The following is a 72,089-nucleotide window of genomic DNA, read 5'->3' on the forward strand; positions in this document are numbered from 1 at the left end:
AAAAACGGGACAAGTGCATAAAAAAACGGAACAACGAAAACTGCACGTTTGTCCCGTAATACGGGACACCAGTGGCCTGTCAAATTGTTTGAAATTTGAATTGATTTTCAGAAAGGTTGAGGAAACATTGGCATAGGGCACCAAAAGGGCTTGAACCAGCTGACCAAGCATCTATTTACGAGCACGATTGTACGGCTGCATGTACATTATATGGCCACGACAATTATGTCGCTTAAGAGCACGCATACTGCACTGTCATGACACTGTGCAAAGGAATGCTCTTTGGCCAAGTAATGTCACTACTTGTCAACTATTTTTTCGCCACCGTGAATTATTGTCAATTAATAAAGATCTTGAAGAGGAATGGGACAATCTCTACTAGCGATTGGGACACCACTAATGTGACAAAAATTACGCCAGATGTGATAGAAGTTCTGTTTATCAATTCCCCAGATTGAAGAGACACGCTTCGATAGGGTGACCAGACGTCCCGTATTTCCCGGATTAGTCCCGGTTTTTTCTATTTTTTTGGCCGTCCCGACTTTTTAGCGAAAGTGCCTCGGTTTTTCCCGTTTTTTACACGAACCTTACTTGAATTTTTATTCTTTATTGAAGTCAAAGGATGAAGTTATTTTCCCACTCAGAAATTATATTATGATAATTATAATTATAAAAAAGAATATTAATCTCTCACATCTGTCTTTGGTGGACGTTTTATTTCGTGGAATTCATTTAAATCCACTGCAATTTGCAGTAATGCTTTATTTCCCGCCATTTTGATTTTTACGTAATTTCTCCAATATTTGGCAACTTTGTTTATTATTGGCGTTCTTTTTGGCGGTAATTGGCGATGTCCCGTATTTGGAATCCCGATTTCCCGTACTTCTTTCGAAGAAACATGGTCAGCCTACGATTCGATATCTGAGATGAGAAGCGGGGCGTGTGCCCGTTTACTTATTCACCGAATCTCCGAAAAGCACAAATACAACAAAGTTATCCAGGTGTGATTAATGCATGACAAAACGCGTTTGTGAAATTAAGATCGCCGTCTTTCCTAACGTTGAACTGTGTTATATGCTACACCCTTTGAACCGCAACCGCGACCAAGAAGAATCACCATGGATTTACATGGACTACAGCAACAGGATTCAGTGCCGAAAGGTCTACTCATTCCAATGAATGACGAACAGAATACAACTAAGTGGAAAGTAACAATAGCAATAGTTTCAATATTACTATATCCAGTGCAATTGTTACAACAATAGCACTGAATATAGTCACTAATTAGCAATTAGTGACTATATCCAGTGCTATTGTTGTAACAATTACAACAATGTAGTAACGATATATCACCCATGGGTGATATATAGATGACGCGATTTGTTCGATGGCTCTCAAAAATATCGGAATCTGTTGGCAACAGCACTTGATACCGGTTTCGGTTCAGCGCAAGGACGCGCGTTTGGTGGAGAACTGGTGGAGAACATTCCAGAGGGATCCGCGCCTCCAGACAATCGCACCACAAACTTGGTACTATGAAATAGAAATTCATGGAATATTCTTTTTCTCGAAGTTTCTACCAGAGCTATAAATAGTGAGGCGATCACAAGAGGGAGGGTGAATATACGAGAGTTATACGTGTGAATTGCTGTTCTGTAAATAAATCTGTGTTTGTCCGTCGAACCGCTTCTTGTTTTGCAATCTCGAAGTATGGTGGAAATTGTCCGGAACAGTATTTTCAACCGATCGCCTCCAAATTTCGTACAACGAAACTTTTTTAAACTAGACAGGGCTTGACCTGGACGATAGGCCACTTTTTCAATTTCTTAGGCCTAAGCAATGCATGAAATGATTAATAAACTGTATCGCAGCAATGGTTCTTGGAGGTCTCAAAAACGACTTTTAGAATGTTTACTTCGGTTACCGTGGTTTCCAAACAATGCGTTTCAGACATGTTTATCTCCTTAGAATGGTTCATCACTGTAGCATGAAAATCACCGGCGGTAGATAGGCTGAAATTGAGGACAACCAATAAGGACAGAGAAGCAGCATAAAATAAAGCATTTTATTGTGTTTTCCACATGACCTTGTGGAGGACTAATCAGGCTGGGATCGAAGAAACGGTGTGACGAATGAAACGAACATTAATGCTCTGGTGCACGGCAAAGTCCTTTTTCCTTGCCTAGCTCCGGGGATTTTCGTGCTACAGGTGCCATTCCAACGCTATTTAGTGTTTTTCAGTATGGAGATCGCATTCCAATACAAAAAACTTGGTGTTGCCATTTGATATTTTCGAAATTTTCTCACTGTAACCGTAACTGTTAGAGTGACACTGTTGTTTTCCATATCATTCTTGAGCGCATACATCAAAATACCTTATACCAAAATTTCATTCAGTTTCTGTGAATGGTATGATAGTTAGGGGCCCATATGTCGGGATAGTTTTTTTATAATCACCCCGTAAATTTATTATTTATATATAAAATCGGCTGATATTTTTGAATTCAAATATCTCAACGAATACTGCACTTGGAGGCATGAAACTTTTCTTTTTTTTTCCTTCAGAAGAGACAGGGCAAGAATTTTGTGTGTGTAATTGGGAGTTTCCAAGACACAAACACACACACACAGTGTGTGCATATAAAAGTTTATATTATTTATTTCATGACGTGTATTTTCACTCTCAAAACTGGTACAAGGTGATTTCCGAACACATTCTGAGGATTTTTTTTTTTTTTGAAGTTCTAACCATTCCTTTACGGTGATGAGATAAAATTCGAGTCAGGACTTCTAGGACACCCCTTACATATGTTTGTTTGGCACTTCATTAAAACTTCCTGGCGTTTTTCCTGAGTCGTGCTCACGACAGTATACTAATGGTGTTTTTTTTCCCCTCAATCGAAATAGAAAACAAAAATATGAACTCTAATCGAGAAAGAAACTTTCGTAACGCGAATTTCATGTGATACAGTCGAACCTCTCTTCCTCGAAAAACTCTGTATCTCGAAAAATGAAAAAAAAAAACGTTATTGCATTTTCTGTACTCATAGTCATCATAGTCTCCCAAACTTTTTGTTCCATCGCCCCCTTCATCAGAAATTTTTTCCTCTCATCGCCCCCCAACTCAAGCAAACCCATAGTACCCAATGTTAAATCAGTAGATTCTATAGCCCCCTTGGACCATTCCATTGCCCACCAGAGGGCGATATTGCCCACTTTGGGAAACGCTGCTCTAAATCAATGAATTTTCACCTCTATATCTCGAAGTCCAAGAACAATGATAGTAAAAGGAAATCACGAAAATTCATTTTCTTGCTTTTCTCCGGAGGTGAAAGAAACTGTTAAGTGAGGATTATTTGTATTACAGCCCATTGTGTTGATGGATCTCGTCGATCAATGGACGGATACAGTGATTAACGGTAGGGTGGATGCCATGTGTGGATCGTTTGTTCGGCATGGCAAAAAAAAAGGTCAGCCAACAGATGATTCAAAATTGCTTCAAGAAAGCTAAGGGGGGTTTCAAATCAATCACCTCAGTGATGAAGGAATCGGATCTGACGAGCCAAACTACGACCTCCTATCATGGCCCCCACAAGGGGTGGGCTGACAAGGCTCCAGCCCTGGGGCCCGGGAGGATTTTAATCATTTTTTTTGTTTTTTCACGCTATAAATTCATCATAAAGGGGGGCCCCCCCCCGTAAAAGATCTCAGCCTAGGGGCCCTGCTTCAGGATGTGGGGCCATGCCTCCTATATAACTATATCTAGGTGGTCGTGGCCAAACTCGAATCTCAGAAGAATGTTGCAAATGGAAGTTCAGAACATTAGGGCATTAATATCCACTTTACATAAGGCATTAGGGGCATCTTCATCTCCACAAGTAACCGGTCTTTCAATGAATTTTGTATTAACAAGTGGAGAGGACATTTCTATATGCATATGGCCATCTGGTTGGCCTTTGTCATTCACGAGCTATTAGTTGACGCCGTCCATGTACGGTGCCTTTCAACATATATATATACGCTCCAAGGTTGAAATATTCTATCTGCTTCCTTAGCTTCGATGGTAGAGCACTCGTCCGGTAAGCGAGAGACCGGAGTTCGAGTCCCCGTGGAGGCAGAGATGGATTTTCTTCTTTGTAATCTTCATGTCCACAAGTAGCCAGTCTTACAACGAATCTTGTATTAGGGCATTACTGAAAAAGAAAATATAATTCGAACGTATTTTAGAGAGTGTATTTGCATGTAGTATGATTGATCATTGATTGCGTAACTCGACTAATAAATTTCATCAGAACGTGGTCAAATATAATGTTATTTCTTAACATCTCCTTTCTTACTTAAAAAAAACTCGTTTTTCCCGAAAACTTTCTATCTCGAAATTTTTTTCCCGTCCCGTCAGTTTCGAGATAGAGAGAGGTTTGACTGTATTTCATTTCTAGAAGCGGTAGTTAAGAGATAATGTGCCGAAATGTCGGTGCGCATAATTCACGTTTTTAGGAACTCAAAAACTCCAGTCGACATTGAAGGAACGGACACATCCCGCTTCCCATCTCAGAGGGATATCGAAACTTTCCCGGGATGGGTGTATCCGGAAATTAAAGTGCTACGAGAGTTAAATATGGTCTAAAGGGAGCACCGGGTGATGAAGCTATAAAGAACCACTGAACTATGTAAATATTTTGTCAAATAATTGCCCTTTGTAATCATGACAATACTTTGCTTATCCCATATATTTTCATTCAACAGGTGGAACAAATCCCTTATGACACTACATCCTCTTTTTTTGGCAGTATCTTGTAATTTTGGAATGTCTAAGACGGTCTTCCCACGTCTAAGCCATTCCATCAAGTCAACACGAAGCTGATACCACTAATGAATTGATTCTAATACATCATAATTCAACATCATGTCTATAGTGGCAATACTGTCACCATTTCACCCTCATATAGATTGATTAATCGATATATATCGGTGAAGGAAGAGGAATTAAGGAACAAAATAATGCGGCACCAACTTTTTTTTTTGGTGTTCAGCAGGATTAGTTTGATCCTCACCGTGGCTGCGGCTCTTTTGTTCTAATTAGCGGAAGATTATTGGAATCCGTGGGATTTTCGTTGGCAGGAAAAAAAATACAAACCCTTCTCGAGATCCCGTCTCCCTGCCCATCAAGCTCCTAGACCCCGAGACACGTCAACGTTTTGTTGAGGAAAATCCCTTAGAACGAGGCTGGTATTACGTTATGGTTGCGTGGTGTGCGGGGAGAAAACATCTCTCTGGCTCTGAACTTGTTTTCGTCATCAAAAGCCCATCGGATTTCGGTTCCTGCTCATAAGGTAACACTTCTTCAACGCGAACGAACCTCCGACGTCAGCATTTGAAAGAAGTGTTAACACATCGCTTTTTTTTTTATTTTGCTTTTATTTTTTTTCTTCCCGCCATTGGGAATTGGACAAGTGACGTAATCACCCGGAAAAACAATCTTGAGATGATTCGGAGTTGTGGCGATGGAGAAGGAAAAAAACAACTTTCGATAGGTTACAGTTCGTTAATTGACGGCTCATTGGGCAGTTGCTGCTGTATAAGGAACTGTCGAGGACAAAAAATAATGCTTTAGGTATTTGTGGTAAGACCTTTTTTTTTTCTTCAAGGAGTATTTCTAATCCTTTCTAATGAATCGACAGGAGAATCGACGGATTATTTTTTCTTGTGTTCAGTTCTGCTCATTCACAGCCTGTCTAGTTTTTAGTATTAGTCAAAAGCCTTCTGAATATCCACATGCACAACTGTTGTTTCTTTTTTACAAAGGAAAGGAAATACCTTTTGACCACAGTATGAAAATAAATGGAAGTCCAATTGAAGCTAAAAAAAAATTGAACACCAAACAGCAGTTTCAAAAGGCTAATTTTGCCCCTTCTTCAGTGGGTAGCCAAGTTTATTATAGTGCATCTACTGGAAGCGTCTCGCTGCAGTGTTGTGCAGGTTAAGCATTGTCAGAACATTGCGCGTGCTTTTCTGGCGACTATTGGTTGTCGCCAACATATTTATTGGCGACGTGCAATATTGTGGGAATTCTGACTGGGCGGAGGAAATCCCGTAATATAAGCTTAATTGTATGGAGAGATGACAGATGCAACCGTACAGCATGGACGCGTAAACAAGACTGAGAGTTGCCACTCATATAAAAAATAAATTGTATAAGTTAAATATAAAACAGAGGCGTTGCCAATTCTGTAAACCGGAATATAAAACTTCGACAAATATAATGGATATACTTAATTTTACGTTGGTTCGGCGTCCACAATTGATGTAGCGGTTAGAGCGTAAGACGCACATAGAGAAGGTTGTGGGTTCGAGCCCCGCAAAATCAAATGAGGTTTTTTTTCGTCATTACGATCTTCGTTTTTTAATGTGTGTGTGAGATCTTAAATTTATTTTTTATTTCAATAAAATTTAATTTTTTTTAAACCGTTGGACAGGTTAAATGTGACTAATTTACAGTACCAATCGCACATGCATTCCGGTTGTGGTGAAACAGAGTTGATATTTTCAATCCGAGGGGCAAGGGGCCCTTTAACGGCCGGAGGAGCGAAGCGACGTCCTAGCGTAGCGAGGTGAGTGCGAGGCTGGAGTTCGGCCTATAGGTGTATTTACTAATAAAGTAGTCTAAAATAGCGAGCGTTTGGCAATAACTTGCCAAGCGTTATAGCCAGAGACACACTTGCGCTTGTGCGTTCTGACAATGCTCAACCTGCACAACACTGCAGCGAGACATTCGTCATTAAAGCGTATTAAAGCAGCACCTCCTAGAGATAGAAGGTCTCCACAGTCTGCTTGTGATGTCAGTAACTAGTCCATTTTCCCTCAGAATATTCAGGGAAAAAAATTTCTTGCTCGTGCCAGTATCATTGTTGTGAGGAAAAGAAATGATCGGACTCAGAATTGGCGATTTCTATGGCCCACATCCAATCACTATGCGGTATTTGTGTGCCAACCAGGAAGATTCTACGCCAAAATGAGAAGAAACGAAATAGGATGCTGTGTTTCAAAATGTGTCTAGGTAGTCTGAATGACGTTTATGGCAAACACTGCAGAGTGCTTCTATCTCTAGGAGGTGCTGATTGAAACGCTTTGCTCGTCATCTACTCGCTTGAACAAGGACACGTGGTTGAATGAGAGGCGCGTAATGGTGATGGTAGAGAAAGAGGCTTGACTTGATAGTGATGATACGATTACGATAGTTAAACGGAGTGTATCGATGATGGAGTGGAAGGAAGAAAGAAATTTTCATTTTGATGAATGTGAAGCGCTTCAAATAAATCTAAGTCAAGTGAACATTTTTGGATGACTTTAGCTGAATTAAAGTCGAAGTGGTGATTGTGTTGGCCCAGCAGAGTTGGGCTATGGAGGAACGTTTCAGCTATGGATTCATTACGTAGCGCTTGTGTTCAGAAAAGTCATATTAAATTTTTGTTCAAGTGAGCATATATAGTCTGCGCTACAACAGACTTTCTCCACTGAAGGGCAAAATTAGCCTTGAAACAGTCGTTTTAGTGTTAACATTTTCCTAATCATTTTGAGCTTCAGCTTTGAACTTTCATTTATACTATTGCACCGTATTAGTTTGTTTTAACTAAAATCATAAACACAATCCTTTTTTCTGTCCCTTTCCACATTTTCCATATTAACACATTGCCTAATTCGGTTTTTTTTTTTTTTTTCCTTTGGAATCAGAATGGTGATGTAGTCACCTGATAGGGTGACCAGACGTCCCAAAAAAGTTCTTCCAAGAAGCTTGACTGTCATAGAGTTTTGTTTTTTTCGAAATCAAATATTTGATGAAATTTAAAATATGTATTTTCAAATATTTAACTGCTTTACCTTGATATCCCAAACCACCCATTTTTTTCGCAGTTTCGCTTATAGAGAGCTACGCCGTCAACGCAGCCGCAAGTTCGGATGGAATGTGTACACGTCTTGCACATCATGACGGTAAAGAACAGCCAGCTTGGTACTCAAACTCTACCGAACGCGGAAACTGCTGCGAAAACAATTGCAAGGTCCTATCTGGATCCGCAACTAGCTCGAATAGGAGCTTGTTAATAGCTCGCAAATGGCCGGATTTGTCATAGCAAAACATGGCGTCATAAAAATCCGAGCCCTGTTCATTAGGGGCCGTTCAAGTATTGCGTCATCATCGATGGTGGGGGTTTCCGATTTGCTGACTTTTGATGACAAGGGGGAGGGAGAGGGTTTGGATGATGCTTACGTCATCAACCACCCTTTATGAAAATATGAAACGTTCCTAATGGCACATTATTCGGTGCGCCAAAAACGGAAAAAACCTTTCTTTGATTATTGGGCACCAGAACTAACATTCTTGCTATTGATAAGTCCCCTACAGAGGCAATTTAGTGATCTCTAAATGTTTCGCCGATCCTTCAAGTGGTCAGGAAATGTGTCCGCGCTGCTTAAGTGCTCTGGAACTGTGCCACGCATCACTCAAGTGATCCGTAATTATGCCACGGACCACTTAAGTAATCAAGGAATGTTCCGCGAGTAACTTGAGTGATGTAGAACCGCACTGGGGGTCGCTCAAGTGCTCTAAAACTGTGCCAACGTGTCACTAAATATGCCACGGATCGTGTTCTGGAACTGTGTCGCGGATTATTTAAGTGAACTTTCAATGTGAAAGCGATCTTCGAGGCCTACTTCAGTGACCTGAAAATGCGCCACGGGCCACTTAAATACTCTGGAATTGTGCCACTGGTCATTTAAGTGATTTGTGAATGTGCCACTTAGTTGATTTTTACAAAATTAGGTTCGAGCGGGCAATCCACGTCAGGTAACCTTCAGTGCCACATTTGTTCCGCGGGCCAAGCGTTTACCATAAATGGCTTGGAGGGTGGGTCGCGCAATGGCATAAGTTAAACATAAATTTTGAGTTCTTAGCCTTCAAATAGCATTGAAATTAACAGAAATTCATTATAAGGTACATCAAGGTACTTTCTTTCGAAATTTTAATTTAAAAAAAAAATACATTTTATACATTTAAAAAAAAAAAAATTCGTGTGGGGGGGGGGTGCACGAGCCTTCTATGCCCCCTTCCCCCCTACGTTTCTGATCCCCCACCAATATGCGTTGAGCGAGGAGTAGAATTTCTGCGCTATGTGCAGCGTGAAAACGCTGATTGGTTAAAAACTTAAAATTCAGGTTTTATCTGACCAATCGGAGTTTTCACGCTGCACGCGCTGTAGAAACCTGCTCCTAGGAAAACCTGACTTAAGAAGGTATGGGGGCAGTGCTGGTAGTTTTGCTGACAAGGAGGGGGAGGGGGGTCAAAAATGGCTGAAAATTTGCTGACGTAATACTTGAACGGTCCCTTATTAATGAAAGAAATGATTTTTGAAAATTAATGTAAGAAATAACTATTCTGAATCCCTTGACGATTTTTCAGGAGTAAAAATAATAATTTGTCAAAATTAATGGAACGAATAAATTTTCAGAATTAATGAAAAATAATTTTCGGAGTTATTGAACGAAGCACACTGAAGAGCCAAAAAAACTGGTCCACCTGCCTAATATCGTGTAGGGTCCCCGCGAGCCCGCAGAAGTGCCGCAACACGACGTGGCATGGACTCGACTAATGTCTGAAGTAGTGCTGGAGGTAATTGACACCATGAATCCTGCAGGGCTGCCCATAAATCCGTAGGAGTAAGAGGGGGTGGAGATTTCTTCTGAACAGCACGTTGCAAGGCATCCCAGATATGTTCAATAATGTTCATGTCTGGGGATTCAGGTGGCCAGTGGAAGTGTCTAAAGTCAGAAGAGTGTTCCTGGAGCCACTTTGTAGCAATTCTGGACGTGTGGGGTGTCGCATTGTCCTGCTGAAATTGTCCAAGTCCGTCGGAATGCACAATGGACATGAATGGGTGCACGTGATCAGACAGGATGCTTACGTACATGTCAGAGTCGTTTCTAGACGTATCATGGGGTCCCATATCACGCCAACTGCACAAGCCCCATCCCATCACAGAGCCTCCACCAGCTTGAACAGTCCCTGTTGACATGTAGGGTCCATGGAGGTTGTCTCCATACCCGTACACGTCCATAAGCTCCAAGCAATTGCAACCGAGAATCGTCAGACCAGGCAACGTGTTTCCAGTCCAATGTCGGTGTTGTCGGGCCCAGGCGAGGCGTAAAGCTTTGTGTCGTGCGGTCATCAAGGGTACACGAGTGGGCCTTCGGCTCCGAAAGCCCATATCGATGATGTTTCGTTGAATGGTTCGCACGCTGACACTTGTTGATGGCCCAGCATTGAAATCTGCAGCAATTTGCGGAAATGTCCGTCACGTTGAATGATTCCCGTCAGTCCGTTCTTGCATGATCTTTTTCCGCCCGCAGCGATGTCGTAGATTTAATTTTTTACCCGATTCCCGATATTCACGGTACACTCGTGAAATGGTCGTACGTGAAAATCCAAATTTCATCGCTACCTTGGAGATGCTATTCGTTCCCATCTCTCGTGCGCCGACTATAACACCACGTTCAAACTCACTTAAATCTCGATAACCTGCCATTGTAGCAGCAGTACCCGATCTAACAACTATGCCAGACACTTGTGTTATAAAGGCGTTGCCGACCGCAGCCCCGTACTCTGATTGGTTCCATATCTCTTTATTTGAATACACATGCCTGTTTCAGTTTTTTTTGGCTCCTCAGTTTATAATTTTCCACAGAAGCAATGAAAGAATTAATTTTTCAAGACTAATGAAATCAATATTTATTTCCGAATTAATGAACGCAATAGATTTTAATCCAGAATAGTAAAAGATATAATATGAAAATCCATGAGCTCCAATTCATGAGTCTTCAATAATTTTGTTCTTCCATGTTTATGGCTCTGTTTCTAACCTAGTCCCGAGGTGCCATCTCAATGCGTAAGACCGGGATCGTGGGACTGATCTCATGATAATGAGACTTGTTTACAATTTTCGAGAGTAGTCGTGTATGATTGGGTGGGTAGGCATTCCTAGCCAAGTATGGGGTCTCAAAAAACAAAAATGACTTGCTAGAGAGCCCCATGATGCATTTAGACGGCCTCGTCGTTGGCCCGCCTATTAAGAACCGTGAAATTTCGTGTCCAGACCAACCGTAGCCCCCATTCTTCCGCCTAGGAGGATATAAGCTCTGTGTCCAGACCAGGATGAAATTTTACGAAGAAAAGCATAAAGGGCCGTTCGAGTATTACGTCAGCAAATTTTTAGCCTTTTTTTGATTTTCCCCCCCCCCCACTTCCTTCCTCCGCCAGATGGTAAACCCTTGGCCAGCGGACCAAATGTGGCCCTGAAGGTTACCTGATGAATAAAAAAATAGGCCTACGGGGCTCCTCCCACGGCATAATATACCAGAAAGTGCTCCGCAAGTCTAAAAACGTTGAGAACCGCTGGCCCTGAGTAACCGTGCCACATTTACAGATCACTTAAGTAACCCGCGATACAGTTCCAGAACACTTAAGGCAGTGGTTCTCAACCGGTGCTCCGTGTGCAACTCCCAAGGGCTCCGCGGCAACTCGAGGAAAATAAAATGAATCAATAAATTTGATAGATAAGTAAATAAGAGAGGCCTACAAGGTTCTGCCATGAAAATTATATACTGAAAAGGGCTCCGCGAGCCAAAAAAGTTTGAGAACCGCTGACTTAAGCGATCCGTGGCACATTTAGAGTTCCCTTGAACAGAGCCACAACTGGGGGGGAGAGCAGGCGGATCTCGTCCCCCGGACCAAAGGGGGCGCAAATTTTATTCTCAAACCTCTCCTTCAACATTACAAGGGGCACCAAAGTGCGCCCTTGTCCCGGGTGACCAAACATCTAGTTGCGGCCCTGCCTTGAGTGACATGTGGCATAGTTTTAGAGCGCTTAAGCGGCCCCCAGTGTAGTTCTACATCACTGAAGTTACCCCCCCCCCCCCACGGCACATTTCCCTAATTACTTTAAGTGATGCGCGGCATAACTACGGATCATTTGAGTGATGCGTGGCACAGTTCCAGATCAGTCAAGCGACCCAGAAACATTTCCAGAGCACTTGAAGGATCCGCCAAACATTTAGAGATCACTAAAGTGGATCTGTGGGGGACTTACTAATAGGGAGACTATTAGTTCAGGTATCCACAAACTAGCGAAAGTTTTTGGCGCACAGAGTAAGGGGTTATTTAAGTATGACGTTAGCATCGGGGAAGGGGGTTTCCGGATTGGCTGACTTTTGATGACGAGGGGGGTTTGAAGGTTGCTTACGTCATCAACCACCCCTTTTAAAGATATGAAATATTCTAAGCTGCTGACAAGGGGGTGGGGGGGGCGTCAAAAATTGATAAAAAATCTCTGCTTACGTAATACTTGAATGGCCCCTAAGATGCCATTAAGAATGTTTATTTTCATAAAGGGTTGTTGATGACGTAAGCATCATCCAAACCTTCCCCCCCCCCCCTCGTAATCAAAAGTCAGCAAATCGGGAACCCCCCCCTAGTTCACAAGTTTGAAATTAATAAAAGCATTTTTGATATTTTGTAGTTTTAACGCCACATACAGATGGCAGCACATACCGATACATTCAAAAATCAGAAACAGTTATAAATTATAACGGTTCAGTGATGGTAACCCGTGGGAAAAATTGGTCCACATGCGAAATTTCTAAGCGTTTGAGGGAAATTTTGAAAGTTCATCAAACGAATTTGTGTTGAAAAAATATATAAATTCAAAACGATACTTTTCTATCGAACTATATTATTGTTGCATATTCTCACCGATAGATGGCAGTACAACTTCCGGAACGTGAGGGGAAAATTCGCTTGACGAGGAAATCGTGACTGTTATACTTGTGTTTAGTTAGGCTAGCACACTTTGAGAACACGCAGGGCCGTAACTAGAGTGGGAGGGCTACTTCCAGGGGCAGCAAAATTTAAGGGCTGGTTGTTTCAGGTGGGAACAATCAACAGCATTACATAATTTTTAAAGTTACGGCAGTGCGTCTTTTAACGCATGGGCACGAGTCGGGGGCCTCAAAAAAATGAGATCCGGTTGAAATTTTTTAGGATTTATCAGGTAGGGACTCCGAAAACCCATTTGGCCCCATTATAACTCCCCAGCGCGACCCAACCCGCATGGGTACAAGGCTTATATCCCTGGGAGGGACAGAGCCTGGGTCGTGTCTGGTCTGTCGGGGGCCCATGATACTCTTAAGACGGCCCAGAGTTATGGTCCTGTGTGTCTGCAGGTGCCAAACATGACATATCCCATGTGGACTAGTGGTTAGGATTCCTGGCTTTTTCCACGACGCCTACTTGAATTTTCATTCTTTATTGAAGTCAAAGATTGAAATTATTTTTAAACTAATATATTATGATAATTACAACTATAAATGAGAATATTTTTTTCGTGAAATTCATTTTAATAGACTGCAATTTGCAGTAACGTTTCATTTCCCGCCATTGTGATTTTACCGTAATTTTAACAATATTGGCAACTTTGCTCGGTTTCGGCGATGTCCCGTATTTCTCTCGAGGAAATATGGTCAGCCTACTTATTACTGAGGAAAACGTGAGGAGGCAGAAATAGGCTGACCATATTTACGAGAGAAAAATACGCGAAATACGGATCATCGCCAATTATCACCAAAAATGATGCTGTAAGTAAAGTCACCAATAGAAGGGAATGAAGCACCACTTCATATTGCAGTAAATTTAAAAAATTATGACAAATATGTGAAATGCATACTCTTACTTGTAGTCGTAATTATCGTAATATGAGTTGGGAGGATAATTTTCGTCGTTGATTAAAAGTCAAGTTGGTTTCGCTAAAAATACGTGAAAAGACGGGACAACCAGAAAAATATAAAAAAATCGGGACTATCTTGGCATATACGGGACGTATGGTCACTCAAGGCAGAAACGAGATAGTTAAAGAGTTATTACTAGGCTGACCATATTTCCTCGATGGAAATACGGAATATTCAGATTCTAAATACGGGACATCACCAAAAATGACGGCAAAACCGAACAAAGCTGCCAAATACTGTTAAAATTACGGAAAAATCACAATGGCGGCAAATTGCACAGTGGATTATAATGAATTTCACGGAAAAAACGTTCACCAAGACAAATGTGGGAGATTAATAATCTCATTTATAGTTGCAATTATCATAATTCATTAGTTGAAAAATGTCAATCTTTGACTTCAATAAGGAATAAAAATTCAAGTAGACTTCGTGTAAAATACGGGACACTTTTGCCAAAAAGTCAGGACGGTGAAAAATACTGGGACTGTTCCGGGAAATAAAGGACGCATGGTCACTCAAGCTATTACGCTAGTTTTGGGGTCCAGGATGTTGGTGCTGCTATCTATCAGCTAACTTTTAAATCTGTCGTGTCTTTTTTCTTTTAAATTAGAATATATTTGAACATTAAAAAAAAATAACTTTTTTATATGATTAAAACATTATCCTTGAAATACAATAAATCTTTTAAATCAGAATAATAGGAGGGTGAATTTTTGTAATTAGCAAGCAAGCAAAAAAAAAAAAAAAACCCACTGCCAACTGCTAGATCTGAATAATGATTTTTTTTTTTTTTCCCCCATTGATGTTAAGTAGGCTGACCATATTTCTTCGAGAGAAATACGGGACATCACCAATTATTGCTAAAAATGACGCTAAAACCGAACAAAGTCGCCAAATATTGTTGAAATAACGGAGAAACCCAATGGCGGGAAATACAGCAATACTCCTAATTGCAGTAAAATTAAAATGAAATTCCACGAAAAAAAATTTTCACCAAGACAAATGTGGGAGATTCATATACTCATTTATAATTGCAGTTATAATATAATTTATGAGTTGAAAATAATGTCACTCTTTGACTTCAATAAAGAATAAAAATTCAAGGCGGCTTCGTGCAAAAGTCGGGACAGCCAAAAAAAAACCCCAGAAAACACGGGACGTACGGTCACACTAATGTTAAGGGTTCATTAAAGTATTACGTCAGCATCGGGGGTTTGAAGGTTGCTTACGTCATCAGCTATCCTTTTTGAACATATGAAATATTCCAAGCTGCTGACGAAATTTTGCTGACAAGGGAGGCTTAAAATCTGCTTACTTAATACTCTAATGGCCCCTAAGATATTGATGTATATAAGGTTCATTGCACAAATTATTTGCGTTCATGTTGCGTTGACAGAGCATTGTTATTTTTGTACTGCATACAGATGTGAAAAATAACTTGTGATAATTAAAAATTACCGAATGCAATGTAATGCTTTACTAATTGTAAATAGTGCATATATGTACTCTGGGCTGGAACTAGAGGGGGCAGAGCAGATATTTACCACCAAGGCGAAAATTTAGGAGCAGCAAGTTTTTTCGCCATTTTGTTCTCGGGCCGGGATCCTATACTGTTGCTGCACTGAATATTTCCTAAGAAATGCCGCCAAGCAGCAGGGGGGGGGGGGAACACGTGGCCATAGTCTTACTAACGTTACAGATAAACTGGCAACCCCGCGGAACCCTTGATGGTTATGAAACTCAGGGTTCAACCGAGCACTTGAGAGCCCACCACTCAACTATCCACATCATCTGCGAACGTTACTTGAACGAGGGCAAAAAGCTACGCCGTATGGGCAACTGTCGTGAGGCAGCGCTAATTAGACAACTGCTCGTGAGGCGTCTGAATTTTGAAGACACGGGTATTATACTTCTGAAACAACACAATCCGAAATAAATTGCCTAGGGCGATAGACTGGAGTTGTGCTCGGTTTGAATGAATGAATAAATAAACGTTCGACAGAACTCGAAACTAATTTTTAATACTTCTCTTAACTCACGTGGCATCCTCAAGGCCGTCCTGGCATAATCATGGGGGATCTGGGGCAAAATGATATGCTGGGGCTCCACCTCCTAATTTGCATACTTTATTCTCTCAGAATTTACAATAAGGAACAGCTTTACGAGTATCGATGATTAGAAAATTCTTTTCAGTCGAGGCTCTCTGGGTTCTGGGATTTTTTAAAGTTTCGTCAAAAATCAGAACGTAAATCAAACGTCACGGACTTTTTCCGAGGAACGTCAAAAAAAACTCTCACGGATCACCAGCTGGAAATCTATGGTCTAGGAGGCGCTGGCTGAACACCGTAGCCGGTCAATTTGTCGCAATCAACTCGTCGCGCATCAATTTGTCGCAGTGCCAATTCGTCGCGGTACAAATTCGTCGCAGTGACAATTTGTCGTGTAACCAATTCGTCGGGACGTCAATTTATCGCAGAGTCAACTCGTCACGCGATCTGTATGTAGGTTTTTTTGTCTCATACGTGAAAAAATAAACATGAAGAAAAGTTTTTTTCCATCAAGAAATGCACACAGTTTACTAAATTTTTTTTTTTGTCATTTCGAAAAAAATCATCGAAATTACATCGAAATTAAAATTACAATTGATATTAATGTTTTATTATTTAATTATTGTAAATGTTAAAAAAATCATTTTTTCTATGATAAAATTTTAAAATTCTGTAAAAAAATGTCGGTGTTTATGATATTCCCCAAATTACAGTACAGCGGAGGCTGTCTTTAAGTGTAAACTTGTATCTGTCCCATGTGGAATCGAGACTCCCACCAACATTAACCACTACAGTATCTCCACAAGAACCTGAAATAATTAATAATTTAATTTAATTAATATTTCATTTTCACCGGATAAGCCACACTTGTCGCTTTCTCTCGAGATTTGCATTACTCGTAGCGAGGGGAGTTGGGGCGCACACCGAGATAATAAATTGCGATCACATACATTTTCAAAATTTAATTTGCACCGGATAAGTTGCTCAAGTTAAAAACTCAAAAAATCCAACCAATAAAGTTCATAGGTTACATTCGAGCAAATGCAACCGATAATCTTATTGGTTGAATTTTTCAAGTTTTATAAAAGGACTTTTAGAACACTTTCATAGTGTAATGCTAGCCTTAGATATATTGTCGGTAAAAAATTCCTCAAAGATGTATTCCCTACATGGCAGATACATATTCAATAGTGAATTAGGGCCATTCAAGTATTACGTGAGCAGATTTTCAGCCATTTTTGACCCCCTCCCCCTTGTCAGCAAAAATCAGCAAAACACTGACCCCCATCCCCTCCCCCGTCAGCAAAATTTCACCAGAAGCTTAGAATATTTCATATCTTCAAAAAGGGGTGGTTGATGACGTAAGCGACCTTCAACCCCCCCCCCCCCCCCCCGCCATCAAAAGTCAACAAATCCGAAACTCCCTCCCCGATCCTGACGTAATACTTGAATGACCCCTTAGGCAAATTGTGCTTTGGGATGGGCATTGATCCTAATTTATCATCTTGGTGTGTTCCCGCAACACCCCTCGCTGCGAGAAATGGAGATCCCGCCAGAAAGCGGGAGTGCGGCTTATACGGTGAAAATTTAATTTTGAAAATTTATTTTATCGTAATTTATCATCTTGGTGTGTTCGCCCAACGCCACTCGCTGTGAGAAATGGAGATCCCGCCAGAAAGCGGGAGTGCGGCTTATACGGTGAAAATTTAATTTTGAAAATTTATTTTATCGTAATTTATCATCTTGGTGTGTTCGCCCAACGCCACTCGCTGCGAGAAATGGAGATCCCGCCAGAAAGCGGGAGTGCGGCTTATACGGTGAAAATTTAATTTTGAAAATTTATTTTATCGTAATTTATCATCTTGGTGTGTTCGCCCAACGCCACTCGCTGTGAGAAATGGAGATCCCGCCAGAAAGCGGGAGTGCGGCTTATACGGTGAAAATTTAATTTTGAAAATTTATTTTATCGTAATTTATCATCTTGGTGTGTTCGCCCAACGCCACTCGCTGCGAGAAATGGAGATCCCGCCAGAAAGCGGGAGTGCGGCTTATACGGTGAAAATTTAATTTTGAAAATTTATTTTATCGTAATTTATCATCTTGGTGTGTTCGCCCAACGCCACTCGCTGTGAGAAATGGAGTTCCCGCCAGAAAGCGGGAGTGCGGCTTATACGGTGAAAATTTAATTTTGAAAATTTATTTTATCGTAATTTATCATCTTGGTGTGTTCGCCCAACGCCCCTCGCTGCGAGAAATGGAGATCCCGCCAGAAAGCGGGAGTGCGGCTTATACGGTGAAAATTTAATTTTGAAAATTTATTTGATCGGCGTACTGACTCTGCGACAAATTTGTACCGCGACGAACTGATTCTGCGACAAATTCGTACCGCGACGAACTGATTCTGCGACAAATTTGTACCGCGACGAACTGACTCTGCGACAAATTTGTACCGCGACGAAATGAGTCTGCGACAAATTTTCACCGCGACGAACTGACTCTGCGACAAATTTGTACCGCGACGAACTGACTCTGCGACAAATTTGTACCGCGACGAGTTTGTAGCACGACGAATTGACGCTGCGACAAATTGATTGCGACGAATTGACCTAGACCCGCTGAACACAAATGAAAAAAATCTGCGTATCTCACGCGGTAAAATTTAAACTTCCTAGTTTGATACCGATTCACCTCAACTTATTTAAAATTGAATTTTAAAGAAGATTGATCTTGTTGACCCTTTATTTTCGTTAAAATTGACTCACTTGGTCTAATTGACCCCTTAAACCCAAGACATCTGCCCCGCAGAATTCTAACGAATTGCGTCATTTGGAATCATAATTAAACCTGCTGTAAATCCAGTGTGTGCCAGATTCGCTCACTAAAAATTTCGGCTGATAAGAGTAGTTGGCTCTAAATCGGAGAAGGGAGGGTGCATTTCATCCGGAATGAAATCTAGTACAGGAGTGAAGAGTAAAAAAGAAGTGTTCTCAATGTATAGCGTCATGACAGCACAGCCAATTAAGAGCTATCGCTGTGACAAAAGAGACGCTTGCTCCACGCATGTATTTTAGGATATTCATTGCTCCGTGTCTTGATCCTACCCCCCAAAACTTTTTCTTATACGGATAGGTCACAAGAGACTAGCTTATTCCGCTCATGCGCTTTGGGATATACAGCGTATTCCTATTCATTTCTCCGTGTCCGCTACTACTCCTCCGTCCAACTTAATTTCTTACACGGCGGGGGGGGGAATGTATATTGATATCCTCATAACACAATCAGTTATCCTACGGAACTGGTTTTGAGGAAAAGAGTGGTTGTTTGTTTAGGAGTCTAAACAAAAATATAAAAATCCATCAACTCAATGATGTTCGAAATTAAATTCAAAAACTTTATAATTAAAATGTGAAAATTTTTTTAATATTTATGGAAATATCTAAAATCTTTTGGTTCATTTTCATCACCATGCCAGTACTTAGAACACTGCATAAAATTTCAAGTAAATTGGCAAATTAGTTTTTGAGTCATCGCGAATGCAATCATAAAAAAATGCCAATTTCCAGAAATCACAAAAAACGAAAAAAAAAATTTGCAAAAATGTGAATTATTCACCAAAATTCTCCTGCAGTATCTAAAGCACCTTCAGTATTGTTAAATTTTTACTGGCGACATTAAAATTTTTCGTTTGCCCGACGACACGGGTTTTTTTTTTTTTTTTTTTGCTGCTTAAGATTTCTTAACCAATCATCCATACAAGTTACAATACTTAATAAAACAAGACATCTCACCACAATACGTAATAAAGCACGATCCCGCAATGTACGAAAAAATTCCACAATACCGCCCATTATGAGGTGCACCTCTAACACGTGATACAAGTTATAAAATGCAGTACGAAATGCACAAAAAATTCCACAATTTACAATACGTAATAAAGCGTGATGTACAAAAATTCCACAATACCATCCAATACGAAATAAAGCGCAATATGTGCCACACAAAAATTCCACAGCACGAGTTACATTATGTAATAAAGAGCAACACGCGGGACACAAATAATTCAGCAATATTACCCAATACGAGTTACAATGTAATGAACCAAGGCATCCAACATTAAGCAATAAAATGTAATAAAACGATGCACAATAAATCGCCATACACGAGATACATGTTACAATACGTAATAAATTGCTATACTCGATGCACAAAAATTCCACAATACCGCCCAATTAACATAAGTAATAAAGCACGATATATGTGAAGCAAAACTAATTCCACAATATCCCCCACCATGCGATACGAGTAACATTACAAAATAAAGTGCAATACACAGTCATAGCAAATTCCCCAATACCGCCAAACATGTGATACGAGTTTTAATACGAAATTAAGTGCAATATGTGATGTACAAAAATTCCCCAAAATCACCCAACACCTGGTACAAGTTATAAAGCAGGATGCACCACAAATTCTACAGTATCGCCCGATACAAGTTACAATACGAAATAAAGCGCAATTCACGATGCACAAAAATTTCACAATCAATCGCCCAACATGGGATACAAGTCACAATACGTACTGCACCAAGACATCTAATGTTATGCAATACATGATGCACAACTATTCTTCAATATCGCCCGATAAGAGTAACAATATGTATTAAATTGCTGTACGCAATGCACAAAAATCCCACAATACCACCCAATACGAGTTAACATAAGTAATAAATCAGAGAATATGCGAAGCAAAACCGATTCCACAATATCCCCAACACGCGATGAGTTACAATAAAAATAAATTGCAATACGCAATTCCCAACAAGTTCCACAATACCGCCAAACATTCAATACGCGATGCACAAAGATTCCATGATACCACCCAACACGCAGGGCACAAATAATTCCGTAATATCACCCAATACACGATACGAGTTACAATATGTAAATTACCAAGACATCTCACAAAACGTGATAAAAAGCATTAAATGCGATACCAGTTAAAAGTAATAAAGCGCAATACGCAAAAGAAATCCACCCAACACGAGTTAAATTATGTAATAACGCACGCAGGCATAAATAATTCCACAATGTCACCCAATACGAGTTACAATATATAATGAGCTGAGACATCTAACAATAAAGCACAATACGCGTGCACAACAAATTCCACATCATCACCCAACACACGGTAAGAGTTTCAATACATAAACCAAAACATCTAACAATGCGTAATAAAACGCAATACGTGATGCACAAAACTTATACCAACACAGGCCACAACAAGCAAAATGCCCAATGGGGCAGCCAAAAAAAGATGCCCTGAAAAATTATGGATGTCAAATATAACAAAACTACAATCCAAAATATGAGAAATTTTATATTATCACAAATTATAAAACTATTCAAGACTAAAAAAAGTTATGTTAAAATTAACGTGTGAATATCACAATATTCACATTAAAAAGTGAATCTTTTTCTACCGTAGATGATACTGTTACAAGATTCCACTATATTAGATACAAAGAAAAACCTTAGTTTATGTTCAGATATAATAAATGATTATATTCATTTCAGGCTCAGTCAGCCCCTCCAAGGGAATCTGCACTGCATTAAAAGAGAAATGGTCTCTCCTACTTCCCTTTCGTAGAGTAACCCTATTGTTTACCTTTACATCTTGTTCGGTATAGGACACCAAGTAAATTATAACTCAAAACAACACAAGAGACAAAGAGCGACCACTGCCTCCGATTCTCTTGGCGGCTGGTCAGATTCTGTTTTATGATAGACCAACACAAAAAATATAAACATCACAGGTATTTACACAGTTGATGGCATCACAAAATGCAAACGCACCCAAAAGGGCACTATTGTTCTATCACAAATTTATCCGGTGGTGATAACCAAAATAATAACGGACACAAAACAGTACCAGTTTGGTTCTAAGAAGCAGTTCCCAGAGAGATGTGACACCCTCAAAAAATATATTCTGTACCCAAGTCTGCGAACCAAAGTTGAAGGTGGTGTTTAGTCTTGTCCAGTCAGCTCCTGTTCAAGAAATAAATAAAATAAGAAACTATTATGATCATTCTGATTATAGTAGAGATTAATACATGTCCTGGATTGAACAGGAGAATCCCTGTTTGAAAAGCCTGTCCCCCACATAAGAGAAAACATGCACTTCCAACAGGCTCTCCTCGAATGGAAGGGGGGAAGGATAAATTTACACTTGCGCCCTCTCACCTATGCCAACAATTTTTCCATTGAACGAAGAAGAGGGCAATTGCCTCATTTCCCCTTCTGCCTATGCTGTCCCGAAAATTTCACGGAAAACAATTTGATATCAGTGAGTCAGCTGGCAAGCAAATGAGCAATTAAGTAGTGGGCGAGTGAGTAAGTGAGCAAACAAGTGGCTGAACGAGTAAAGGAGTCATTAAGCGAGTTCTACTCATTCGCTAGGTCGTTCAATCGGTCACTTGTGCTCACTCTCTCGGTGGCTTATTCACTCTTCACCCACTCAATCAATATATCACTCATATTGATTCAGAGGGCAATAGGGTGATCCTGTAGGATCCAATAGGGGGGGGGGGGGGGCTGTATTTCAACTGTGCTTCCTACCCATCTTTTTTAGGATAGACAAGCATTTCAAGGTGTTTGCACACTTTCTGCATATTTCTAGGATGGTGGTTGTCAGAGTGTACATCGTGGCTCCAAGGGGTTTCAAAAATTTTTGTCATGAACGTTGTGACAAGCTGGCGATATTAATGTGTGCTGCTTTGATACTTTAAAGTGGTTCTTAGTTAGACTATTCTGGGGAAGCATGGATCATTGTTAACTAGGGCAAGGGAGCCGTGGGGTCACAAAGGTTTGAGAACCACTGTTCTGGAGTGGAACAGGGGGCACCCACATCAAACGCACTTGAAGTTACTATATGTAACGAGTGCCACTTAAAACACTTCCACATATGCTTATTCAATTTCCTTGCCACCAAATAAGTAGATACGCCCGTAACTCGCTGGCATTCTTTGCTCCTCTTTTCCACCCACGCAAAAACTAGCTGGGCTGACAGCAACACAGAATCCAGCTGTAAAAAATTCAAGAGGCTTAATGCAAAAAAGTTGCTCTAATGTACCGACCGTTGGTGGTTCCCCGCAAGTATGACTTTCGTTGCTCGTATTGTAAATCATGCAACCTGCCATCCTATTCTAATCAGAGGCAGGGCTCTGTAGCATGTTTTCTTGAGGCCAACTATTTTTGGGGTACCACTGAAAAGATTATGTAAAAAAAGAAAATTTTCTAGTGGGCCATCCATTTGACTCCCAGGCCCAGAGCAGTGTCCCGATCTTTCCAGCTTTGTTATGGGTCTGATAAGAGGTGAATTAACAGTTGTACTGCCGGCTGTGTGCAACACAAATTTTGCAGCCTTCTCTTATTCTAGTCTAATTTTCTTGACCACTCATTTCTCGAATCGGCCACCCGAGGTTAAAGCCCACTAGACCCCACTCCTGGCTTGTGTACTATTTTTTTTTTTTTTTTTTTTTTTTTTTTTTTTTGCAATTCCTCTATTGTATCTAGGAATGTAAACTTTGTTTATACACTGTGTGCAAGTAGGAAAAACAATTTTAAATACAGTCAATCCCATTTTAACGAAATCTCATTGTAACGAGGGCTTTTCTAATCCTCAAATAATTTGCATAAAAACAATACATTGCAAAATTCGATACAGTAATATGAAATGAAAAATCAATTAAAACAAACTCAAAAACAAGTTTTTGAAAATCAACAAAAGAGTACAGTGCATTCCAAAAAGAGTACAGAACATTCCAAAAATAGTCCAGTAAAATTGGTTTCAGAGAATTAACTTTGAACTATATGGGAAGAACAGTTGTTTTTCTATGGCTTGTGGGTGTGAGGAAAGAAATGTTACACAATACGGCGAGTGAGTGAAAAAGAATAAAATCTGTGGTAAGTCAGTGTTGCATGTTAGAAAATGCTTATATTTCTTCTGTTTCAAAATGAGTGGCCTTGAAAGGAAACAGTTTTTGATTAAAGAAAAACTTAAGATCATTTCTGAAGTTGATGCTGGACTAAATAAAACCAATACAACTTTAAAATACTGCATATTTACCTCTTTCGCATCAAGCTGAAAGTTCAAATTCAAACAAAAGTTATCATAAGTCTAGACTTTCAAGTTTTCAAGATGCTGATGTAGTTGTAATTACAGGGGACATTCATTGACGACATTTTCAAAAAACATACATTTCGGGAATGAATGTACTGAAACCATGTAACAGCTACCAGCCCACTTAAATGATAGACTGGGATTTTCATGTGCTTTTAGCCGCTTTGCTCACAACTGGTAGGTGAGAAATTCAGATCTCTGTTTAACGAATCTGCGTTAAATATGATACAAGTTTTGATAAACTTTTTCTAACAAAGTGACATGTTAAAAGGAAGGGGGAGGAAAACATGAAAGGAAAACAGTATATTACTATATACTCTCTTATCTATAAGTATTACAGATAGGTATATGAGGGTATAGTAGATATGAGAGGAAGGTACTCTTTTCACCCGCACCTGTTTTCTTTCCCCTCTTATTATACATGTATATAATGCAACCTATTTCACCTTAGACTAGAAGTTTTCCTCCTCATCATGGAGATGAAAAAAAAACTCATTTTTTTTATACGGTTGCAACAAAGTTTTGTGGTGACGAGGAAAGAAAACAGATAGATTTGTTTGAATTTATTCCACTGGCGTCTGGACGCAATATTATGTCCTTATCGTAAAGTGATTAAATGTGAAATCTTTCAAGAATTGCACGCGTTTGACCACACATATACTTTAAATGGAATTTGTTGTTTCCTCGCCTCCCACAATAATGGTACAAAAAAAATTTGCCTCAAATACGTTAAGTAAACTTTATCCAAAAGCAACTCAATGTCTAATTGATTTGAGTTACAGAGTTATCTTTGAAATTTAACTTCATTCTTTTTATTATCTAGATTCTAGAACATAAGTTTTTCCTCGGAATTAAATTCCACTGCAAGGAAACTTTTTTTAATGAGAGAATGTTAAAATTCGTAAAAATCAGAAATTCCTTTATAAGGAGTTTATTATAATGGGATTTGACTGTACAAAGTTTACATTTCAATAAGAATAAATTTGCAAACAATGAAATTTTTATTAATTTTAAAATCGATTGATTTCGATATGTTGATCGATATGTTTGTAATATAAAATTATTGTCCATAAATTCAAAAATAGTTTATAAATTTATAAAAATTGAAGGAGTTGGTATATTTAAATGTGGTTTGCGAAAAGGTTATTATGACAGGGATCTTTTGGTACAGCACAAAAATTAGTTTAAATTTTAGTTGATAGATTGTGCTGCAAATGCAAATCACAGAATTCTGGACCCTTAACCTTCAATCTCTTCTGCTCCAAATAATTTATATAGCTTCAGGTGGCTATTCATGGCAGAGATAAAACAACTTCACCTATAGTATTTTATTCCCCAATGGTCAACATCACAATGAAAACACAAACATTATGCAAGGACCAGTAACAAGAAAATTCAGAAATGAGCTGTTAATATTGCACCATGCATTTTATAGGACTCTGATTTGCATATTTCCAGTTTTTTCCCTTTTCTGCAACACCCTTGAAATGAATTTTCGAAAATCCCATGCAAATTACCAATTACTTCAAATTAAAGAAATTTTTATACCATTTATGAATTCATGGGATGTCTTGTACATGTTTTACGAAAATTGGACATTTTGTTTATTTAAAAAAAAGCATAGTACAGACATGACTGAAAATGCCAATGCCTAGTGACATCCTACTCGATAATATGAAAAAACTGTGGACCACTACAATTAGAATTTCAGAATTGTATGGTATACTGTGTTCACTACATGAAACAGATTGGCCCATAACTAGAGCCCGGATTATATGCACTGAAAAATTGTGAAATAAAAAAGAACACTGACGTGCCAACTTTTGAAATCCAGAAATTCTCCCGAGGGGGACACTCATAGACTCGATCAAAAAAAAGTTCATAAAAAAAAAAAATTCGAAATTTTTTTTTAAATAAATTAAGAAAAAGTTATATCCCCCCCCCCCAAAGCAGGTTCAGCATTGCCCCTGAGAAGAATATAATTTCATGCCAGTCTTCCCATGCAGAATAGAGAAATCACATCTACATACTGTTTATAAAGTATGTGTTTCCTTTCGTGGATGCTATCAGTGATTGATAATCTTGGGTATATGAATTCTTAAAAGCTTTATATTTAGCTGTATATAGCTTAAAGTTTTGTATTTTCTTTCTGAAGATGTTTAACCAGAAGAAACAATTAAAAAAAATTTCAAATTACAAAGCTGCAGGTGAAAAAACGTATTTACCGCGCGGCTGTTAATGGAATACAATAACGATTATACAGGAATTTCGGCAACCAAGGTCATGCCCCTGATTAATGATTGTCGATAAATGCTACGAAAACAAAGTAGCGTCTTTGCCAGTTGCTTAAATGCGGTCACAGACACTTTTTTTATGGCTGCTCGATGGAAATGACTACGACTGTCCTTTATGGGTGTTTTCCCTAATGCCGACGGTAACTATTGATGCCACGACAACGTGAAAGCTCGCGTAAAATCTAATTTTCTGCCAAAATCCGGAGAGCGGGAGGAAGGATGAAAAATCCGGAGAGTTGGCAGGTCTGAGAACATGTTTTAAAATACATTTCTTAGAGCACACTTATTTAAAAAGAATAGCCTCACATATGTATATATTGCATATGCATATATAACTTTTACATATTTTTTTACTTAGACATTTTTAATTTCTAGTTCGTCGTAGCTGCTCAAAAACAAAATATCTAGTTACTAAAAAATTTCTGCGCTATTTCTAAAAACAAAAATTGAACACTTGACAGTATCTCTAGAAAATATTTTGGCGTTTTGAGAGCAGTGCCAGAACTAGAGGGATGGGGACAACTGCCTTGGCAGCAAATTTGTGAAAGTGATTGAGCTTCAATAAATTTTTCAAAATATTGCTCACAATATTTTCATACCATTTTTGCCCCTCCGCTTCCAAAAATGGATTTAATGAATTAAGAGATTTTTTGTAATGTTTTGCAAATAACCATTTTAATCTCACCTGCGGGGAAAAAACTCATGTTAAGAAAGTATTAGGGGCTATATTATTTTGAAAAAATATTAAAAAAAAACCGATTCAATAAATCCTCAACATATGCACTTATTCTGAAAATTCTTCAATTTTATGCATTTATATGTATTAATGCTAAAAAGGTCAAAATATGCAAATGCACCTGCATATAATCCGGGCTCTGCTCATAACTAAGAAAAAGAAACCACAGAATTCCAAGACATTTAAAACTAAACAGCTAGAGAAGAAGAAAAAAACCATTAAAACAATGTCATTCAAAAATCTAATGACGATATTAGATTCCACAGACACTTACCCAGACATTGCAAATATCCTAATAGAGGAACTTGTAGAACCAGTGATGAAATTAGAATGATATGCTTCCATTTTGTGGTCTTCAAATATCTATAACACTCATGAATGACGAGAACTTTCATAACAAAATTTTTCTTCAGCAACTCAATAGTATTTGACAAATGGAAAGAAAAGAAATAAAGAATGTGAGACATATGTCACAAAAAAAAAAAAAAAATTTATATATATATATATATATATATATATATAAACTGAAGAGCCAAAAAAACTGGTGCGGGCATGAGTATGCAAATAAAGAGATATGGAACCAATCAGAGTATGGCGCTGCAGTCGGCAACGCCTATATAACACAACAAGTGTCTGGCATAGTTGTTAGATCGGTTACTGCTGCTACAATGGCAGGTTATCGAGATTTAAGTGAGTTTGAACGTAGTGTTATAGTCGGCGCACGAGAGATGGGACATAGCATCTCTGAGGTAGCAATGAAATTTGGATTTTCACGTACGACCATTTCACGAGTGTACCGTGAATATCAGGAATCCGGTAAAAAATTAAATCTACGACATCGCTGTGGCCGGAAAAAGATCATGCAAGAACGGGGCTGACGAGAATCATTAAACGTGACAGACGTGCAGCCCATCCGCAAATTGCTGTAGATTTCAATGCTGGGCCATCAACAAGTGTCAGCGTGCGAACCATTCAACGAAACATCATCGATATGGGCTTTCGGAGCCGAAGGCGAACTCATGTACCCTTGATTACTGCACGACACAAAGCTTTACACTTCGCCTGGGCCGGACAACAATGACATTGGACTGTTGAGGACTGGAAACACGTTGCCTGGTCTGACGAGTCTCGGTTCCAATTGCTTTGAGCTGATGGACGTATACGGGTATGGAGACAACCTCATGAATCCATGGACCCTACATGTCAACAAGGGACTGTTCAAGCTGGTGGAGGCTCTGTGATGGTATGGGGCGTGTGCAGTTGGCGTGATATGGGACCCCTGATACATCTAGATGTGACAGGTATGTAAGCCCTGTCTGATCACCTGCACCCATTCATGTCCATTGGGCATTCCGACAGGCTTGCACAATTTCAGCAGGACAATGCGACACCCCACACATCCAGAATTGCTACAAAGTGGCTCCAGGAATACTCTTCTGACTTTAGACACTTCCGCTGGCCACCAAAATCCCCAGACATGAACATTATTGAACATATCTGGGATGCCTTGCAACGTGCTGTTCAGAAGAGATCTCCACCCCCTCTTACTCCTACGGACAGCCCTGCAGGATTCATGGTGTCAATCACCTCCACCACTACCTCAGACATTAGTGGAGTCCATGCCACATCGTGTTGCGGCACGTCTGCATGCTCGTGAGGCCCTACACGATATTAAGCAGGTGTACCAGTTTTTTTGGCTCTTCAGTGTATATGAGAGAGATAAAAGAAAGCTTTTATCCATCAATTTCATGCAACAAGAGAAAACAGAAATCCTAAGACCATGACAACACACACATTCATCCCTTTCACACAACATGAAACATCACAACACAAAAAACACAAAGCACAAGACAAGGACACCGCACATATTCATCCCTTTCACACAACATGAAACATCACAACACAAAAAACACAAGACAAGGACAACACACACACACATTCATCCCTTTCACACAACATGAAACATCACAACACAAAAAACACAAAGCACAAGACAAGGGCAACACACACATTCATCCCTTTCACACAACATGAAACATCACAACACAAAAAACACAAAGCACAAGACAAGGACAACACACACATTCATCCCTTTCACACAACATGAAACATCACAACACAAAAAACACAAAGCACAAGACAAGGACAACACACACATTCATCCCTTTCACACAACATGAAACATCACAACACAAAAAACACAAAGCACAAGACAAGGACAACACACACATTCATCCCTTTCACACAACATGAAACATCACAACACAAAAAACACAAGACAAGGACAACACACACATTCATCCCTTTCACACAACATGAAACATCACAACACAAAAAACACAAGACAAGGACAACACACACATTCATCCCTTTCACACAACATGAAACATCACAACACAAAAAACACAAAGCACAAGACAAGGACAACACACACATTCATCCCTTTCACACAACATGAAACATCACAAGACAAAGGACAACACACACATTCATCCCTTTCACACAACATGAAACATCACAACACAAAACACAAGACAAGGGCAACACACACATTCATCCCTTTCACACAACATGAAACATCACAACACAAAACACAAGACAAGGACAACACACACATTCATCCCTTTCACACAACATGAAACATCACAACACAAAGCACAAGACAAGGACAACACACACATTCATCCCTTTCACACATGACTGCACAAAAAAACCCAAATCACACAATAAAAAGACCATTCAGTATATAGCTCATACATAACTGTAATGAGATATGATCTCTCATCTTTTAGATGACAATTCACAGCTGGTTTGTGGATTTGAAAAACCTGAAAATAAAATACATGCAATCACATCTCAGTTATGGTCATTTGATGAATAGGTTATTTGATGCATTTATACTGTTAACTACGGTATACAGCTGATTTTCTTTGCAGTTTTCCCCCTTCCATAACTCTGTTCTAGGTCCTGTCAGCAAAGACACTTCAAAGGATTGAAAATGGTATCAAGCTCATTACGCTTCTGACAATCCTTTGTCATAACAGAATGAGTGTCTTCTTGGCTAGTGCTTCCTCAATGCATATAAATGTTGTTGGTTTCTAAAAGAATTTGAAATATCTCTTGAAGTTAATAAGCCCTACCTCTATTGTTCTGTGGTGTTTCTATACGCAGACTTTTTTCTGGATATGCAATGTATACTGAATTTTCCTTGGGCCTCCAAGTTATACCAAATGTACAGGTAAAAAGTAATATGCACCTTCAATTTCAGTACATAATCCACATATTATACAGTACTTTGATTTCTGCACAATTTTTATTTGTTCACTACTGTTATGAAAAGTAAAAGTAATGTGTTTACAGAACGGAAGATAAAAGTGTAGATAAAGTACGATAACTATAATAAAAAATATAGTGAAACTACTTTAGAACTACCACTTGTGCATTACGCAAAAACATGGTCATCTGCAGAGGTGACCGCTAAATAGAGGTTGTATGAAATAAAAAACATTTCAGGCAGGGAGTGTGTCAATATAATGGTTTTCACAATTTCTCAAAAAAATCTTATACTCAATTTATTTACAATGCCATAAAATAATGAAACATCAATATAATAGAAAATGCCTCTACAATAATATTTTTGGAAATCTTGCTTGGAATAACCCATAGTCTCTCTCTTTGCAATGTTAAACTTGTCTCAATACAATATACTTGACTATAATAAACCCTTGGATAACATTTTTCTGAGGATTTTGAAACTGTTACATTTATTATTTTTTGCTCGAAAAACATATCCTTCAGTATATATTTTTACTCATTTCACATATTTCAGTTCTGGGAACGTCTAACATCATCAGTATTAAGCATCACTACTTTTTGTGTGATACACCAAAGTAATGCGATAAACCCCTTTAGAGAGGCAATAATCTAATTGCGTTTGTTTCATTAGCTAATCAATTAAAATATTTTGCAGTGAATAAATACTTAAAAGCATTTTTTGGTAATACTAAGAACATTGATTTAGAAAAGTTTCTAACAGCAGCATAAATTTTATGCACATGATAATCTGGGGGGGGGGGACCAGTCCCCCCTCGCTACGCCCTTGATCGTCATCAAATTTTACATATATACCAAATGGGACCCGGCTTGAAGGATAGGCTACTTTAAAAGTTCAGAGCAGGGAAAATGCCCGAAATGGGCAAAAAAACTATCAGGCAACAATGGTTTTTGGGCCTCAACATTCTTTCAGAACATTCACTTTGGTTACTGTGGTTCCCTAGCAATACGTTTCAGACGTATATATACCTTTACAATGGTTTGTCACTTCTTCAATGTTGCCAGTATACAAATACAAATACAAATACAACGCCACAACAGGCAAAATGCCCAACGAGGTGGCTGATAAAAAGATGCCCATAAAAATATGGTTGTCATATGTTTCAAAAATACAGCAACCCAATTAAAAATGCAATTAACACAAATTACAAACAATATATACACATGATAAAATATTATACGATGCCCATAAAGATTACTTATGGTTGTCTTATTCTAAGAATGGATAGCTTCTCGATTTACCCCAACATGTTTATCGTATTTCTTTTTAAACGTGTCAATTGTGTTACAATTTACTACCTCCGGGGGTAAGCTATTCCATTTATTAACAACCCTATTGGAGAAAAATTCCCTGCGACACCATAACCTTGCATTGTCCCTCACCAATCGATACTGGTGTCCCCTTGTAAAAGCAGTCGATTGGCGGTGTACTAAAAGTTCATGGTCCATCCTATCCATCCCATTGAAAATTTTGAACACTTCGATCATAAAATTAATTTTTTTTAAATAATCAAAACCATGATATATGCATAATAGTTTACACCTTTATAATGGTTTGTGTGTGCCAAATTTTCAATCCTCCCAGTAATGAGGGTTTTTGAATAGACGTTAGAATCATCATCAGCATCACTTTGAGGGTCAGGCAAAGGATGATCTCCATAGAAATCAGTGTTAAAATAAAAAGCGATTTTACTGTAGAAATGCGGAAATTTAGTGGGGTTTTCTGCCACATCAATAATTTAAGAAATGGTATTGAATTCTCAATTTTTAAAATATTGAGTTCACTTAGAGATATACGAAGCCCAAAAAATTAAAAATGAAGTAATTAGCCGGACCTACTTTTGAGTTGGATATTAGGTAGCAAAGATAATATTTAAGTAAAAAAAGACGATGCAAAACTTAAACCTAAATAACAACAATAAGTCAAAGTTGATGACTAGACTGGAAAAAACACTTACCAAGAGAATACAAATTTTCAAATTTGGAGACCAATGCTCATGAAAGTAAAATGACATTCTTCCATTGTCCAGAAATAAAACCCATTCAAGCTCCCTGACAATTGTAGAAAGAAAAAAGAACAATTAATAAGAAAAATGATACAAGCAGGGTTGTTTGGTTTTTCAACCACATTGGTTAAACCAATTGGGTCTTTCCTTTTTCAAGAAATCACATAAAAGTGGCCAAATACAAGTTTCCCCCCTTGAGAAATATACTGGTTCATTACTAGCCAAAATGTAAAATTCTTACCACATTTTCTATTCATGGGGTACATTCTCTGCTGGTATATCTTTAAATGATGTATGATGATATACAAGTGGTTTTCAAAAAAATCTCATAAATGTGGCCTGAATATAAATTTTCTTTGATATTAAGTATCTTAGTTGCTTAAAGGTATGTATAGCACCAAAATTTATCATTCTTACCACATTTTCTGACTTGGGCTACATTCTGATTATTACACCAATGAACAAGGCAAATACATGAAAAATACAAAAAAGCCCCAATGCATTTTGACACACATTGGGTGATGTCTTTAGTGTCTAAATCTTAACCATCTTTGCTCAGCCAAAAGAGGTATGTATGTTCACTTCAAGTATAGAATGAATGAAGCTGAGACTGTGATACTAATGCAGTGTCCTGATTGGACGCTTGCAATTGGACGGAGCTACCCAATTAGTCTATTCAAATAGCTCTATCCCGCAAGCATACAATCGGGATGCTATATTACACTGCTGTAAGAAATTAAGAGAATTTGCAGACCTGGTCGATTATCTCTAGAACTACTGTACCGATTTTAATGAAATTTGATATGTACATACATTGATACAATACAAAACAAATAACCATTCAATAATTGTAATACGCACGCATGATCATGTGTAACACTCGTTGGAGTCGGAAGGTATGAAACAGCAGTTACAGAATAAACAAAAAAATGGGTTAATAGATGGATTAATAGGGGGGGGGGCATAGTCCACTCTTACCAAGGGCATAGCGGGGGGGGGGGGGACTTGGGGGTCTGCCCCCCCCCCCGAAATGTGAGAAAATGACCGGAAAAAGGGAAAAGATCGCCAAATCCATTGTTCTATCACTTTGCCCCCCCCCCCGAACGAAATTTCTGGCTACGCCCCTGCCTCTTACAGATATGCAGGTCTCGCAGAGTGATTTCATACTTGAAATAAGGCAGTTTATCATTTCCTGTGGCAATTGGTCCCACTCGTTCAGCAAAGCTGTTTTCATTCCCTGGATTGTTCCCGGAGGGTTGCGAGTTGCAATGGCCCTTCCCAGAGTGTCCCAGACATGCTCTATAGGGTTAAGGTCTGGAGATCTGGCTGGCCAATCCATCCGGCAAATATCCTCACTCTCTAGAAAATCGTCGAGCAGAAGAGCTCTATGTGGCCTCGCGTTATCGTCCATTAAAATGAACTCGGGCCAACTGCACCCCTGAAAAGACGAACATAGGGCTCCAAGACCTCATCCCTATACCTCACACCAGTTACAGTGCCTCTTTCAAAGACATGGAGAGGTGTACGGCCATCCAACATGATGCCTGCCCAGACCATTAAACCTCCTCCGCCATAATGGTCGATTTCGCGGATATTGGAGGGTAGGTAGCGGGTCCCTGGTTCTCTCCATATGAACGTACGGCGAGAATCGGTGCTTAGGCTGAACCGGGACTCATCAGTGAAGAGAACGGTCACCCATTGATCCATACTCCAACTCTATGCTCTCTGCACCATGATGAACGGATTCTCCTGTCTTCAAGAAGACCTGCTGTTTGCGTCCCGCTCACTTCTACGGACAGGTGAGCGGGACGCAAACAGCAGGTCTTCTTGCAAACAACCCTCTCTCATGAAGTCTTTTGGAAGCAGTCACCCTTGATACACGGGTTCCTGTGGCTGCATACAAGTCACGAGAGAGCTGAGAAGCACTCCTGTTACGCCTCGCTATAATCGATCCGGTATCCTGGAACTGTTTCCATAAGTTACACACGATGCTGGGCGTTAAATTGAACTCTCTACAAATCTGGACTTGAGATTGGCCTGCTTCTAGCCTCCCCACAATTCGCCACCTCATTCCATCATCTAAACGTTGGTGGTTACTCATTTTTACTGTTACAATTTGAAATTAACCGATTGCTGCAAAATAACACCAAGAAATTCGCCGAGGTGTGCTAGCGAACGAAATTAGTCTTAACTTATGCGCACTTATAAAGCCTGTATCTCTACTGGCTCCACCTACACACACGTGTATGCTTACGTATTTGACATACAAGATTTGCATTTTTGTCTAGAAGCAGTGGTTTTACATTCAGTTCAGTTCTTTTCATGAAATTCGATAAAATATGTAAATTCTCTTAATTTATTCACCAGTGTAGTACCGCACGCAGGCTCTCACATTCTGACCATAATATTTGAAGTAAACAATTTTTTTTCTGCTGAGCAACTGAGAGGCTTTTTTTTTGATTTGATATTCAACCCAAGTGGGATCCTTGGTTAGCGTGATTAGTGGTTAAATACATTTTTCCTGTGAAGACGACACTATTAGTCGAAGTGCATTAGGAGTTTTGTATTTTTTGTGTATTTGCCTTATTCGCTGGTGACTTCTTAATATTCTTGAGCAAAGTTGATTAAATCTTCTTAGTGCCGTCTTAACGCATGGGCCTACCTGGGTGCGGAACGGGGGCCTCACAAAAATGAGATTTGGTCGGAATTTTCCAGAATTTACCTGGTAGGGCCTAAAAAAAACCACTTGGCCTGGGGGCCTTCAATACTCTTAAGATGGCCCAGACTCTTCTACATTCTGATTCTCTATCTTGAGCAAATTCAGGAATGAGAATTGCATCACATATGTGGTGGTGTATTAACTCGCAGGCTTTTTTCCCCTTTGCAAAGAAGCAGCAACTGTAGCAACTTCATCATGCTAGGGTCAGTGGTCTTATAATCCAAAAAGTCACCAGTTGCTTCTAAAAAAAAATCTCCAGCATGGTACTACCCCTCTTGGGACAAAGCCTGGATCATGACTGGTCTTACAGCTGCTTCTAAAGAACAGACCAGGGCACTACTAGTTACATTACGTTAGACATTTCTTTCCATAAGCAGCAGCATGTCCGATGATGTATGCCAACACCAGGTTTCATATTACAGTTATTGGTTTGTTCTACTTTCACCATTACCCCCACCCACCAGTTAATCAAGGTTCTACTCTATACAGTAGTAAACAGGGTTCATACAAAATTTCCTACATAAAAATTAAGGATTCATAGCAAACTTCAGAACTTCCATCCAAATTCTACAGCAAAAAAAAGGCCACATATGCAAATGTATTTCAAATCTGCCACAATTTTTCACTCTTCTCAAAAATATAGATTTAAAGCAGTTGAAATTACAACATTATTTTTTACCCAGCTTAAGAATTCATAAATAAATCAATCCATATAATCCATACTTTTCTGTTGTCACCAGAGTGTTTTAAAAACCTTCAAGTTTTGATCACAAAAATATAACACAACATTTGGTTAAAAGCATTCATAACAGCATCATGTGAATCATAAAATTATAAGTGATATATATATATATATATCACAGCTGCCAACTTTAGAAAATGAAAATTCGGGAGATTTTCGCGCACACCCGTATTTTATGCTTAAAACCACTCCCTAATAAATACAATAGGGATTTTTCCAAATAAAATAGGGATTTTCCGAACATAAAAGTTGAATCGTAGGGAATAAAATCCCTACTCAAAAACTGAAGTCAAATTAAAATAGGGATTTTACACACATGGAAGTTAAACCCTTGGGAATAAAATTCCTACGCAAAAAACAAGTGAAATTGGAGGTCAAAACTTCAATGATGTAAAACCAAATATTGTGTTCAATCAGAAATATTGTGTTCAATCAGAAACGCTGTGAACAAACATTCTGAGCGAATGACCCCAAAATCATCGGAAGATGAAGGAAAACACCGTCAATTTTTGAAGAGCACTGACTTTTTGTGACACTTGCTTGATGTTTTTTTTTTTTTTCATTTCACGAGTGATGATGGCAGTCTTTCCAGGACCGATGTTTATGTCCGTAACACAACTTGTACAAAAAGGAAAAGTCGGGCCTCTTCTGGAACGTTTGATGAAAGGAAATTCATCGGAATAAGTATCTTTAAAATTGATTAAATATATTTTTGCTTATCATTATTCATGCTTTGTTATATCGCACGTACGTAACTTCAACAAAAGAAATTTTGACCACATGTGCATCACCATAATCTTCAATTATTATCCAGGACTATTGGCTGCTAAGCCATTTCCCTGCACGATAAGACAAACAACTTTCTTGTTACCATCAGAGGGTTTGTAAAACTTCCTTAAAAAGGGAATTTCCCCATTTACGACGTGTGACGTCATTTCGAAAGGGAAAAAAAAGAGGTTTCATGCCCCACAAGAAATTCCTTAGGGATTGTTTTCATAAGCGGGGATTTTTTTTAATGAAGTAGGGAATTTTTAGGGACAATTAGGGATTTTTGTGATTTTCGTAAAAATTCGGGAGATTTAAGAACTTTTCGGGAGATCGAGCGATGAAGATAAAATTCGGGAGATTCCCGAAAAATTCGGGAGACTTGGCAGCTATGATATATATTCATTCTTCCCCCCCCCCCCAGAATTTTTCAAAATAAAAAAAAACCAAAGCTGAAAATGATTTTCTTTACAAAATTATTCATATTTGCAGCAACTCTGTATTCACCTCTCGGTGAAAGTGAACACATGAAAAAAATTTTTAAATTATTTTTTGTGCAATTTTATGGGCATGGATTTAGGGCCATAATGTGCCTTCTCGGGACAGGATTTTTCCTTGGGACTTGTCGGTGCCCCAGTCTGCCGCTGTGGAGGTCATAGTGATGGGCTCGCATCACGAGGATCCGGATTTAAACCCCACTGTCGCCGCAAGGGTGGTCGGCTGAAGTTGGTTTTTTTATTTGCAAAAACAAACACAAAATACATATAAAAGACAAAACAAAACCACATAGAAAGAACACCACATGAACACAATAAATAGTCATATTGAGCCCCAAGGGCCATAACGTCCTTCCAGGCAGCCCTATGGATTAAATTATATTTTGCCGCTATTTTTTAAGTACCGTACGTTATGTTAATAAATGTTATGTAATAATATATGAATGTTTCAAAAATTTATGTACTCTAAAAATTTCAATTATGAGATCTGAAATTGTTGAATTACAATATTTCTTGTATAAATAATGAGTCTATGGAATGAATTTTCCTTTTTGTTTCACAATACCCTCATATATACACGACTATATACATGCTCATAGATACACACATACATATACCCCCTTTTATTTTTTTTATACCATGACATCCTAAAAAATGTTTATTTCAGGCTGTGATTAAATTATTCCAATATTTCCCATTGATGTCATTATTTATATTGTATTTAATAAAAAAATCTTAAAATATATTTTCGTAATTTTGTATGCTTTTTACATACATGAAAGCATCATATTTATTGTTATGATTATAAGCTGTTGACTTAAATGAATTCATTATTTTTAGAGCAGTAAACGAGAAACATTTTTGAAAAAGGTGTTTATTTGTTTTTGGGACTTCAAATTCATGTTTGATTCTTGCGGAAGTTCTGTTTGTTTTCCGCTTTAACCAGTTATTGTTTTTGAACACAAAATTTATGTCTGTAAATGTATAGCTGCCTAATGTCCAATGTATGGCAATTGATATTGTTGTCGTACGTGTTATATGTTTGTATTATTAGTGTTCTTGCTTTGTTGTATGCGTTATGTAATTTTGTAATATTGGTTAGGTAGGCCCCACCCCAGGCACATAATCCATAGGTTATAATTGAATAACTCCATGCATAAAAAAAAAAAATGTCCTTCATAAATTAAAATATTTAATAGATGGAGATTTTTTAAAGTAAAACTATATAAAATCGGATTTTATTAGTTAATTTATCACATTGCAAGTTCCATTTTAAATCATCCTGTATAGTAAGTATTCATATTGGTGCACTCTTTCTATTTCATGACAATTGCAGTTCAGTTAATGTTGTTGGCAAGTGTGTATTTTAATGGAGATCTTGAAATTAGAGTTTATATTTCTTGTTTTAATGCATTGATACTGGGTTTTGTGTACGTTTAATTCGAGTATGTTTTCGGTCATCCACTGATTAATGTATCTGAGGTCACTTTGTTTTTTCTATAAGGTTCTCAAAGTTGTCATCTTCCACTCATCAGCGACTGATACAAGTTGTCCATTTAGATTCAGCAAACAATACTGATCCCTGAGGGACACCCTTTTGAACCTGTAGGTATTCGCTTATTTTCTTATTGACGATGACTGCCTGTTGCCTTCTACAATAATAAGTTTTGAACAATTCAAGAATACTTCCTCAAGCACCAGCTTTATGCAACTTTTGTGTTAGTATATTTAGATCAACATTATCAAACACTTGTTTTAAATCCAGGTAGATTATCATAGAATATTTATTATTATTGTATCCTGTATTCATGTATTGACAAAGTCTGGTTATTGCCATTTATGTATTTTTATTCTGTTGAAATCCATACTGATTTGGTGCAAAAAAATGATTTAGAAAATTTACAACTTGTTTGTTCATATGTTTCTCTATTACTTTAGGGGGGGGGGGGAATCAGGAGAACTGAAATTTGTCTGTAATTATTCATATTAGGATCTTTTTCGTAAATTGGGTAAACAAGGGAATATTTCATTCTGTCATAAAACTTTCTTTGATTGACAAGTCAATTAGATGTTTTAGTACTTCAATCTGATAGCATTTTCAATGTTAACAATTTCATTCTAAGCCATCGTAACCAATTGCATTAAAAAAATTAATAAATAATTTAGATGATTTTGAAGTAGGTATATCAATATCTATAATTGCGTACGAGTTTACAATATTACATCTACTTTCATGTTGACATGTGTATCCTATAGTATTGGCATTCAAGTTTCTATCAATGAATTCCTTATTAAAGTCATTTTTTAGGATCATAATGGATTGGGAGTATTTGTTTTCTGTTATTTTTATTGAGCATAAAAGTATTTATGCAATTCCATTGTTTTCGTTTGTATCTATTGCATTCAATAAATTTGTTTTTTAGATATTCTTTGTGTGTGTGTTTAGCTTTTTTATTTGAAATTTTAACATTTTATCATAGTTCTTATATTCATTTTTATATGGAAGTATGTTGGGATATTTCCTATATAACTTTTCTTTAATATTTATCTTCAGTACGAGATCTTTAGTAATCCACTCAATTTTTCTATTACATTTACATTGTTGTGCTTTGGTCCAGAGATTAGAATTAAGTAAGACTATCTGAAAACCATTTATATTTTTGTTTGGTTTCTTTTTCTGAGATAACATTTTCAAAGGATACATTTGAGATAATCTACTTTTGTTTTTGAGTAGTCTTTATTATTTTTAATACTCTTTCGATCTTGAAAATCAATGTAACCAAGCATTGGATAGTGATCAGTAACGTGCGTTTTAAGTACAGAGAATTGTTGTATTTTTATTCAATCTATAAAAAACATGATCAATGCAAGTACCTCCTTCATGTAGTTCTCTGGTTACTGACTCCTGTAAAGCAATGAAGCAATTTACAGCCATTATGTCAAGATAATTTGATACCTCATTATTATTCTCTAATATATTAATGTTTAAATCCCCAGTGATTATCTCAAAAACAAAAAAAAAGCATGTTAAAGGCCTTTAACTCCTCATTGAACTGCGAGATCTGTATAGTAATAAGATATCAATATCACAATCTGGCAGGTTAATACACAAGCTTTCAGCAATTATGAAGTTGCAAGGTTTTTTTGAGGCTTTTAATTGATTTATTAATATACATAATGGACCCCCCCCCCCCGATTTGTTATATGTTCTACAGTTAAAATATGTTTGATAGTCATTCAAACAATCATAATTAACAATGTCATAATTGAATAATTCCTCTAACCATATTTCTGTTAAGCATATAATATCCATATGTTGAGGTAACAACCTCAAAAATACCAGAAAATTATCAAAAAATTGGATTTTAAACTTTGTATGTTCAAGATGAGCATATTAATGTTCTTTTTGTTTTTTAAGGAATAATTAAAAAAATTATTTACATCACATATTTCCTCCAGAGGAGGTTGCTGTTGGTACGAGTCTATTATATCATTTCCATTGTTCATCAGCACTCAACTTTTTAAGGTCTTCCTCATCCTTTATTCTTATAATTCTAGTCTCTCTCTCTCTCACTCACTTCCCCCCCCCCCCCCCAAGTCTCCAGAGGAAAAATTTCCCATCTTTTGCCCAAGCATACTTGAAGTCGCTCTTTCTAAACTTTCTGGCCAGGAAAAACAAACGTTTGCTCTCCTGTGAAAGATGTTCATTTATATATATTCTGTTGGATGCGAAGTTGGGGTTTATTGTATCAGCTGTCAATTCTTGAGACTTTGCCTTTTGTATCCATAATTTTTTTGGGTGTTCGCTTACAATTATTATAGGTTTGCTTTTATTTTCATTTCTTGTGCGTACTCTATGCAAGTTATCTATTTCTGCGTTTTCTTGTATCCCTATTTCTTGCTTTATTGCATTCATAATTTCTATGATATTCTCTGAAGGCATCTCTGGAACTTTTTTATTTCTATGCTGCTTTTCCTACTCTTGTTTTCTATGTCATTTATTCTAATTTTGAGCTCCTTCACTTCTTTTTTTAGGTTTTGATTTTCTGATTTAATTTCCTTATCAATACATTAAATGTATAGTTTTATTTCACATATCTTTTTCTAGAGAACCTCAACACACTGTGAATTAAAAGTTATTGCCTTTGTTATGTCAACTGTTTCTTTGTTCAGCTTCTCTTGTTTTGTCGCCAGTTTTCCCGATTGCAGCAGTAAAATAATTTTTCATCGCCTGTTGAAGTTTCTCAATGTCACAGCCAGATTTTATTTTTTCAATTCCCTCCACTTTAACACTTGGGGCATAAATAAGCATATTTTTTTATTTGAGCCATTCTTCTAAAAGCACTCTTGCTTGTTCTTACACAAACCGGGTGTAGCATCAGAGCACATTTTTTGCATGTGCTCTGCGGTTCGCGCGAATGCGTGCTGATCTCCTCATTAAAAAATCTCGCCGCAGAGAGCAACAGGCCCACAACATTACAATTACTACAAGATATACAGAAGACTGGATGTTGTGAAGATATTTATTATTTGAGATGAGTTTTTTCCTTCCTTAAAAAAATTAGCATCTCAAATAATAAATATCTTCACAACATCCAGTCTTCTGTATATCTTGTATTAACAAGTGGAGAGCGACATTCATGTCATATTACAATTACTCATTCATTACACTTCACTCACTATGAGTTGAGAAAAAACTCAGTTCAAAAAATTGATTGCAGATGCCAGCACTACACAGAAAAAACTTCATAGAAGGTTCACTATACATACACTCACATTCCAACATGTATCAATTCGTTAAGGAATATAGACGAGATGCATGTCTGGTTTGGTAGGGGTTGCCCCAGTCTTGTTAAAGCCCTGCCACGATTCCTTGCTGCTGGTTTCTTGCTAGTTATACTCAAAAAGAAATTGTTGCAAAATGGGGGAAAATTTCGGGAGAACGAACACAATGTTTGGTGATTTAGCATATGTTATTAGCGACATTGGAGATTAACATTCATTATTTGACAAAATTGACAAATTATCATTCATAATTTAACAGACTAGCCCTTTCACGAAAACATTTTTCATTCCACATCAGGATTTGACACAATGGCGATTGACCTTAGCTGATTCTGCTACTTAAAGTGGCAACTTTTTTTTTCTGAAAATAGAAACTGCCTCACATTTGCACTTTAAAGTTGGTAGACTATAGTAAACCATATTCAGTTGCATGACAACAGGTATTATCAGGGTTTTACAATGAAAAGCCAGATAATTTAAATAAGGGGTCATGGTTACCTCGATCTCAAATTTTCAGGGACAAAGTTGATCACGGGAACATCCATTCAAAAAAAAAAAAAATAATGCCTCGTAATTTCGTAAATTTTTCTGGACTTCCGGCAACTATAACTACTTGCTTTAAGGAGGTTTTTAAGTTTTAAGGGCCCTTATAAAGGGAAATGAAAATTAATGACTTTTTAAGCACTGTACGAATCCTGAGTAAGTGATTTATGAAAAATAATCTGTACATAGCCGAGTGATTACAATCAGGGTTGGCAGGTTTTTGACACATGGTAGTTTTTGACAGTTTAAACAGTGGTTTAAACTGTCATGCCAAAAACCTCAAATATTGTTTTTCAATATAAAAATTCCCATTGGAAATGCACACGTTAATTGCATGTAATGTTTAAAGTGACTATGTTATAGAAAGAAAAAATATTTAATAGATTCTAAAATAATTTTCTACTCTCTACAGAATTATTTTGGACAAAATTATATACAAGTTTTTTTTTTCTTATAAAATATACACAATTTGAATAAAGCATAGCATAAACACTGAAGGGAAAACTATGGAATGATTTGACATTCCCTTATTCAAGATGGTTCTTGACCTTCTGAAATTTCTTCAACTGCTTATATGGTTCATGGAACCTTTGCCCCCCGATATTTCGCCTCAGACATCTCACCCCTGGCATGTTTCGTCCCCGGTACATTTGGCCCCCGGAAATTTTTCCCTGCCCTGACCATATCAGTGACTCGGTGAGTAATCAAGTATATCGGAAATTTATGTCTGATATTTCGCCTGCCTTGATCGTACGCGTGTACTGTACGAGTGAACATATGTGGTCACTTGTACCATCATTCATGAGTGATCAAGTGAGTTAGACATTTATTCAGGACATTTTGCTTCCCCTGATCGCATGAGTGACTAAGTAAGTGAATATATGAGTGATCGAGTGAATTGAAAATTTACCTCCGGACATTTCACCTGCCGTGACCGTACGAGTGAACATATGAATGATGGTACGAGTGACCAAGTGAGTGACACAAATCAGTAATCAAGTGAATTGGAAATTTACCCCCTGACATTTTGCCTGCCCTGATCATACGCGTGAACATATGAATGATGGTACACGTGACCACATGAGTGTTCGAGTGAGTTGGACATTTACTTGTGACATTTTGCTTCCCCTGACTGCATGAGTGACCAAGTAAGTGAATACATGAGTGATCGAGTGAATTGAAAATGAAATTAAATAAATTTAATGAAAATTTAAATTGCAATTTTTGGCAAAATTTAATGATAAGCCATATTCAGCATTGCTATTTAATGCATTCACTCACTTTATCAATCATACGGTCATTAACTTTATCAATCTTTTGGTCACTCATGCAGCCACTCAATTGGTCACTCACTTGGTCACACATTCACTTATGCGTTCCACCACTCAGTAACTCCCTTGGTCACTCACACGGTCAGTCCCTTGATCATTCATACCGCCACTCACTCGGTCACTCACTTGGTCACTGATATGGTCATTCGGTCAGTCACTCTGCCACTCACAGTTAATTTCTCGGCACCTCATGTGGTCATTCACACGGCCAATCACTCAGTCACTCCAAAATTTATTCAAGCATTCACTCCGTCACTCATATGCTCAAACATTCAGTATTTCCCTTGGTCACTCATACGCTCACTCATTATCAAACTTACACCAGTATTTTATTAGTCACTCATTTATTCACTCAAATGTTCCATCGCTCAGTAACTCCCTTTGTTACTCTCACGGTCAATCCCTCAATAACTCACTTGATCACTCATACATCTATTTGGTCAGTCACTCGGTCACTCATACGGTTAATTACTCAGTCTCTCCTTCGGTCACTCACTTGGAAAATTACACAAGATTTAATCAGTCACTCAAACGTTCCATCGTTCAGTAACTCCCTTGGTCACTCACATGGTCAATCACTCACTTGATCGACGGTGGAAATTTCACGCATGTCAATGTTATGATTAGTTGTTTTTCACGGCACCAATGTGATGGTGGAGGTTTTTATTCACGAAATTAAAGAATTACTTTTGGCTTGGTGATCATATCAGTTGGGAGTACAATTTTATGTTGTTACCGCGCCCGCAATAACCCTTTGTGTGTCAGTGAGTAATTCTCCTGAATAAATATGTACTAGAGCATTTTAACCCAAACAAGTAAGTCACAAAACAAAATATGTCAACACACAGAGGTCTAATTTACTTCAAGTTATTGGACTGCAACAGATTGCTGCTCGGCTTCATCTTTTCTGGCATGACGGTAAACCTTCCTTCCTGGATCAGTTGGGAGCAACTGATATGATGAGACGATACTTCATACCGTTTTTTTTATAGCTGTTTTTCTTGAACTTACATCTTCAAGTAAAATGTTACGACTTTTGGCAGTTCTAAATTAAATTGGGTTTGAGTGGATTTGGAATTATGAGTTTCGGGGGAATCTTCAAGTTAGGTGGGGGGGGGGGGGCATTCTTCAATGGATGGACCACACTTTCTCATGCAACTGGAGGCGTGCAGTTCATCGGGACCAAAGTTTTTCAGTGATAATATGTAAATTGAGTGATGGGCGGGACTTGAGAAAGCGCATCCTCTAATTTGTTGGGCAAACTGCGTCATCTAAAATTTTATCCAATTGTATCACGAGGTGCGAACACAAACATGAAACCAAAAGAAAAATATCTTCTCTCAATACGGGGTCGATTTAAGAAAATAAACGTCTTTCAGCAAAGTTTATAATGACAACAATAATTTTCAATACAAGATTTCCAGTTTAAATACACAAATATTCACAAAATCAAAAACATTAGCATCATTGTGTGGGGAAAAAAATTAGCTTTCCAACGATATGCGACATCGTATATAAATATTCTTGTTTCGTGACATGCCGAAAAATTTAAATCCAAGACAAAAGGAAATTCTTAGAAAAATTCAAATTCTACACTTTTTCGATGACAGAGAATAATTTCAATCATATAACATTATTTCAAAAGTTTCTCTCAATCACAATATTTTACAACACAAGTTTTTTTTTTAAAGCATCGGAAACAGTGGAGAGAAAAGGGGGAAAAAAATAAATTTTAAAATCGAAATACTCCCACGGTCTCAATTATTTAACTCTTGATTAACAAAAATGTTTGTTTCCCTTATTTAAAAAAAAAAAAAAAACAGACTCAGAATATACAAAAAGGCGAAAAATCGGCTTTTCAAGTATATAAAAAATATATATATATACACACAACGGATTACGAACAGTGAGAGAGAAAGAGAAAAAGGAATCTTATCTTCCTTTTACACGTACCGAACACGTTCGTGTGGGAACAAGAAAACTGACTCATCAATATGGCGGTGATATCTTTGATTATCAGTGAATCATTAGGTGTCTCTCTCTCACAAAAAAAGAATATTATTCAAAAGAACACATATTTTCTCGTTCAATTTAACTCTGAATTTCCCAAAATTTTACAGGAAGAATCAGAAAAATTCAAGGAATTTGTTATTGAGCTCAAAAGATTGAGATGGCAAAGCAAAGCATTCAATAATTTGGATTTTCCGATAAACACATACAGTGTGATGCATAAAGAGTGTGTGTCCACTCTATACAAACGATCAGTGGTTCAGATCTTGGACGTTTTAGAATATCAGATGGAATAACACAAGGGAAAAAAAAATAGACAACCACGAGATTCATCTCAGCCTTCCACATTAAAATAAAGACAGAAGCTCAATATTATTCACACGACAAACACAATTATCTCTACATTTAACAAATTTCACTTATTTGACATGACTATTCTAGGTTAAAAATATGTCAGGCTTATTTGTCAAGGGGGGGGGGGGAGTGTCCTACTTTTCCCACCGTGACAGTCAATCCCTCGATCACTCACTTGATCGCTCATACAGTTAATCACTTGGTTGCTCATGCAGTCATTCATTTGGTCACTCATATAGCCATTCGGCCAGTCACGTGATCACTCATACGGTCATTCACTCATAAAGTCAATTGCCCACTAGTTGATATGGTCACTCGCTTAGTCATTTGTACGGTCACTAACGCACTCCTGCAATCCATTTCACACTCATACGGTCACTCATACAGTCAATCACTCATATGTTCAGGGCAGGTGAAATGTCAGGTGTGAATTTTTCGGGGGCGAGATATCGAGGGCGAAAGTTCCAGATCCCGCTTATATATGTGTGCATTATCTATTTATGTGTGCAGTAACCATCTGCTGTACTCTTTTTACAACAGATAAGTGTTTAAATACGTTTATTACATTATATATGTAATATTGATTTCTGTTATTATTAAATTATTTAGATAATCACCAAGATACTCTTATTGTGCATTCTACATTTTGAAATATATCTAGCGATCAGAATACCAAATTGTAGAACTAGTGTCATTTAATTTGGCAATGCTAGCTTGTACACGATGCTTACGAAACTCCTGTAACTTACCCTTAGTCAAACTTATTTATTCTTACTTCTGCACTATGATATGGTATATTTATTAGCATTTATAACACAATGGTTTTCCAATTGAAGCTGTATTTAATTTTAAATGTGCAAAACAAATGCTTTGAGTATCAAGTCCTGTCGGCTCTGCTTTGCTTGAAAATACTCTTTAAAACTCTGAATTTATACACCTTGAGCTCTACGAAATTTTTAGGTAAGAATGAGCTTAATTAGTGTATTAAAGAATAATAAGTGTATTAACAGATTCTGTGTGTGCGAGAATTTTTACATGGAATAAAAAATTTTGGGCAGAGATCAGAAAATTTAAAACATCAAAATAGATTCTCAGTAATTATAATTCCAAATATAAAACCCTTTAATCTACATAAAGTTTTATATTTAGCATATCCATCAGGTTAAAAAACTATTTGACAACACTGACAATAAGTTTTTACTGTTTTAATACTGATTTATGGTTTCTGAAATCTAAAACCTAACTGATGCCCCTACCATACATATTTTGAATAAGCAGCTCTTCCCGCTTAGCAAATTGAACACAGGTAATCAATAATGTGGTGTCCTTATAAGAAATGACTAAAAGAATTAAACTGATAAGAACATACAACGCCACCTAGTGTTGTGTAAGGGGAACTAGCGAGTTCCACCTCAGACATCAAGTAGATAAGATGTCTATGTTCTGCTCTTTCCGCTTTCTAAACTCTTCCTATATATGTAATCTATCTAACTTAATAAATACCCATGCATTATCCACTCGGCGCACAAAAGTGTTTAAGAAAACACACAGATAAAATGAACCATAAAATATAATTTTATGGTTCATTTTATCTATGTTCTAGACTCTTATGTTGAAAAACTCTAAAAAATAATTATAATTATTTTGTTTTAATTATTATAATAAATTAATGTTTTATTTTCAAACATTGTAATATACAAAAAAGTAAGTTTTTCATTATGTTATATACCTATTGTGTTCAAAACATTATCAAAAAGCATTCATTTAGGTTTTTGAAGGTTTAAACCAGTTTGACAGTTTAAACCTGCTTTTGACGTCAAAAACCCACCCCTGATTATAATTAAAGAGTTCCGATTTTAAAATACTATGCAATAAAGAAAACTGGTCAGAATGGCTTGAAAATTTACATGGATACTCCTAATGCAATGGAATTTTCTTTGTCCAAAGTAAAAAAAACTTTAAAATGTACAAGTAGATGATACCGTACTTGGCCAGCCATATAATATATTTTGTGCAACCACATCATTTCGGCACTTCAACAACATCAGCATGTAGATAGCAGGCTGGCTAGACAAGCACCAGGTCGCCATAGCAATTAGAAAATGTTTTGGCACCTAAAATTTTACAGGCACGATTGCTAAAAGGAAGTACAAATTATGATTTTATTTTTTTTCATTTTGTAATAGTGCGTCTTCCAACATGGGAATGGCTAATTGTTTTTTTTTTACTTTTCCGTTACTAATGACAGTAATGGAAAAGTAAAAAATAAATAAAAAAATATTCAGAAATGTTTTTCTGGAAAAAAATTTCCAGAAAGGAAACATACATTCCATTTTTCTGAAATGTTTTTCCTAACAAATTTGGTTGCCTCCTAAATTTTTTTCAGATTTGTCAAGCCCTGGTAAATAGCACAACTTTTATCAAGTTGCACATTGCAACACCAGCAAAGCAGCTACTGAAGAACCATTTCGACAATAACAAGATGACAGGACATCTGGCCGCCATGTTCACTTGACAGGTGCAGGCTACTATAACCCTCATAACTTTTGGCTTTGGGGATACCGAAAATGTTGTGTGTAGTGGTTGGATTCTAAAATTTTGTGAATTGAAACCACATCATTATCGTGACATGCTCCGATCTGTGGGAAGTGCAAAAATGCCTGTTCAACGCTCATAGACAGAACACTGTGGACAATATATTTAATAACATCTCTTGTGTAAGTTGTTGTTTATTTAAATGACTTCATTTTCATGATGTTTACATGAACTATGAAATTGTGCCATGCTAATTGCATCATTTTGCCAAGAATGTCTATAGTTTCCATTCTGCAAACAAATTTCCCATGTGCTGGATGAGTAACACAGTGTCTATTTTTACATTTTCAAGTACTTTCGCCCCCCCCCCCCATATAAAATTCCATTGCTTCAGGAATATTCATATAAATTTTCGTCATTTTGACCAATGGTTTTATTTTAGAGTTTTGAAATTGGAACTTTATAATTACCCAATACATGATAAATCATTGCAAATTAACCTACATTAATTATACTTCATTAAAAACATAGTATTTATATATTTTTTATCATAGTATTTGTACATTTTTTATCATAGTTTTTGTAAAATAGTGTCCTAATTAAACGTATTGAAAGTAACTAAGGAACACATCTTTATTATAGGGTTAATAAGAGAATTCTCAAACACAAAATAATTCCTGGAGTCAAGCTATAAAATAATTAAATTGAAAAAGTTGGTTTTTATTAAAAAGTAAGTATTTATAGATAAACTACTATGGGAATTACGTTAATAAACATTTTATTTTATTATCAGAGGTTTGAAAGATTTTCCAGAAATTTACCTACATCCTTCCATTTTCCGAGTGAACATTCTAATAGCCAGTTGTTAAAAACTTTGTATGGATAGCGGAGAGCGATGCCATCCTGTCAAATAATTTATCTTTTTAAAAATCATGTTTTTGGATATATTATAGAAACCTAAAATATGCCTATACAGCGTGTTCTGTTAATGCACCGACAAACTCAGTGGGTTGCTACTAGGCAGCAAGAGGAACAAAAATTGCAATGCAACATGGTGTCGCAAATCACGATGAGAGGGTGAAAATCAAAAAATGCATGCAGGTTTCGATGCCACGCTGTAATGACAGAAAGTGCAATAATAACTACAAAAAATTATTTGATTAATTATTACAATAGGTGTTGGAAATGGTGGCCGCTGACGTCATTGCACAGTCTACAATAATGTAAAAACAATTCCTGGACAAGCTCTAAGATGCTAGTATGCTTTTGATGTCTGCCGCAGCGACAAAAATCTGCACTACGAGATCCTCCGGTGTGTCCACAGGCATTGCATAAATGGTGGTAATGCGATGTGGTGAGCGAACCCACGAACGAATTCAGCAATCAACTGAAATCTACCTTTCATCTCCTCTAGACTCGTTTTTCGTGATTTTAACCCTCTCAATGCAGTTTGTGACACCATGTTCCATTGAAATTTTTGTTCATCTTGATGCCTATTAACGACCCTCTGAGTTTGTCGGTCCATTAACAGAACACCCAATATAATACATATTTGTAGTATAATATTGCCACACACACACACTTATTTATATTTTCAGTGGGAAATTTGAAATTGAGATTTGAAACTAAACACTGAAATTTATTCTGTACTTACGTATCCCAACACATCTTCAGATGGGAAATTTATAGCTGATTTGAGGATTTCAATGATCTGAAAATGAAATAAAATACAGTATAGGTGCTACAATAGATATTAAATTCTATATTTTACAAAACAGGCGCTATGCAGGAAAAAAGATTTTTATCCACACAAATCTGATTATAAGCTATTTGTGTGAACATATCTCCGGGTTTGTTTAACAAACCACATCAGTTATACAGTCAGACCTACTTTATAACAAGCCCACTTTTAACGAGAGTTTGAATTGAATGATCAAATCAATGCATTTTGTTTGGTACAATGCTAATTGTATAGTAATTCTGTCATGCATAAAGAGCCATTCAAATATTACGCAAGTAAATTTTTAGCCATTTTTGACCCACCGTCAGCAAAACTCTAACCCCTCTCCCCCCTTGTAAGCAAAATTTTGTCATTAGCTCTGCCCCTCTGCATCTTAATGCACATGGGGGGGATCAGAGACGTACATGGGGGCATAGGGGACTCGTGCCCTCCTCCCATGATCAAAAATTTTTTTAATGCAAAAAAAAAAATATATATATTTTTTTAATTGAAATTTCGGAAGAAAATTCCTTTATATATATTATTAGAATCTGTTGATTTCAAATCTTATTTGAAGGCTATGAACTCAAAATTTATCTTTAATAAATTGATTGCGGGGACATATGGTCCCCTTGTGGTACTGGGATACTTCAAGAGGGCCACGGAAGAAAATGGAGAAAGGGGCCATGACAGGTGGTTTGGAAAGCTGAGAAGAAAAATTAAGGTGTGAAGAAATAAAGAATTTTACATTAGTGACTAACACTTACAGTAAGAGAGAGAATCCAACAAAACCACCCATAAAACCAGAGCCTTCTTTAAGGCATGGACCCACCCAGGCCTCACTGCCTACATTTTGCAACAAGTTTCCTAGGATGGGGTTTTTCTCAAGTCCCCGGTTAAATTTTTCAGACCCCCTTCCCAATATGAAATTTATTGTATGAAAAACAAAAAAGATGAAAACCATATTAGGCCCCTGGGCTGTAGCTCTGTCAGTCCTACTCTTGTGAGGGGCCTCATGCCCATAAGTGACCCCACCTTATATTTTGTATAGTACAAATAATTTTGAAAATAAGAAATATATAGGCTGTTTATTTCCAGCTAAAGTATGGGACTACTATAGCATCACTTTGCCTAAGGAGGAGGAGGCGCCCCCCCCCCCCATGATATTGAGACGGTCTTGATAAAACTCTGACTAGCGGGGAGATCAATAAATTCTCTGCTACTGGTCTGGAGGCCAATTTTCTTTACAAAATTTTCGTTCAGTATAAAATTCACTGAAAAAAAAATCATTTCAATACGTATAAAGTGTTGCTTCCAGATGAGAGTTGAAAACTCTGGGTAAGACAGGAGAGCCACGAGAAAAAAATATGGTTTAAAGGGGGCCACGGGCAAAAAAAATGTTAAATCACTGCTCTAAGCCATACAATGATAAATAGCATAAAGGCCCTTTGCCCGCGGACCAAATATGACTCCCGGGGGAGTATCTGATGCAGCCTGCCCTACTCAAACCTAATTTTGTAAAAAAATGAACTAAGTGGCACATCTACAGATCGCTTAAATAACCTGGGACACAGTTCCAGAACACTTAAATGATCTGCGAAGCATTTAGAGATCCCTTGAGTGACATGCGACATAGTTTTAGAGCACTTAAGTGGCCCCCCAGTGCGGTTCCATATCACTCATGTTACCCGCGACACATTCTCAGATTTACGTGATCAGCGGCATATAATTACTGATCAGTTAAGTGATGCGTGGAATAGTTCCAGAGCACTTAAATGGCCCGGACACATTTTCAGATCACTTGGATCCACGAAATATTTAGAGATCACTAAAGTGACTCTGTAGGGCACTAATCAATAGGGGGGGAAATGTCACTTCAAGCGTGTGCCCACAAACTATCGAAAAGGTTTTCTCGTTTTTTACGCACCGAGTAAGATTCTATTAAAAATATTTCATGGTGGTTGATGAGGTAAGCATTATCCAAATCTCCCCCCCCCCCCTTGTCATCAAATCGGATACCCCCTCTCCCCATCAATGATGACGTAATACTTGAATGAGCAGGGTTCCTCCCTTCCCCCCCCCCCCATGGAATGAGAGATTAAAAAGAAAAACTTGAAAAAATACGAAAACGAAAGTGAAAAGTATGTAAAAATGAAAACAACAAAACCAAGTTTTGACAACATGGAAATCATACATTTTGACAAGGAATGGCCATCAATAAAATGATTCAGCTAAAGACCTATCAGGCTATCCCCCTTTAACGTTTGTTGTTAATATGCAGAAATAGCAAGAGAAATGAGTATAGAAAATGAAGATAAGAAACCCAAAAAATGACCAATTAGAATTTCAAAAAGCTCCTGAGCTTCACTTCCAATACATTTTGTACACATTTCCATGTGTTTGAATGCGAGAATCAATTTTGAAAATTTCCCCTCTCCCATGTATTGTGTTCTTTACTTTATTGGGAAAAATATCAAAAAAAAAATGCCCAAAAGCAAAGTTTTTACTCTCAAAGAATTTTAACCGTAAATCAACATGGAGATGATAGAAATCTACTTATACTCATTTATTCTATGCATTCTCAGCTCCATAGTATTATCCGAATGATGAAGTTGGTAGGAAAAAAAAAAAAAAAAAATTGAAAAAAAGAATCTCAAATATCCAATATAACATTATTCATGCTTGCTACAATTAATTTCCGCACTCAATTTCCAGAATTTCATTTGTTTTTTCTCAAAAACAGATTTAAGGAGTGGCTAGATAGAATTTTTGCCGAAACAGAGCTTCTCATTATAAGCAGTTCCGAGTGTATTGCAATGAATGAGATACGTGGAACAAAAAAAAAACCACATGGTTGTGGTTGGTACTTTTTCATTTAAACCAGGGGTATCTTTTCAGTCCGTGAGCTTTCTTACCTCCTCGCTGGAAACAAATTGGTGTTCACATCTGAAAATTTTGTCCGCTAACGAGAAGTGTCTGGTAAGAAACAGTAAAATACATCGATTTCCATTAACATAATAATCAAATGAGTGCTCGTTATGGCATGTTCTATTGTATAAGTGCTTCTGCATACCTTTTTTTAAGAACATAATATTTCTGGGGCCCAGGTAAGGTTTTCCTCATACATTAAAACCCTTATATAAATTGTAAACCACATTCCAGCAATATAACTCTGGATGGTTACAGTCTTTGTTTCAGTTTGTTGGATGTTTGTGTGGTTTATTTTTTTCAAAGGGTGGTTGCATTTTTTATCAAATAATTGCCCATCTTTTTATTCAAATAAATGTAAAACTAAAATTTTGGAATTTGAAAATAAACTAAAATAAAGTTACGAGAAAATAAGATCATAGTCCCCCCCCCCCCCAGGGAAGGATCTTTTCCGCCCCGGTTAGACTTTTCACTGGCCCTTTCTATAGTTAATTTATAACGTGAAAAAGGAAAAAAAAAAATGAGAACTGTCCCGGGGCCCTGTCAGTCCCCCCCCCCTTTGTGGGGACCATTGGGTAAGGTTATTCAAAAAGGTAATGCATGACATTAGATACAATATGGCTAACATACTCCTATGACCCAAATTGTGTGATGCTATATTTTTCCCTGCACATTTTAATTCCATCCCTCAGGGCAGCGATTCCCAACATCGGCATTAATGACCATGGGGTTTACCTTCTACCATTTTTGGTAGAAGTTACAGCTACAATACAGGTATGGGTTAGATTGTGTTGGGGGCAATGGGAAAAAAAATATCTGAAAAGGGACGACAAAATAAAAAGTTGGGAAACTATACCTCAGGGGGATAGCAGACAGTAAATTGTCCCAGATATGCTCTGGTTTTAAAAGGCCAACCGTTAAAAGGGTTTTTATTTACAAAAATTATCAAAAATTGATTCAAGCATTTCTAGGTTTTTTTTTATTTTTTTATCGTATATAGAAGAGTTAAGTATTTTTTGAAATAATTTTAAAAACTTCAGGTTGATATAAATATTTTTAGGACATTTTTTCCACATTTCAATTAAAATTCACTAAAATTTCAATTTTGAAATAAATTGAAAGTTATTTTGTGTGTTTCTACCACTTAATGTATCAAATTAATAATGTAAATCAATTAAGTTTCTTTGTACTGTTAAACGTTAAAGAGCTATATTCCCATTCAAAAATACATGTTCCATTTATGGAACATTGGCCTTTTAAGAGAGCGGGATTCTAGGGATATCTAATATGCAGTGTCCAATTTTTTCCCCGTTCGAACTCTGGGCTGTTGTCATCATTTGACATGGTTATAGGGGCTAATTCTAGGTAATGAGACAGAGGATTGTTCTTTTGAGGTGGATTATTGGGTGAGTAGTAAATTTTTATTCTTGCATTCTTAGAAATATGTTTTAACGAACTGCAAACTAATCGAACAGAGTTCAACAATCTTAGATAGTCTTGTTGTATTCAGCTGAGTGTAACCATATCAAAAATATATCTCACATTAGAAGAAGCTGTAAGATATTTAGAAACTTTCAGATTCCGAATTAGAGGATGTAGACATATGCGAATTACGTGCTAATGAAAATGATGAAGATGATATTGTTAAAAATGATCTAGCATCTACAGTTCCAACTGATGTATGCGAAATACTAAGTAACTTTGCAACAATGAAGATGGGATGTTAGAAAACTCCTGAAATCTGTTCTTCAAAAGATGCAGGGCAGGAAAAAAAAAAAAAAAAAAAGCAAAATGTAAGTAACTGAAGTTTCAAGAAAAGGCAAGACAGTTTCGAGCAATCCGAAAAAAAACGATTACATGGAAAAAAAAAAAAAAAAATTCTTTCTAGAATTCGATCAAAACCTCAGCTTTGGATTCCATTGGAATAGATTTGACATATGACCATTACAGCACGTTGGATAGTTCATTCAGAGTTACGAGAAGTGGATCGTATTTTGCACTTGGAATTCCGAAGAGAAGTGACAATGAGCCTTCTATGAACAAAGGAGGGGTTCTAAGTTGTCAGCTGAAAAAGTTGACAGGTCCTCTGATGGCCATTGTATTGTGTGTGCGACGCAAGGACGGTGTGCACTTTGCCAAAACAAAACACTATATATAAATGCTGCCAATGTGACAAACGGGTCCATCAGATATATGTTTTCCTTCTTTTATCACAGACAATTATAAAGAAAAAATTTTCTGCACTTTTTTTTTTTATATAAACATAAAATAACTGTTTTGGGAATTTGAATTTGTAGTAGGAAATAGAAAATTTCTTGTGATAACTGTACTCCAGAAATAATATAGAGAATATAGGCGATACCAGTTTCTGCTTTCACCTCTCCCCAAGTGCCAATGTTTCACTTGCGGAACATCATGAAAAACAAAAGAAAAAAAAATTTTTTTCTTCAAATTTCAAAGTTTATCTATGTATTAGGCATGCAAAAATACCTCATATTCCAAATTTCAAAACAATAAGCGACTTTGTTCATAGTTCGGCCTTTAAACAGTTAATACTGGCTATTAGATATAAGTATTGATAACCAGCGAAACTATTAATAAAATTCTTTACCTATCAACCCACATAGATGTGTTGGTTACATCAAAAATTAAATAGAACATTGGTGTTACATGTTCTGAAGTGTGCCTCTGATGTTTGGATGCTTCCGCGTCCCTGCATTAAAAACATGATTTTTTTGTTTTGACATTCCTTACATAAACCCTCCCCCCTCATGTTCTAAATATATGTACTTTCATTCTTCCCCCCCCCCCCCATCTACTTGCTATCTATGACTTCAATTGTATAATTCGTATTGTAAATAAGACTTGTTTGGGTTGTGTATCAGAATGTCCCAATCCATCAAAGCATGACAGTCATTACCAAGATCAATGAGGTTCTATTTTTTTTAATCTATCGTTTATAGCTATGGGGGGATGTTATTGTTTTTTTTTTCTCATTGCGTCGCTTGTGAATTACTTCTCTCAGTAATTCTGGAATTACTTCTTCCATTATTTCTTTCAATTACTCGCTGCTAAATACTGAATTTTCATCAAATTCAGGAATTACTTTTTTCATTAATATCGGAATTACAGTGAAACCACTCTTTTGCAGACACCAAAGGGACAAAAAAGTTTGTCCGCAAAAGAGGTGCGACAGGGGTTTGAAATGCATACTTTTGTTATATATATATACACACACTGGGGGGGGGGGAATTATTATTTGGCCGTAAAAGGTGGGGGTGACCCCATCTGAGGGGGGTGTTTTTTTTTTGCATTTCTTTTATTACTTCGGAACTCACTTAAATGATGGAATTCTTCCAGTAGGTTCCAATTTTTAGACGATTCCCGTCCCCAAATATACACATCACATTGGGGATAAAACGACGACGCCTCCAAAAATGTCAAGACGCCCTAACAGTGCCGTCTTAACGCATGGCTCACCCGGGGGCCTCAGAAAAACGAAGTATTTGAATTTTTTGAGAATTTTCCAGCTAGGGCCTCAGAAAAATCACTTGGCCCGGGCCCCCCATGACGCTCTTAAGACTGCTCTGCGCCCTATTCCCGTTCTATTTTCGCACAGAGCCCCGCGACTTGGCATATTTAGACAGGTCCATAGCCAGAAATTTCGTTCGGAGGGGGGAACCCATGGCCCCGAAGCCAGTGCCATCTTAACGCATGGGCCCACCCGGGGCCCTAAAGAGAAGAGGAGCCTCACAAAAATAACTGAAATTTTCGAGAATTTTCCAAGTAGAGCCTCAGAAAAACCAACTGGCCCGGGGGGCCCCCACGATGCTCTTAAGACGGCCCTGCCCCAAGCTGGGATCTTTTGCGGGCCCCCGACAAGACTATCACGGGGGTCCCTTCATGATGAATTTATAGCGTGAAAAAGCAAAAAAATTGTGGAAATTGCCCGGGGCTGGAGCCTTGTCAGCCCACCCCTTGTGGGCAGTGCCGTCTTAAGGCATGGGCCCACCCGGGCACGGCCCGGGGGCCTCAAGAGAAGAGGGGCCTCACAAAAATGAGATCCGGTTGAAATTTTATAGAATTTACTAGATTGGGTCTCAGAAAAACCACTTGGCCCCATGATGCTCTTAAGACGGCCCTGCTTGTGGGGGACCACTTGAATTTGGGGAGGGGCGGCTCAAAGTAGTAGAACAATAGATTTGTCCATCTTTTCCTCCCTTTTAAAGTCATTTTCTCACATTTCGGGGAACCAGACCCCCCCTCCTCCCCTCGCTACGGCCTTGTACCCAGGGCACTGTTTTCTATAAATTTCACCGATTTACAAAATAAATTAAATTTAGAAATTTATATAAAGTAAATAAAACTCACCAGAAATTGAAGAATAAGAATAAATTTAAACTTGAAAAACAACACAGGAGATAAGGGATAAGGCGCCTTGATAAGGAGCTTACTTATTAAGGTGGCGTTAGTTCGGGAGGCAGCAACGTCACTGATGACGCTTCTAAAATTCAACTGCGCAGTAGAACTTCTCCATCGTCTGCTCTCGCTCTGGAATTTGGCGCGAAACTTCAAGCCTTCTCATTGGTCACTGGGCCGTGTTTCACATCCGGGAGCTCTTACTAATTTGTTTATGCTGCCGTGAGAGACAAAAACAGAGGGAGCAAAAAAAGTCGTCTGCTCTCTCTGACCGGGAAATTTCAAGCCCTGTGATTGGTGGATTGTCGATCGTGCGGATCCGGGGATTTTGAAAATTCGTTTATACCAAAGAGCGGGAGGAGGAGAGAAGAAAAAATTAGAGAGGCGAAGAAAGTCACATGAAAAACATTGAAATCAATTAAATTTTTTTTTTTTAAATTTTAGCAAATTAATGAAAGAAACATCCTCAATTACTATTGGGGTCGCCTTTACCGGACCCAGGGGCATGGCCCCCACGTGGAGGGGGGGCTGACAGGGCTCTAGCCCTGGGGCCCGGGATGGTGTGTGTTATCATAATGTTTTTACTTTCTTACGCTATACATTAACTACAGAAAGGGCCCGTTAAAAGTCTGACCGAGGGGCCCGCAAAAGATCCCAGCATAGGGGCCCCGCTACAGGATGTGGGGGCCATGCCGTCTTAACGCATGGGCTCAACCGGGCACGGCCCGGGGCCTCTCAAGAGAAGAAAGGAATCAGAAAAATGAGAGGTAGGTGAATTTTTTGAGAATTTGCCAGATAAGGCCTCAGAAAAAACGCTTGGCCAGGGGCCCCGTGATGCTCTTAAGACGGCCATGCCCAGGGGTGTCTTAACAATGTCGTGGCCCTTTTAGCCCTGACTTTATATATTCAGTGACCCAGAGCCACCCTTAGGGATGGAACACAGGTGCGGTCGCATCGGGTTCCGCTGTTTTGGGAGGCCTTTCCAAACAATCCATGCATGAGGGTCATTGAAGTATTACGTCAGCATCGATGGGGGTTCGGATTTGCTAACTTTTGATGACGAGGAAGGGGAGTGGGGGGGGGGGTGAATGATACTTACGTCCATCAACCACCCTTTATAAAAATATTAAATATTCTTGTTGGCATCTTCACTGGGAATGCCAAAAACGAGAAAAAAAGACTTCCCTAGTTTGTGGGCCCCTAAACTAATATTCCCCCTTTTGAAAAGTTCTCTCTAAACAGCCACTTTGATGGTCTTTAAATGTTCCATGGTCCATCAAGTGATCTGGAAATGCGTCCGAGCCAGCTTAAGTGCTCCAGAAATGTGTCGCGGATCGCTCAAGTGCTCTGCAACTGTGCCGCGCGTCTCTCAAATGATCCGTAAATATGCTGCGGGTAACTTGAGTGACGTAGAACTGCACTGCGGGCCACGAAAGTGCTCTAAAACATTTAAGGGATCTCTAAATGTACCACGGACCGCTCAAGTGATCCGTGAATGTGCCACACGGGTCGCTAAAAAGATGCGAATGTGTGCCACGATCCTACTTGAGTGATCTGAAAATGTGCTCTAGAACCGCTTAAACGCTCTGAAATTGTGCTACGTGTCACTTGCGTGATCCGTAAAAAAAATGTGCCACCTAGTTCATTTTTACAAAATTTGGTTTGGGGTGGCTGGTCACATCAGAGGACCACGAATTAAGCATATATGGCTCCATAGGCGCACGCAGAATTTTCTCGGGTGGGGGGGGGGGGTCATTTCACCGACATATAAATTTTAGGGCTCCCAATCGGGGACCCGGGACACGATTCGCAAATTTTAGCGGTGCCCAGACTGGATTTATCTCGGTCTTCCTCTGTTGCAAATTTTACAGTGTAAAAAAGAAAAAAAAAAGAATGCGATTCATCGAAGGCCTCCATAATGAAACCTGTCAACTACCACATGCGGCCCTCGACCTGGAAGCTTGTTGGACATCCCCTCTGTGAGGGCCACGAAAAATTTTCATTTATATTCATTTTGACAACAAATAAAATCCAGGCCCCCAACCAGTTTCCCGGGACCCAATACGCAGGTTTTTAGTAGGGGTGCCGAACTGGATCTATTTCGGGTTACCGCTGTTGCAAATTTTACAATGTTAAACAACAAAAATCATTGAGATTCATCCAAGGCCCCCGAAATGAAACCTGCCAACTTTTCCATGGGGGGGGGGGCGGCATGGACACTTCTCAGACATCCCCCCCTCCTCCCTGTGAGGACCACGAAAATGTTTTATTTGTATTCATTTTACCAATCAATATAAAATCCAGGTTCACCCAATCAAGGAGCCGGGACCCAATTCATAGATTTTTATGGGATCCCACAGACTGGATATATCTTGGGCTTCCGCTATTGCAAATTTTTTCAATGTTAAAGCAGCAAGAAAACATTTAGATCCATCAAAGCCCCTTGGAAATGAAACCTTTTACTTTCCCCATGAAGGTATATATATACATACCTCTCGGCATGGCCCTCACAAGGGCTGACAGGGGTCGGAACGATTCTGACAACTGTTTGATTTTTCACACAATAAATCAACCACAGAGGGGCCCCGTGAAAAAGCTGGTTTAGGGGCCCCAGCTGCAGTATGGTGGAGGTGCAAGCTTCTCGGTACATACACATAATTTGGTTCCGATGAGTCAAACAGTTCCCGATATATTCAAGAGTTAAATGAGAACTTCACCAAAAAACGTAACCGATTTCTGTTGCATAGAAACAGGCCCTTTTCGGGTTTGTGATTTCATATTATAGAATACTGGGGGGGGGGGGCAGATTACCCCCCCCCCCTCTTCACAACATATCTTGTTTGTTTCGTCCCACTTCATCAGCGTGCTATGGAAAGGGACACGTGAAAGCACCAGCTTACTGAAGAAGCGAATTTCATAATGTTAAACTACAAAAATCAATGATATTCATCCAGGGACACCCGAAATGCATTTCCATGGGGCCCCGACCTGGAGGCTTGTCGGACATTCCCCTCTGTGAGGGACCACGAAAATTTTACATTTTTATCAATTTTACAACGAATAAAATCCAGTAGCGGGGACGCAATACGCAGATTTTTAGTTGGGGTCCCAGAGTGGATTTATCTCGCGCTTCCGCTGTTGTAAATTCTACAATGTTAAACAACAGAAAAGAATGAGATTCCTCCAGGGTCCCCAAAATGAAACCTGTAAACATGGGCCCCCGACTTCATTTTACCAACGAATAAAATCCAGGGCCCCAGATTGGCTTTATTGCGGGCTACCGATGTTACAAATTTTACAATGGTTAAAAGATGAAAATCACTGAGATACATCCAGGGGCCCCCGAATTTTAACCTGTCAACATTTGCATTGGGCCCCGACATGGAGGCTTGTCGGACATTCCCACCTGTGAGGGACCACGAAAATTTTTCACTTTTATCAATTTTACAACGAATAAAATCCAGCGCCCCACATCCAGTAGCGACGATCCAATTCGCAGATTTTTAGTGGGGGACCCAGAATGGATTTATCTCGGGCTTCCGCTGTTGCAAATTCTACAATGTCAAACAACAGAAAAGAATGAGATTCATCCAGGGACCACCAAAAATTAAACCTGTAAACATGGGGCTCCGACTTGGAAGTTTGTCCTCCCGCTGCGAGTGCTATGAAAAATTTTCATTTGTATTCATTTTACCAACGAGTAAAATCCAGGGCCCCAAACCAATTACCGGGGACACCAATTCGCATACTTTTAGTGGGGCCCGACAAATTGGCTTAATTTCGGGCACCGATGTTGCAAATTTTACAATAGGAAAAAATGAAAATTAATGAGATACATCCAGGGGCCCCCCGAATTGGAACCTCTCAACGTTTCCATGGGGCCCCGACCTGGAGGCTTGTCGGACATCCCCCTGTGAGGGACCACGAAAATTTTTAATTTTTATCAACTTTTTACAACGAATAAAATCCATCGCCCCACATCCAGTAGCAGGGACCCAATACGTAGATTTTTAGTGGGGAGGGGGCCCAGATTGGATTTCTTTCGGGCTTCCGCTGTTGCAAATTCTACATTGTTAAACAGCAGAAAAGAATGAGATTCATCCAGGGCCCCCAAATTTAATCCTGTCAATTTCTACAAGGGGCCCCCCGACTTCGAAGCTTGTCCTATACCCCCCCACTGCGAGTGCCATGAAAAATTTTCATTTGTATTCATTTTACCAGGGAATAAAATCCAGGACCCCCAAACAATTATCCGGGACACCAAGTCGCATACGTTTAGTGGGGGACCCAAACTGGATTTATCTCGGGCTTTCGCTGTCGCAGATTCTACAATGTTAAATAACAGAAAAGAATGAGATTCATCCAGGGCCCCCAAAATGAAACGGGCCCCTGACGCGGAAGCTTGTCGGACATCCCCCTGTGGGTGCCACGGCAAATGTTCATTTGTATTCATTTTACCAACAAATAAAATCCAGTCCCTCCTCAATTACCCGTGACCGAATTCGCAAATATTATTGGGCCCGCCTAGGCTGACCATATTTCCTCGAGAGAAATACGGGACATCGGGATTCCAAATAAGGGAAAATACGGGACATCGCCAATTACCGCCAAAAACGATGCCAAAACTAAACAAAGTTGCCAAATATTCTTGAAATTACGGAAAAATCACAATGGCGGGAAATGATGCATTACTGCAAATTGCAATGGATTAAAATGTATTCCACGAAAAAAAAAAAGCGTTTACCAAGGCAAATGTGGGAGATTAATATCCCATATATAGTTGTAACTATCATAAAATAATTTATGAGTTAAAAAATTATTTCAATCTTCGACTTCAATAAAGATCTAAAATTCAAGTAGGCGTCGTGGGAAATACGGGAAAAACCGGGACACTTTTGTCAAAAAGTCGGGACGGCCAAAAAAATAGAAAATACCGGGACTGTCCCGGAAAATACGGGACGTATGGTCACCCTAGGCCCGCCCATCGAGAAGAAATATAATTCAGAAATTATATTCATTTCTCCTCTACGGGCCCGCCAGACTAGATGTATATTGGGCTTCCGTTATCGCAAATTTTTCAATGTTAAGCAGCAAGAAAATTTGTTGTCTGTAACAAATATAAGTCACCCTAGGCCCGCCCATCGAGAAGAAATATAATTCAGAAATTATATTCATTTCTCCTCTACGGGCCCGCCAGACTAGATGTATATTGGGCTTCCGTTATCGCAAATTTTTCAATGTTAAGCAGCAAGAAAATTTGTTGTCTGTAACAAATATAAGTAAAGAAATTGACCTTCTAACCAAAGGCTAAAACGTAGTAAAAGCCTAATACACTTCTCTCAGCTTATGTTAATGTCTTGTAATATAAAGACTCGTTAGATGTCACTGCGAACAGTTGATTGTCTAAAGCAAATATAAGTAAACAAATCGACATTCTACCACAGCCTACAATGCAGTAAAAGCCCAATTCACTTTTCTCAGATTATGATAATTTCTTAGCATATAAAGACTCGTTAGATGTCACTGCGAACAGTTAGTTGTCTGTAACAAATATAAGTAAACAAATCGACATTTCACCAAAGCCTAAAACATAGTAAAAGCCCAATACACTTCCCTCAGCTTATGATAATTTCTTAGCATATAAAGACTCGTTAGATGTCACTGCGAACAGTTAGTTGTCTGTAACAAATATAAGTAAACAAATCGACATTTCACCAAAGCCTAAAACATAGTAAAAGCCCAATACACTTCCCTCAGCTTATGATAATTTCTTAGCATATAAAGACTCGTTAGATGTCACTGCGAACAGTTAGTTGTCTATAACAAATATAAGTAAACAAATCAACATTTTACCAAAGCCTAAAACATGGTAAAAGCCCAATACACTTCCCTCAGCTTATGATAATTTCTTAGCATATAAAGACTCGTTAGATGTCACTGCGAACAGTTAGTCGTCTGTAGCAAATATAAGTAAACAAATCGATATTCTACCAAGGCCTACAACGTAATAAAAGTCCTATTCACTTTTTTCAGATTATGATAATTTCTTAGCATATAAAGACTCGTTAGATGTCACTGCGAACAGTTGTCTGTTACAAATATAAGTAAATGAGCTAAAACTGGTACCAATACTACATTTTTGGCATTGGTCCAATGCCTAAAAAGTTGTAAAAGAGCAATATTATTCTATCATGTCTGTATGCTTATATCGAGGAAAATGAAGAGCCATTTCAAATTGCAGTGAATTAAAAAAAGAAACCATGTCAAATATCTACTCTATAATATAACATCACAAACTCGAAAAGGCCCCGTTTCTATGCAACGGAAATTGGTGACGATTTTTTTATTACGGATGTCCGTGGTGCACTGCAAATAATGGTGCATTGCTGATTGTGCGGTGCATCGCATGCTGTATTGTTTGCTGTAATGCAACGTTATTGTGTATTGCGGTGCATTGCGTACTATAGTGCTTTCCTTATTGAGATGCATCGCATAATGCGATGTATTGCTAATAGAGGTTCATCGGGTAGTATGCTGCATTGCTTGTGGTGCACTATATTACTGATTACACACATCTGATTATGATGTTTTACGTGCTGTAGTGAACTGAGTACTGTATTGTTTATTGTAGTATGCTGCATTGCTTATTGTGGTGCACTATATTACTGATTACACACATCTGATTGCGATGTTTTACGTGCTGTAGTGAACTGAGTACTGTATTGTTTATTGTAATGCAGTGTGCTTATATGATATATTATGGGTCATTGCATATTATGGTGCTTTGCTTATATTACTATACATCGCGTATATATCACATTTCGGTGCTTCATTGCTTATTTTGTGATTGGTGTGTGTAGTGTATTGGTGATTTTGTTTATCGTAATGCAGCGCTTATTATTATGTATTGTGGTGCATTGCATATTATGGTGCTTTGCCTATTGTGATGCATCGCGTATTGTGGTGCATTGCATATTATGGTGCATCGCATATTGTGGTGCATTACTTATCATGGTGCACTACTTATTTTGCTGTATTGCCGATGGTGGTGCACTGCGTTTTGTGCTGTGTTTCTCATTGTGGTGGTAGTATTGTGCTTTATTGCCGATGATGGTGCTTTGTGTGTTGACATTCACCGCGTATAGTGGTGCACTCCTTATTGTGATGCACTGCATATAGTGGTGCGTTATTTATTGTGTACCTATCCTTACGTATAACGTATGTATTGCGGTGCATGTAGTATTATGATGGCATGAATTTATGATGGCAGTGTATTTAAGATTACTTATCGAAATCAGAGTATGAAACTGGCAACTGACTATTTTGGTGCACTGTAAATATTAGTCAATTGCTCATTGTCATGCATTACGTATTTCAGTGCATCACGTGCTATATTGCTTATTCTAATGCAGTGCTTATAGTGTATTGGGGTTCATTGCGTATTGTGGTGCATTGCTTATTGTCCTGTATTGCCTATGGTGGAGGTGTATTTCTTATTGTTCTGTATTGCCAATGGTGGAACATTACGCACCGTGTTGTTTCGCTAATCGCGATGGTGGTGTATTGCTTGATGTGGTGCACTGAATACATTGGTGCATTGCGGTGCTTTGAATATGGTGGTGCATTGCGGTGCTTTGAATATGGTGGTGCATTGCGGTGCTTTGAATATGGTGGTGCACTGATTATTGTGCTGTATTGCTTAATGTGGCGCCCTGAATATAGTGGTGCTTTGCTTTTTGCGGTGCACTAAATAGATAGGAAGCACTACTTATTGTGCCTGTGATGGTTGCTGCATTGCTTATTGTACCGAATCGCCGATGGTGGTACATTGCAGTTTTATATACCGTATTTCTTATTGTAGTGCATTGCTGATTGTGGTGCATCACGCATTGCAGCGCATCATGCGATGTATTGCTTATTGTAATGCAGTAATACAGTGCTTTTGCTTTTTGCGTATATTATGATGCTTCGCTTATTGCCATACATCGCGTATTGCGGCGAATTATGTTTTATGATGTATTGCGGTGCACTGTAAATAGTAGTGCACTGCTATTTTTGGTGCGTTGCGTATTGTAGTGCATCGCGTGCTGTATCGCTTATTTTAATGCATTGCTTATTGTGTATCATGCATCACGTAGTGCGCATTGTGGCGTATTGCTTATTATAATGCAGTGCGTACTGCATATCATGCTGTATCGCTTATTGCGGAGCATTGCTGATTGTGGTGCGTTGCGTATTGTTATGCATTATGCATTATAGTTCATCGCGTGCTGTATTTCGCATTGCAATGCAGTGCTTATTGTGTATTGTGGTGCATTGCGTATTGTTATGCATTATGCATTATAGTTCATCGCGTGCTGTATTTCGCATTGCAATGCAGTGCTTATTGTGTATTGTGGTGCATTGCGTATTGGGCTGTATTGCTTATTGTGGTGCACTGCAAATGGTTTTGCATCGCTTTCTTATCGTATTTCAGTGGTTATGAGGTATATTGTGGAGCTTATTGCGATGTATAGTGATGTATTGCGTATTGAGCTCGCGTGCTTTATTGCTCATTATAATGCAGTGCGTATTGTGGTGTATTGCGTTTTGTGCTGCATTGCGTATTGCCGTGCATTACGTATTGTTGTGCATTACGTATTGTTGTGCATTACGTATTGTTATGCATTACATATTTTATTACGTCGTGTACCTACTGCTTATACTGCGTATTCTGTTATACATTACGTATTTTAGTTCTTCATGCACCGTATTGCTTATTATAATGCCGTGCCTACTGCTTATGTATTGTTACGCATTACGCATAATGTTACTGCATTATGTATTGTTACGCATTACGCATAATGTTACTGCATTATGTATTGTTACGCATTACGCATAATGTTACTGCATTATGTATTGTTACGCATTACGCATAATGTTACTGCATTATGTATTGTTACGCATTACGCATAATATTACTGCATTATGTATTGTTACACATTACGCATAATGTTACTGCATTATGTATTGTTACGCATTACGCATAATATTACTGCATTATGTATTGTTACGAATTATGTATTTTAGTCCGTCGTGTGCCGTATTGTTTATTATAATGTCGTGCCTACTGCTTATTATGCTGTATTGCTTATTGTGGTGCACTGCAATAAGGTGCATTGCTGATTGTGGTGCATTGCTATTGTTATGCATTACGAATTGTAGGGAATCGCGTGCTGTATTGCTTAATATAATGCAGTGATTATTGCTGTTCTGCTATATTGCTTATTGCAGTGCACTGCAAATAGTGGTACAATGCTGGTTTTAGTGAATCGCATGCTGTATTGCTTGCTTGTTATAATGCAGTCCGTATTGCGTATTGTGGTGAATTGCTTATTGCGATGCTTCGCTGATTGCAGTGCATTGCTGATTTTGCTGATTGCGTACTGCTATGCATTAGGTATTGTTGTGCATACGTGCTTATTGTAATGCAGTGCTTATGGCGTATTGTGGTGCATTGCTTAATGCTTTATTGTGCTTTGTTTAATGCAATACATCGTATTGCGTATTATACTGTACTGATTATTGTGGTGCACTGCAAATAGTGGTGCATTACTGATCGTAATGCATCGCATGCTGTAATTTCTAAAAGCAACGCAGTGCTTGCACCACAATACGCAATAGAGCTTAACCCACTCAATAAATTTCTCGAGGACTAGACATTTGGATTTCATAGGCTTAACTCAGGATACCTTGAGTAGTCGTCAACAAAGGTGACAATATACCTCGACCCTTCTTTAGATGGAGGCATGATAGGTCCTGTGACATCAATATGAATGAGCTGAAGTGGCCTTGATGCACGTTTGTTCCCTCCTTTACGGAAAGGAATTTTTCCTCATCTTTCCAAGGACACAAGTAGAGCAAATACTTCCATCTTCCATTGCTTCTGCACAACTATTGACAGTGTCATTCTCGTTCATGAGCTTCTTCACTGCATTCAAATGAGAAGGTCCTAAGAGTCGGTGGATAAGCTTCTCATGCCTTGAGATATGCGCTTTATAAGTTCTCGCTTCTTCAACCTTATAAAGTCTCCCACTTCTATATGCAGTAAGGATTACGTTGGTTTTTTTCGTTAGGGTCTTTGACGATGGTCTTGGAATGAATCAGTCATTCCTATCTCCTCGATTCTTCCCACTAAAAGGAAGTTACCGTCGAGTTCTGGTACGTACAGAACGTCGGCTAGATAGAATGTTTCTCTACCACAGGATTTAACAGGCTTCAAAATAACATCACCTTTTCGAACCACTTACATTTTCTCGAAATTAGCTATTTCCACTTTACAGTTGTCAAGTTGAGAAACTTATATTTTTGTGAACACATGTGCTCCATTGCAGCACTGTCTAGATACCAATCGCAGCTAGGCTTCATGTTACTAGCGTTGGCAGTCAGTGCTCGATTTGCGTTCTGCGAAACCAAGAAGAAAAAAATCCATGTTTCTGAGTGCAACATTCACTGAAATATCCAAGAGACGGGGAAAAAAAACAGCTTAAAATGTTGGTAAAACATTTTTTTTTCTATTTGTTACAGCATTATAAATTATATATTAATAAATTATCAGTTATGTTGCTGAATTCAGAATTATGCTGTGAATGCTGCATTCTATTGCTAAATGATAAATTCGATTGCTAAATGCAATTGCTAAATTCTGTACTCTATTGCTAAATTCTATTGATAAATTCTAAATTTCAATGCTAAATTTTAAATTCTATTGTCAAATTTTAACTTCTATTGCTAGATTCCAAGTTATGTTTTTAATTTCAGATTTACGCTGCTAAATGCTAAATTCTATTACTAAATGCTACATTCGATTTTATCACACATTTCTCAAATTAACGGTCCTGGGTTATAGGTCGTTATGCCACCCCCCCCCCACAAAAAAGCACGCCTCTCTCTATCTCTCTAAAGTCACTCTTTCCATCACTCACCATGCTTTCACATTTCCCTGATCACTTTTTTTGGTCATTCTTTTGGTCGTTCGCTGACATAATTTCTGCTTTCTGGGTCACTCTTTGGGTCTCTCCTATACTTACGCACTCTCTACGTCACTCTTTGGGTCACTCCTATGCTTGCACACTCTGTACGTCACAGTCTCTAGGTCTCTCTCATTCTTGTGTCATCTCTGGAGTTGCTCTTTTGGTCATTCACTGACTTGGTTCATTAGTCTGTACATCATTCTTATTGTCGATCATGTGACTCCTCACTGCTTTGGTCACTCACAGGCTTTCCACATGTTCTAAGTCACTCGTACGATCGGTCATCGACCTTGTCTCACGCTCATGCCATGGTCAGTAACATGCTTACAAACTTTTATGGTCACTCTTGATCACCATAGCGACCCAAACTTGGATCGCCGGGCATGCAAGGTGGGTTGTTGTCCAAATCCATTAACAACCAATGACTCTGAGCTGGGGGGGAGGGGTTACTCCTGGAACGTAATTCGCAGGGGCTTCCGAGAAGGGTCTTACGAATCCACTAAGCCAGGGATTCGAGCTATGGGTCACAACCCAAACTTGACTGTCAGGGGTTTTCGAAATGGGTCATAAAAATCCACTAACAGCCAGGGGATCTTGAGAGCTGTAGATCACTACAAGCACTTGTTTGCCAGGGGCTTCCGCGGTGGGTGTGTAATAAATGTTTAATAATATCTTTGAATATTGTAGAAGGAAGTGTTTGTCTTCAACCGCCCCATTTCTTCTAACCAACAATATATCCAAGTTTCCCTTATTTCCTATGAAGAAGTTTGATTCGGATAACGAGCAGTTCGGATAACGAGCACGTTGACGGAACGGATTAAGCTGGTTAACCGAAGTTCCACTGCAACTTCTTTCATTAATTATGGACGATTTCCTTCCTTAATTTAGGAATTATTATTTATAGAGTTATTCCGGAATTTCCATTAATTCTAGAATTAATCGTCTTTTAACAATTTCAACCATTCGTCGAAACTAATGGATGGGCTACAACAAAATGCTCCTAGGGCTAGACGTGGGCGACACGCGTCGAGAACCCGTTTCGTAAATTTTAGTACTTTAAATACAAATTCAACGCCACAACAGGCAGATTGCCCACCGAGATGGCTAACTTAAGAATATCATGGATCCCCGAGCCCTACCTACTACTGCTACACCACACGTACACCTCCCCCCCCCCCGCGGAACCCCCAACGAATCGGTACATGCGGGAATGTGCGTGTACGAGCAGTGAAACCTGACGTGAAGTTTTTTTTGTGTTGTTTCTCTGTAATGCTTGTGATGTGTAGTGCTGCCATCTACCACTAGTTTTTCTAACTATGAGTGAAGTGTTATGATTGAATGATTTATCGTTGTAGGACTGTTGCTCTCTGTGGCGAGACTTTTTAACGGGGAGATCGGCTCGCATTTGCGCCTTGAAGTTGGGAACCACAGAAAACCAACTTCAGCCGACCACCACTGTGGGGTTCGCACCCGGATCCTCGCATCGCGAGTCCGTCACTATAACCACTCGACCACCACAGCGGCCACAGGCAAAGGTTAAAACACAACTTCCCTCTGATAACGTTGCATACATTCAGGAAAAATACAGTCGGGAAAAATATTTGTCGAGAATCAAATTTTTTTGTTTTTAAATTTGAAATATAAATATCTCAGCAATGAACAATTCGCCTTCATACGCCTTCAACAAACGCCTTCATATATAATACGTATATTTGCTTATGCACATTACTTCGAAGTTAAAAAGTCTCGCCACAGAGAGCAACTGGCCAACAACGATAAATTATTCAATCATTACACTTCACTCATAGTTAGAAAAACTGGCGGCAGATGGCAGCACTATACACATAACGAGCATTACACAGAAACAAACTTCACGTCAGGTTTCACTACACGTACGCGCACATTCCCGCATGTACCAATTCGTTAGAGGTTCCGCAGAGGAATATGGACGAGGTGCATGTGTGGTTTAGTAGTAGTGGTTCTCAACCGATGCAATGCGGAGACCCTGGTGCTTGGAAGCCCTAATTTAGAGTCGTAATACTCTAACATGACCCTGAGGCCTCGGAGCATGGCGCCCACAAGGGTGGGAGCTGACAGGACTCCAGCCAGAAGGCCCGGGAAGATATGTATAATATTTTTATTTCACGTGCTCTAAATTCACTATAGGGGAGGGGCTTGAAAAATCTTGCTTGTAAAGCCGCACTTCTACAGATCAGCAGCACGCGGCACAGTTCAGATAATAAGTGAAACTTAATTATTAACGTATCACTTGAGTGGTCCCAGACACGTTTTCAAACCAATAAAGTGACCCGCACTCTCCAAAGGTTGGGCACCATGGGATCCGGAACTTTCGCCCCCGACAGTTTGTTCCCGACATCTTGCCCCTGGAACGTTTCGTCCCCGTTACATTTGACCCCCGGAAATTTCGTCCCTGACATTTCGCCCCTGGCGCGTTTGGCCCCGAAAAATTCACACCTGACATTTCACCTGCCCTGAACGTATGAGTGATTAACTGTATGAGTGACCGTGTGAATGATCGAGTGACCGTATGAGTGACCAAGTGAGTGTGAAATGAACTGTAGGAGTGCGTTAGTGACCGTACAAATGACTGAGCGAGTGGCAGAATGACTCACCACGTGAGTGACCGTATCAACTAGTGTGCAATTGACTTTATGAGTGAATGACCGTATGAGTGACCACGTGACTGACCGAATGGCCGTATGAGTGACCAAATGAATGACCTCATGAGCGACCAAGTGAGTGATCGAGGGATTGACCGTGTGAGTGACCAAGGGAGTTACCAAGTGATGAAACGTTTGAGTGAATGAGTGACCAAGAGTGAGTGACCGATTAAATCTTATGTAATTTTCCGAGTGAGTGACTGAGTGATTGAGCATATGAGTGACCAAAGGAGAGACTGAGTAATTAACCGTATGAGTGACCGAGTGACTGACCGAATGGAGGTATGAGTGACGAAGTGAATGACCGCATGAACGACCAAGTGATTAACTGTATGAGTGATCAAGTGAGTGATGGTGGGATTGACCGTGTCAGTGACAAAGGAAGGAATTGAGCGATGGAACGTTTGAGTGAATAAGTGACTGACCGCATGAGTGACCGAATGGTTAACTGCATGAGTGACCAAGTGAGTGACTGCATATGTGACCAGGTGAGTGACTGTATATGTGACCAGGTGAGTGACGGTACGAATGTTCAAGTGAGTGATCAAGGGACTGACCGTGTGAGTGACCAAGGGAGTTACTGAGTGATGGAACGCATAAGTGAATGTGTGACCAAGTGAGTG

General features: G+C 38.5%; 1 long non-coding RNA gene across 2 annotated transcripts; it reads right to left on the reverse strand.

The window, feature by feature from the left end:
• Window positions 1-19,337: 19,337 nt before the first annotated feature.
• On the reverse strand, window positions 19,338-57,850 carry LOC149068436 (uncharacterized). Of its 2 annotated transcripts, XR_016195218.1 has the most exons (6): window positions 57,726-57,850; window positions 50,361-50,417; window positions 32,378-32,471; window positions 29,844-29,914; window positions 27,361-27,493; window positions 19,338-21,922 (listed from the first exon to the last, which is right to left on the reverse strand). It is a non-coding gene; the product is annotated as an uncharacterized LOC149068436 (long non-coding RNA). The 2 variants fall into 2 exon arrangements; XR_016195217.1 differs by lacking the exons at window positions 19,338-21,922; window positions 27,361-27,493 and having other exon boundaries at window positions 27,626-29,914.
• Window positions 57,851-72,089: the final 14,239 nt, after the last annotated feature.

The sequence above is a fragment of the Pholcus phalangioides genome, unplaced genomic scaffold (assembly GCF_987345545.1).
Source record: "Pholcus phalangioides strain wild (caught in Gottingen) unplaced genomic scaffold, Ppha-v1.0 ptg000027l_1, whole genome shotgun sequence".
Lineage (NCBI taxonomy): Eukaryota > Metazoa > Arthropoda > Arachnida > Araneae > Pholcidae > Pholcus > Pholcus phalangioides.